General features: G+C 35.1%; 1 non-coding gene across 1 annotated transcript; it reads right to left on the reverse strand.

The window, feature by feature from the left end:
* Positions 1-34,497: 34,497 nt before the first annotated feature.
* LOC139903408 (small nucleolar RNA R71) lies at positions 34,498-34,604 on the reverse strand. The gene has a single exon (XR_011778229.1). It is a non-coding gene; the product is annotated as a small nucleolar RNA R71 (small nucleolar RNA).
* Between the last annotated feature and the right edge of the window lie 37,485 nt (positions 34,605-72,089).

Genomic DNA, 72,089 nt, shown 5'->3' on the forward strand with positions numbered 1-72,089 from the left:
ACTCAAAGTGAAAGTATGTTTTTCAAAATGGTCATCAAGATGTCGTTCTTTCGATGAAAATGACTACCTCTTTAGTAATTGACATGTAACTTAAATTTCCGACAATAAACCTATACTTTTTCTGTTTGGATTCTTAAATTAGAGTTCAATATGAAATCACAGCAATTTGATTCACTCAAAACGGATTTAAAATGAAGAAGTTATGGGTAAAACAAGATTGGATATTTTTGATCTTTTTCGCTACGGGAAATGTTTAACAAATCTATACAAATCATATCCTAGCTAAATTATATTGTATTATACATGTATTCTAATATATTATGTAATCTTGGGATACCATAGACACATATGCAAATGTTTTGACATATCATATTGACCCATGTATATATATTATTTGGAACAATCATAGACACTCTATAGGCAGTAATGTTGGAGTTAGCTATACAGGGTTGAGGTTGATTCCAAAAATATATATACTTTGAGTTGTGATTTAGCCTGAGATGTGTATACACTGGGTCGTGGATTGATTCAAGATAATATATATCGATTTATTTCTGTACATCTAACTGTGGACAACTAGTTGTAGGTTACTAACGAGGACAGCTGACTTAATACACTCAAATCTTTAAAACATAATAAAAATGGTTGTAATTATATTTTGATCATACTTTGATATATATGTACATATTTGTATAGGTTCGTGAATCGATCCGTGGCCAAGTCTTATTTCCAAAGAAGGAATTATCTGCGAAAGTGAGTTATAGTCCCACTTTTAAAATCTAATATTTTGGGATGAGAATACATGCAGGTTTAATAAATGATTTACAAAATATACACAAGTACGTGAAACTACATTCTATGGTTGAATTATCGAAATCGAATATGCCCCTTTTTATTAAGTCTGGTAATCTAAGAATTAGGGAACAGACACCCTAATTGACGCGAATCCTAAAGATAGATCTATTGGGCTTAACAAACCCCATCCAAAGTACCGGATGCTTTAGTACTTCGAAATTTATATCATATCCGAAGGGTGTCCCGGAATGATGGGGATATTCTTATATATGCATCTTGTTAATGTCGGTTACCAGGTGTTCACCATATGAATGATTTTTTTATCTCTATATATGGGATGTGTATTGAAAAATGAAATCTTGTGGTCTATTGTTACGATTTGATATATATAGGTTAAACCTATAACTCACCAACATTTTTGTTGACGTTTAAAGCATGTTTATTCTCAGGTGAATATTAAGAGCTTCCGCTGTTGCATACTAAAATAAGGATAAGATTTGGAGTCCAAGTTTGTATGATATTGAGTAAAAGCTGCATTCAAGAAATATATATCGATGTAATATATTTCTATTATAAACCATTATGTAATGGTCGAGTGTAAACAGTATATTTTAGATTATCATTATTTGATAATCTACGTAATGTTTTTAAAACCTTTATTGATAAAATAAAGGTTATGGTTGTTTTAAAAATGAATGCAGTCTTTGAAAAACGTCTCATATAGAGGTCAAAACCTCGCAACGAAATCAATTAATATGGAACGTTTATAATTAATATGAACGGGACATTTCAGTTGGTATCCGAGCGTTGGTCTTAGAGAACCAGAAAAATTTGCATTAGTGTGTCTTATCGAGTTTGTTAGGATGCATTAGTGAGTCTGGACTTCGACCGTGTTTTCTTTAAAAATGATTGCTTAACATTTTTGTTGGAAACTATATATTATTAACATGTAAATATTATGTGATATATTAATCTCTTAACATGTTTGATATTGTGTGATAGATGTCTACCTCTAGCACAAATCCCATTGACTCACCTAATAATAACGAAGAGTCGAATATATATTGGCAAGATTCACAAGTTCCCGAAGAACCGGAAGAAGAGGAAACAGAACCGGAAGAAGAGGAACCGGAAGAAGAGGAACCAGAAGAAGAAGAGGTTTCGGAGGGGGGAATAGTAGGAAACACAGAAAACCGGTCAAATAAAAGAAAATCCTTAACCAATGGACCAAAGTTAATAATGGTCAATGGTTTTTCCGCTAAGGAAGCAAAATATTGGGAAAATTACCAATTTTCCGATGAATTGGATCCTGATGAGGATTCCGATGATGTTATAGAAATTACCCCGACCAATTTAATGAGGCAAAAGAAAATAATAAGGGAAAAGGCATCAAAATAGAGAAATCTGATTCCGACCCCGATGAACTTTATATGTACCGTCAACACCCGTATTTTCAATATCGTGACAATAACCCGGGAACCTCTAAACCACCAGGTTTTTCTAAAACAATGTGGAAAATGACGGCTCGTATTAGAGGATAATCATATATCCCTAGAAAATTAGGAAAAAGAACCAAGTCCGAAGAAGAAGAAACCAGTGATTCAGATTAGAGGGGTGTGAGCATGTTGTGTAATAAATGTATTGTAGTGTGTTTGTACTTTTATGTTCTATGTAAAAATTACTTGTATTGTTTGTTATTACGAATCTAATCCCTGTCTATTTTACAGTATAAAAACAAAATGGACGGTAAGGGGAGACAACCGAATATTTTAGAAGACCTACCAGAGGATATGATTGAGGAAATCTTGTCTAGAGTCGGTCAGAATTCATCAGCACATTTAGTTATGGCGAAATTAACTTGTCAAACATTTGAAAGACTTTCCAGAAATGCCTTAGTTTATAAAAGGCTTTCTTTTGATAGGTGGGGTATATCACATTGGGGAGACTTTAAGTTACGCCGTGTTTTCTTTAAAGCGTTAAATGCGGAGAACCCAAATGCAATTTTACGCTACGGGTTAAGAACCTATTTTGACTCAACATATCCCAACATAGGATTTCATGAATTAGAAAGAGCTTCTAACATGCAACATAAAGAAGCATGTTATGCTTACGGGTTAGTGATGTTCGCTTCTTACCAAAGTGAGAAAAAGAACATCGGATTGCAGCTTTTAAATAAAACTTTCCCACAAGTGACGGATTCAGTAGTTGGGGTGAGAAACAAGGTTTTTAGATTATTACGGGGCTGTTGGACATTACGAAACCCTCGTCCTTTTGACAACATTACAACATGCTGCCTAGCCAATGGTCATAACGGTTATTTTCCATAAGACCAAGGATGGGAAGTTGTCTTAGTAAAACCAGAATGCATGGCTTGTTTCTGGACTTATGAATTACGTATCTTTATTCCTTTGCTGAACAACTTGTGTATTAACTAGATTTATCTTCAAAACTATCCTGTATCATAGTGTACTATATTTCATGTTATTTGTAATATAATGAAGTTGTAAGTTTGAAGAATATTTGTATGTGATATATTATTATAATCAATTTTTCATATGGAATTGTAGTAGTTGAATTGTATATTACCTGCTAAGTATGAACTTAACGGGTAGGTAGTACCCGAATTTAAACTTATAAAATGCTAATATGAAGAAAAAGCTTTTATAAATGAGTTCATATTATGCTACGAGATACTATTGAGTACTCTTAATATTCTGTATGATTAAATTGTTTCATTTGACTATTTTGAAGGAAATGGCACCGACTACTCGACACACCTTGAATATGAGCGAAGAGGAATTTCGTGCCTTTCTTGCTTCAAACATATCCGCAGTACAGGCCGCGCCACATACCAACAATAACTCTGAATCTAGCAATACAGCTAACGGCGCAAGAAATCGTGTAGGATGCTCCTACAAGGAATTCACTGCCTGCAAACCTTCAGAATTTGATGGGACCAAAGGACCAATCAGATTAAAACGGTGGACCGAGAAAGTTGAATCCATGTTTGCCATAAGTAAGTGTGCTGAAGGAGACAAAGTGAAGTACGCTACGCATACCTTCATAGGTATTGCGTTAACATGGTGGAATACCTATCTAGAGCAAGTGGGACAAGATGCTGCTTACGCGCTACCGTGGTCAGCATTCAAGCACTTGATGAACGAGAAGTACCGTCCCAGAACCGAGGTCAATAAGCTCAAGTCAGAACTTAGAGGGTTACAAACACATGGATTCGATATTACTTCATACGAAAGATGATTCACATAATTGTGCCTATTGTGTTCGAGAGCGTTCGAAAATGAGGAAGAGAAGATCGACGCGTTTGTGAAAGGGTTACCAGAGAGAATCCAAGAAGATATAAGTTCACATGAGCCTGCATCCATACAAAAGGCATGTAGAATGGCTCACAAACTAGTGAACTAGATTGAGGGAAGAATTAAAGAACAGGCGGCCGAAGAGGCCAACGTGAAGTTAGTCAAAAGAAAGTGGGAGGAAAACGGCGATAAGAGTCACCAAAACAACAACAACTATCCCAACAATCGCAACATCAATCGCAACTACAACAAATGGCACAACAACAACAACAACAACTACAACAATCATCCCAACAACAATAATAACCGCAACAACAACAACAACAATCAGAAGCAGCTATGCCAAAGGTGTGAAAAGTATCACTCGGGGTTCTGCACTAAATTTTGCAACAAGTGTAAAAGAAATGGTCATAGCGTGGCGAAGTGTGAGGTCTACGGACCAGGGGTTAACAGAACGAAAGGAACAAATGGTGTCGGAACGAGTAATGGCAGAGCAAGTAGTGTCGGAGCAAGTTATGCCAATGTAGTTTGTTATAAATGTGGAAAACCAGGCCACATTATTAGAAATTCCCCGAACCAGGAGAACACGAATGGACAAGGCCGCAGAAGAGTTTTCAATATTAATGCGGCAGATGCACAGGAAGACCCGGAGCTTGTTACAGGTACGTTTCTTATTGACAATAAATCTGCTTACGTTTTATTTGATTCGGGTGCGGATAGAAGCTATATGAGTAGAGATTTTTGTGCTAAATTAAGTTGTCCATTGATGCCATTAGATAGTAAATTTTTACTCGAATTAGCAAACGGTAAATTAATTTCAGCAGATTATATATGCCGGAATTGAGAAATTAAACTGGGTAGCGAAATATTTAAGATTGATTTGATACCAGTAGAGTTAGGGAGTTTTGATGTAATAGTTGGCATGGACGGCTGAAGGAGATGAAAGCAGAGATCGTATGTTACAAAAATGCAATTCGCATTGTACGAGAAGAAGGAGAACCCTTAATGGTGTACGGAGAAAAGGGCAACACGAAGCTACATCTTATTAGTAATTTGAAGGCACGAAAACTAACAAGAAAAGGTTGCTATGCTGTTCTAGCACACGTCGAGAAAGTACAAACTGAAGAAAAGAGCATCAATGATGTTCCCGTCGTAAAAGAATTTCCCGATGTATTTCTGAAAGAATTACCGGGACTACCTCCACATCGATATGTTGAATTTCAAATAGATCTTGTACCAGGAGCTGCACCAATAGCTCGTGCTCCTTACAGACTCGAATCCAGCGAGATGAAAGAACTGCAAAGCCAACTGCAAGAACTATTAGAACGTGGTTTCATTCGACCAAGCACATCACCATGGGGAGCTCCTGTTTTGTTTGTCAAGAAGAAGGATGGTACATTTAGGTTGTGTATTGACTATAGAGAGTTGAATAAACTTACCATCAAAAACCGTTATCCACTACCGAGAATTGACGACTTATTTGATCAATTACAAGGCTCGTCGGTTTATTCGAAAATCGATTTACGTTCTGGATATCATCAAATGCGAGTAAAGGAGGATGATATTCCAAAAACTGCTTTTAGGACGCGTTATGGTCATTACGAGTTTATGGTTATGCCGTTTGGATTGACTAACGCTCCAGCTGTGTTCATGGACCTTATGAACCGAGTGTGTGGGCCATATATTGACAAGTTTGTCATTGTTTTCATCGATGACATACTTATTTACTCAAAGAATGATCAAGAGCACGAAGAACATTTGAGAAAAGTGCTAGAAGTATTGAGGAAAGGAAAACTGTACGCTAAGTTTTCAAAGTGTGCATTTTAGTTGGAAGAAGTTCAATTCCTCGGTCACATAGTGAACAAAGAAGGTATCCAGGTGGACCCGGCAAAGATCGAAACCGTTGAAAAGTGGGAAACCCCAAAAACTCCGAAGCATATACGTTAATTTTTAGGATTGGCTGGTTACTACAGAAGATTCATTCAAGATTTCTCCAAAATAGCAAAACCCTTGACTGCATTAACGCATAAAGGGAAGAAATTTGAATGGAAGGATGAACAAGAGAAGGCGTTTCAGTTATTGAAGAAAAATCTAACTACGGAACCTATATTGTCATTGCCTGAAGGGAATGATCATTTTGTGATTTATTGTGACGCATCAAAGTCTTCAACATATATTGGCGTTTCAGTTATACAACTCACGATTTGGAATTGGGTGCTGTTGTTTTTGCATTAAAGACTTGGAGGCATTATTTATATGGGGTCAAAAGTATTATATATACCGAACACAAAAGTCTTCAACATATATTTAATCAGAAACAACTGAAAATGAGGATTAAATTGTTGAATGATTACGACTTTGAGATTCGTTACCACCCGGGGAAGGCGAATGTGGTAGCCAACGCTTTGAGTAGAAAGGACAGAGAACCCATTCGAGTAAAAGCTATGAATATAATGATTCACAATAACCTTACTACTCAAATAAAGGAGGTGCAACAAGGAGTTTTAAAAGAGGGAAATTTAAAGGATGAAATACCCAAAGGATCGGAGAAGCATCTTAATATTCGGGAAGATGGAACCCGGTATAGGGCTGAAAGAATTTGGGTACCAAAATTTGGAGATATGAGAGAAATGGTACTTAGAGAAGCTCATAAAACCAGATACTCAATACATCCTGGAACGGGGAAGATGTACAAAGATCTCAAGAAACATTTTTGGTGGCCAGGTATGAAAGCCGATGTTGCTAAATACGTAGGGGAATGTTTGACGTGTTCTAAGGTCAAAGCTGAGCATCATAAACCATCAGGTCTACTTCAACAACCCGAAATCCCGGAATGGAAATGGGAAAACATTACCATGGATTTCATCACTAAATTGCCAAGGACTGCAAGTGGTTTTGATACTATTTGGGTAATAGTTGATCATCTCACCAAATCAGCACACTTCCTGCCAATAAAAGAAGATGACAAGATGGAGAAGTTAGCACGACTGTATTTGAAGGAAATCGTCTCCAGACATGGAATACCAATCTCTATTATCTCTGATAGGGATGGCAGATTTGTTTCAAGGTTTTGGCAGACATTACAACAAGCATTGGGAACTCGTCTAGACATGAGTACTGCCTATCATCCACAAACTGATGGGCAGAGCAAAAGGACGATACAGACTCTTGAAGAGATGCTACGAGTATGTGTTATTGATTTCAAAAACAGTTGGGATCGACACCTACCGTTAGCAGAATTTTCCTACAACAACAGTTATCATTCTAGTATTGAGATGGCGCCGTTTGAGGCACTTTATGGTAGAAAGTGCAGGTCTCCAATTTTTTGGAATGAAGTGGGGGATACACCGATTACGGGTCCGGAGATAATACAAGAAACTACCGAGAAAATCATCCAAATTCAACAACGATTGAAAATCGCCCAGAGTCGACAAAAGAGCTACACGGACAGTAAAAGAAAAGATATAGAGTTTGAAATTAGAGAAATGGTCATGCTTAAGGTTTCACCTTGGAAAGGCGTTGTTCGATTTGGAAAACGGGGGAAACTAAATCCAAGGTACATTGGACCATTCAAGATTATAGATTTTGTCGGACCAGTAGCTTACCAACTGGAGCTACCTCAACAACTCGCAGCTGTACATAACACTTTCTACATCTCAAATTTGAAGAAATGTTTTGCTAAAGAAGATCTCACTATTCCGTTGGACGAAATCCAAATCAATGAAAAACTTCAATTTATTGAAGAACCCGTCGAAATAATGGATCGTGAGGTTAAGAGACTTAAGCAAAACAAGATACTGATTGTTAAGGTTCGATGGAATGCTCGTAGACGACCCAAGTTCACCTGGGAGTGTGAAGATCAGATGAAGAAGAAATACCCGCATCTATTTCCAGAAGATTCGTCAACACCTTCAACAGCTTAAAATTTTGGGACAAAATTTATTTAACGGATAGGTACTGTAGTGACCTTAACTTTTCCATGTTTATATATATTAATTGAGATTGATATTTACATGACTAAATGTTTCCAACGTATTAAGCAATCAAACTTGTTAAGACTTGATTAAATGAAATAAGTTTCATATAGATAATTGATCACCCAAGTTGACCGGCGATTCACGAACGTTACAAAATTGTAAAAACTACATGTTGTGGTATATATAGACATATATATATATATGGTTGACATAAGATTATGATGAATAAGTATCTCACTAAATATATTAACAATGTGTGATATACATAAGAAATGAGATTACTAAGTTAAGAAACTCGAAATGATATATATAACGATTATCGTTATGATAACGTCTACTAAATACATATGTATCATATTAAGATATTGATACACTATATTTAACATGATAAAATGATATTTAAATATATCATTAAGTATGTTAACAATGAACTACATATGTAAAAACAAGACTACTAACTCAAGAATTACGAAACGAGACTTATATGTAACGATTATCGTTGTAACGATATTTTAATGTATATATCATATTAAAAGATATTCATACATCATAATATCATGATAATATAATAATTTAACATCTCATTTGATATAATAAACATTGGGTTAACAACATTAATTGAGATCGTTAACTTAAAGGTTTCAAAACAACACTTACATGTAACGACTAACGAAGACTTAACGACTCCATTAGAATGTATATACATGTTGTGTTTTGATATGTATTCTTACACTTTTGAAAGACTTCAAGATACATATCAAAGTACTTCTACTTAACAAAAATTCTTGCAATTACATCCTCGTTCAATTTCATCAACAATTCTACTCGTATGCACCCGTATTCGTACTCGTACAATACACAGCTTTTAGATGTATGTACTATTGGTATATACACTCCAATGATCAGCTCTTAGCAGCCCATGTGAGTCATCTAACACATGTGGGAACCATCATTTGGCAACTAGCATGAAATATCTCATAAAATTACAAAAATATTAGTAATCATTCATGACTTATTTACATGAAAACAAAATTACATATCCTTTATATCTAATCCATATACCAACGACCAAAAACACCTATAAACACTTTCATTCTTCAATTTTCTTCATCTAATTGATCTCTCTCAAGTTCCATCTTCAAGTTCTAAGTGTTCTTCATAAATTCCATAAGTATAGTTTCATAAAAATCAAGAATACTACCAAGTTTGCAAGTTTACTTCCAAGCTTTCTAATCCATTCCAAGTAATCATCTAAGATCAAGGAACCTTTGTTATTTACAGTAGGTTATCTTTCTAATTCAAGGTAATATTTATATTCAAACTTTGATTCAATTTCTACAACTATAACAATCTTATTTCGAGTGAAAATCTTACTTGAACTATTTTCGTGTCATGATTCTGCTTCAAGAACTTTCAAGCCATCCAAGGATCCTTTGAAGCTAGATCCATTTTTCTCATTTCTAGTAGTTTTATCCAGAAAACTTGAGGTAGTAATGATGTTCATAACATTATTCGATTCATACATATAAAGCTATCTTATTCGAAGTTTTAGACTTGTAATCACTAGAACATAGTTTAGTTAATTTTAAACTTGTTCTCAAACAAAAGTTAATCCTTCTAACTTGACTTTTAAAATCAACTCAACACATGTTCTATATCTATATGATATGCTAACTTAATGATTTAAAACCTGGAAACACGATGAACACCATAAAATCGGATATACGCCGTCGTAGTGAAACCGGGGGCTATTTTGGTTTGGATAATTAAAAACTGTGATAAACTTTGATTTAAAAGTTGTTCTTCTGGAAAAATGATTTTTCATATGAACATGAAACTATATCCAAAAATCTTGGTTAAACTCAAAGTGAAAGTATGTTTTTCAAAATGGTCATCAAGATGTCGTTCTTTCGACGGAAATGACTACCTCTTTAGTAATTGACATGTAACTTATATTTCTGACTATAAACCTATACTTTTTCTGTTTGGATTCTTAAATTAGAGTTCAATATGAAACCATAACAATTTGATTCACTCAAAACGGATTTAAAATGAAGAAGTTATGGTTAAAACAAGATTGGATATTTTTGATCTTTTTAGCTACGGGAAATGTTTAACAAATCTATATAAATCATATCCTAGCTAACTTATATTGTATTATACATGTATTCTAATATATTATGTAATCTTGAGATACCATAGACACGTATACAAATGTTTTGACATATCATATCGACCCATGTATATATATTATTTGGAACAATCATAGACACTCTATATGCAGTAATGTTGGAGTTAGCTATACAGGGTTGAGGTTGATTCCAAACATATATATACTTTGAGTTTTGATTTAGCCTGAGACGTTTATACACTGGGTTGTGGATTGATTCAAGATAATATATATTTATTTATTTTTGTACATCTAACTGTGGACAACTAGTTGTAGGTTACTAACGAGGACAGCTGACTTAATACACTCAAATCTTTAAAACATAATAAAAATGGTTGTAATTATATTTTGATCATACTTTGATATATATGTACATATTTGTATAGGTTCGTGAATCGATCCGTGGCCAAGTCTTATTTCCAAGGAAGGAAATATCTGTGAAAGTGAGTTATAGTCCCACTTTTAAAATCTAATATTTTGGGATGAGAATACATGTAGGTTTAATAAATGATTTACAAAATAGATACAAGTACGTGAAACTACATTCTATGGTTGAATTATCGAAATCGAATATGCCACTTTTTATTAAGTCTGGTAATCTAAGAATTAGGGAACAGACACCCTAATTGACGCGAATCCTAAAGATAGATCTATTGGGCCTAACAAACCCCATCCAAAGTACCGGATGCTTTAATACTTCGAAATTTATATCATATCCGAAGGGTGTCCCGGAATGATGGGGATATTCTTATATATGCATCTTGTTAATGTCGGTTACCAGGTGTTCACCATATGAATGAGTTTTTTTATCTCTATGTATGGGATGTGTATTGAAATATAAAATCTTGTGGTCTATTGTTATGATTTGATATATATAGGTTAAACCTATAACTCACCAACATTTTTGTTGACGTTTAAAGCATGTTTATTCTCAGGTGAATATTAAGAGCTTCCGCTGTTGCATACTAAAATAAGGACAAGATTTGGAGTCCATGTTTGTATGATATTGTGTAAAAACTGCATTCAAGAAACATATGTCGATGTAATATATTTCTATTGTAAACCATTATGTAATGGTCGAGTGTAAACAGTATATTTTAGATTATCATTATTTGATAATCTACGTAATCTTTTTAAAACCTTTATTGATAAAATAAAGGTTATGGTTGTTTTAAAAATGAATGCAGTCTTTGAAAAACGTCTCATATAGAGGTCAAAACCTCGCAACGAAATCAATTAATATGGAACGTTTATAATCAATATGAACGGGACATTTCATCCACTGCTCTCGGTGGCGGTAATCCAGGCAATTCTTTCGAAAAGACATCGGGAAATTCATTCACAATTCGTACATCATTCACACTCTTCACCTCGGCTTCTAACGTTTTCGCATGTCCTAAAACAGCAAGACGTCCTTTCTTCATGATCTTTTGTGCTTTCATGCAACTAATAAGGTTCAGCTTCGAACTACATCTCTCTTCGTAAATAAGCGGTGGCTCACCACCTCTGTGGGGTATACGAAGAGCTTTATCTCCACAGATAATATCGGCCCTTACTTTGGTCAACCAGTCCATACCGACAATCACATCAAAGCTTCCCAATTTGATGGGTATCAAGTCAATCTCAAAATCCACACCAGGTATGTTGATAATAGCTCCTCGGCCAATTTGGTCAGCTTTCTCGAGTTTTCCATTAGCTACCGCAACAAGCATACTCTCTTTTAAAGGAACTAACGACCAATCTATCTTAGAGCAAAAGTGTCTACAAACATAGCTCCTATCGGCACCAGTATCAAATAGGACAGAAGCTAATAGATTGTTGATATTGAATATACCTGTAACTAAGTCGAGGTTCTCACGGGCATCCTTTGCGTTTACATTGAAAGCTCTTCCACGCGCTAGCCCGCCGTCCTTTATTTTGTTGGGACATTCATTCCTGAAGTGGCCCTGTTGTCCGCACTCATAGCACTGCCTTGGTCCAGTAGGGTTTGTCTTCATCATTGGGGTGGGAATCTTGCAGTCCTAACCAATATGCCCAGTCCTTTTGCACTTTTCACAAATCATATTACATTACCCGGTATGGTGCTTGTAGCACCTCTTGCACTGCGGTAGACTACCCTTGTAGTTGGGGTTCGAGCTAGTGTTCGGGTTGGGGTTCCTTCCATCGTTATGCCTCTTAGCTGGGGTTTGATCATAGGCTCTCCCCTTGTTGTTGTCCCACTTACGCTTCTCACCACTAGCTCCCGATTCGGATTTAGCCTTTTCCGGTTCTTTGCTGGTAATTTGGTTCATAAGGGTATGCACCATGCGCATAGCTTCCGGGACGTTGGGTGGCTTAGAAGAGGTGACATTTCCCTGAATGGACTTGGGAAGTCACCACAAGTATCATTCCATTCTCTTAAACTCCGGGGTAACCATCGAAGGACGCATCAGTGCTAATTCCAGATACCTACGGTTGTAACCATCAAGATCGTTTCCCACAACCTTCAACTCCCAGAACTCAGCCTCCATTTTCTGTATCTCTGTTCTGGGGCAGTACTCTTCGATCATGGCTCACTTAAATTCTCCCCAAGGAGTAGCATAAGCCTCGTCAATACCTTTGGCCTGAGAAAGTGTGTTCCACCAGGTTAGGGCGCCGTCCGACAGCGTACAGGAGGCATACTTGGTTTTGTTCGTCTCTGAGCAGTTGCTTACACGGAACACATCTTCTAGTTTCACAAACCACCTAGTCAGTCCAACTAGCCCCTCAGTACCACTAAAGTTGTGGGGCTTGCAGCTTTGAAACTCCTTATATGTACACCCGTTATGAATGGGCTGGTTAACTGGTGGAGCATGTGGGTTGATTTCCGCAATAGTTGCGGCTACTCTTTCAGCAATCATTTCCTCAATTTATGCTGCTGTGGGCGCTGCTCTTCCGTTTCCCATTGCTCTACTAAACAAAATTTTTGACTTAAATCAAAATCCAGCATTTAATAAATAATAATATAGTATATGGCAACCAACATGGAATCAACGCAACACATGTTAACGAAGTAATGCAACTAGATACAGATACCACAGAATCATCATACAGTAACGTAATTAGAACACCGTACAAAAATAAACAACACTAAGTTCCATTCATTAATAAGAAGTTGCATACATCCGCATAGGTTCGTACAATACATGAGTAAAACATGAAACTACAAACGAGATTACATAATGATATCTACTACAATGCCCTATGGTGATGGTGGGTAAAGGATGTCCATTACATGGGACATTTGGTCCTCGAGATCAGTCACCCGAGCACCGAGGATCTCCACTTCCCTCGTCAGTTCCTCGATGGAGGGAGATACTGGTGGGGCAGGCGGTGCAGTCGGTACAGGTGGTGCAGGTGGTGCAGGGCCAGAAGTAGATGGTATGTAACGGTAAGCCTTACGCACGAATGGATCAACAGGATACGGCACAACCCGCTTGCGGGCGGTGACCCTAGTCCTCAGTCCATGTGCGTTAGCGAATGACCTACCTCCGTTAACCCCTGAAATAACGGTACCATTGAAACGATACCGCTTCTTCGGCGGGGTAGAGGGTGGCTGCACGGGCGCCTCCTCAGGGTCTTCGTCGGAATCCTCGTCACTAGAGTCATCAGAGGATGAGTCGTCGGATGCTGAGTCGTCGGAATCATCGAAAGGTGGATGTGCTCAGCCAGTAGTCATAATCCGATATCTGAAAGGCGGAATCGGCACGACACTTCCATCAGGAAGGCATCTAGCCCAATGGTTATGCTCATTGCGGAACAGAACGTCCCCGTATTCCCCGGGAATCATAACACCGCCGGAATGGTGCTGTGGCTCCGAGGGTCCTGGGATGAGTGGAGCTGGAACCTCCGGTGGATCCTCGTGTTCGTCTGAGATGATCACTGGGTCGGGTGCATGGCCACTGGCTCCAGAGGATGAAGCGCCAGAGTCACTGGAGTGTGTCGACGACGGGATCTGTAAATCGGCAACAATAGCAGGCGAGGTGGAGGGTGAGTCTGATTCGCTCTCCAAAATGATAACGGGCGGGACATCCGACATCTGAACAAGGAAAAATAACTTTTTCCATGTCAGTAAGTCATAAAGCAAGCACGTATTAGGCAAATTAACTACGACAGTCTAAAGCAGTAAATAACATGGCAATAATAGCAAATCGTACAGAAGTATCATGCAATCAAAAGCAGATAATATCATGCAGTAGTGAAAACATGTAGCGATAAATGACATATAGCAGTAAAAGTAAGCAGCAACATGCAGTAACTTCCGCAGAAACAAGTAAACTAGCAAGTTGTAGATTAGTCCTATTAGTGAATCCTACTTGGTCCGGTCTAGACTCACTAATGCAACCTAATTCCCTACAACCAATGCTCTGATACCAAATGTGACGCCCCGTACAAAACCATCGTGTACGGATCATCAACAACAGGATCATTACAAGGTCAAACACTATATGCTGTTTGAAAACCAGTTTTGCATTCATAAAAAGAAAGCGTTTACAAAAGATAACGTGACACAAAGGTCGTTACAAAGTCATTATTTGAAAATAACATAAACTACGAATGCAAAAGAAAAGTTCCATGATTGAGACATCTCTAAGTAATGCAGCGAAAATTCTACCACAGCGGGTCCTTAACAGCAAGTTTAAACACCAAGACAGCAAGTCTAAACAGTGGAAGCAACAAACCTCTAAGCACCTGAGAAAACATGCTTAAAAATGTCAACAATAATGTTGGTGAGCTATAGTTTAAGTTGTAACAGTAATGTAAGGTAGGCCACGAGATTTCAGTGTTTCAAAATAGTATGAAAAGTATATGTTTAACCGTGGGCACTTGGTAACTAACTTAACGTTTATAACCCCCTAAAAGTACACTTGGCGAGTGCGTATGTTTACGAAGTATTAAACACCCGTTAAATGCTAGCGTGACTAGCCCGAGTGGAGATGTCAAACCCTATGGATCCATATCTAAGATACGCATTCACCAGTTCAAAAACCAATGACTAAACGTTATCGAGCTAAGGGGAAAGTTTATGCCGTTGTATAACCCACACATATATAAAGTTTAAGTACTCGTACCTAGTATGTAAAACGTAAAAAGCGCATGTATTCTCAGTCCCAAAATAATTAAAGTAAAAAGGGATGCTATAACTCACAGTGATAAGAGCGGTAAAGTCGATAATGAGAGTATGCAAGTAGTAAGTCGGTCCGAAAGGTCGTCAACCTAAGTCAAAGGTTACTAGGTCAGTATGTTGTCCCAAAAGGTTAGAAGTGAATAAATTAAGTTTAAGTGTCATCATCATCATCATTCATCATCATAAAAGCTAAGTAAGTTTGACAAGAATAGAGATTGAAACAATAGGCTGACTTCGGTCAGCTGCTACGACCTCTACGTAAATTGAAAAGACGCGTAATCAGTGGCCTTGGCTCCGTATGGGAGTCCTATAGTTGCTGACCAATTTCTAGAATCAAACTCATCTTTGTTTTACAGTGGTGATGGTTTAAGTGCGAGTAGGTCAGAAATTTCAGCACAACGTTAATAGGGTGTAGTGACTTTCGGAAGGCCATAAATCCTAAACCGTAACTCGGATTAAGACGAGGTCTAAACAGAAAATCATCTACTCGAACCGAACTAACTGAAAATCAAATTTCCAGTTGCGCAGGTGGTCTGATCAGATCCCGAAAATAGTAAGCAAGGTGCTCCAGTGGGGTTCTTAGTGCTTGATGCTCATCACGGTTCTCATCCTTGATGCTTGTAGCTTCAAGTGTACAACTCGTTGATGGATTAGCATTACCTTGACCAAGATTCTATCATCAACACACAATATGTTAAGACCAAGTAAGGACACAACTCATTTAAGAGTCTTAGATGGATGATGAACCAAGGTTACATCATATCCTTAGTCTTAACACAATTACAAGTTACATTTTCAACTAAAGCTACAAACTTTACTTCAATCAAACAAGTATGAAAATAATCTAAGTCCAATGAAGTGATGGAACCCTAAGTTGAGAGCTTGGATCCTTTTCACACAAGTTATAAGGTCACAAAGCTAGAAAGCTTGAACCTTTAGTGTTCTTGAAGACCTTGAAGCATAAAGCTTATATCTTTAAGTTACATGAAGACTATAAACACAAGTTTTGATCTTTATAACAAAATAATGAGATCATAAGCTAGGAAACTTAGATCCAACAAAAGATATGAAGATTCAAGCTAGAAAGCTTGCATCTTGGTTGTTCTTGAAGATCTTGAAGCATAAAGCTTGGATCTTTAAGTTACATGAAGATTACAAACACAAGTTTGAATCTTTATAACAAAATAACAAGATTAAAGTTGAAAGATATAGATCTACAAAGTAGGTGAAGATTCAAAGCTAAAAAGCTTGAATCTTCCATGTTCTTGAAGGATTCAAATCCAAGTTTGAATCTACAAGATGTAATCAAGATCAAAGCTAAAAAGCTTGATCTTTTATTAATGATGACGAACACGAAAATGATAAGAGAAGAAGAAGAAGAAGAAATTCAAAAACTTACAAGTTTTAGAGTGAGAAAGACTGGAGAGGAAATAAAGAGTAAGTGTGTGTGAAATATAAATGAAAGCAAGTGTAAAATGGATGGAATGAGGCTTGTATTTATAGGTGAATGAGTTGAGGGGAGGGAGGTTTAGCCGTGATTTTCATGGGGGGATAAGGGAGACCAACTTTTGCTTTTTGGTTAATGGTTGTCTAAAGTTGGTGCTTATGTTAGGATCCCATGCAACATTAAGGATAATACTTGACATAAATGCTAGTATGTTCCCTCTAATAAATGGGCATTTGTCTTACATATTAATGGGTCACTAGGTATTTATAATTGGGCTAATTAAATAGTCCACTAACTAGTGTAGGGTGGGCTAAGACCCAACAAGGTAGAAAGTCCAACAAGACTAACTAGTAAGCATAAGTAAATTACTACGCGTAATTAAGCATCCAAAAACCCAAGTAATTATTATTATAAAATAATAATTAAGATTTCGTAGTCATAATATTCTGATTACGACAAAAGTTAAACGTGTACGCAGTACGCAGTTTGTTCGTAACGTCAAGTGATACCAACGGTCATAAAGGCTTCCGGTGATCAAGTTAAGTATCCTACGTACTTAAAGGCACGTTTTAACACATAAATGAAAGTAAGCCATGTGTATAAAGATTCTAGAGTATAAAGTAGCACAGTACGCACAAATATGCAGTTTCGCAAAAACATAAGGCACATAAGCAAGTTGAAAAAGTCGGGTCGTTACACATAGCGTGATTGTGACCGAATCACGTGCCAGATCAAAAACTTTTGGTTACTTGGTATAACAGACTTCCGAAACTATACCATCTTATTATTACATCATCTAATGTTGTGATACTGTGGGAAGAGGAGCCTTGAGCTTCACCAGTGTTGTCCTTTTTAGGAACAATAGCTATGTGCTTATGTTTGCTTAGACAACACAACCCATAGCCAAAAGCTATGGCACCCAAAGGTTTTTGGAATTAATCGGAAGGGTAGTATCTACTTCCTACCTTTCTTAAAACAAGTGGAAAAGCTTGTCATGTGGGAAGTAGGCAACTTGGAATTAATTCCAACCACGTTCATTACCATTGAATGTGAAATCCTACGAATTCTTTAAGAATTCAATCGTAGGTCACTTGCACCAAGGCGGGTGTCAACCGTATGGACGGTGATTGTATCGTGTGGCCAAAACCGGGCAATGCGCTAGATCAAAAACTTTAATAGGGCGATCCTCATTGTTTCTCTTAACAAGGACAATGTTGCACCCGACCACTTTATATAACCGAGGAGTAAATTCTCCAAATCAACACACTTGCTGATTTATTTTAGAAGTCGTAGTCCAGACCAGTTGTAGGGTGATAAAAAGTCTTGAAAAGTCATTGCTAAAATTGACTGGAAATCTACCAGGCCTCAACATCAAATAGGGAAACTGGTAGTCAGACTTATCTCGATGAGGGAGATCTGTCTCGTCAAATGTGAAGCGCACCATGATACACAATTCTGTGATTGATCAGATTCCCAGTGGATAACCTCCGGAAAGGTAAGATATCAGCTTTTAAGCCTGATGAACTTCAATCTTTATGATTGACTTAACGGATTAGATAATTACCTCATGATTATCGATGACATCTGGACGTAATGTGTATCCTCCTAAGCACATTATTTTCTTACTAACATCTCACGATGTTAGGTACTGTGGGAGGCATTGGCTTGACCAATTACGGGGTAGCCCGCATGGTTCATATGGTTCTTTGGTTCGAGGGTTTTACCTTCTCGGCTCATGACTTCCACTCGTATCTACGTTTCATATATTTGAAGACATTATCAGGTTCGAGATTCTCTACATTTATTTGGATTACATATTTGGTGCACTTGGTTCAAATTTTTATTTTGTGCCGATTCTTTATTTGGGAATGTTGGAGGAATTGGGATTACAAGTGGAAGTCACATGGTTAATTTGTTCTATTAAAACCGTACCCATGCTAGTTGCTCATTTGATTCATGTTCGTTGGTTCTATTTACACTATGAAGACGTTATCATTTGGTAGAAGATTATTTTCGAGTTCGATTGCTTGCGGACAAGCAAGACTCTAGTGTGGGGTTACGATATTGCTCAAAACGAACATATTTTTAGTTGCAATATCGCTCCGAAATAATAAGTTTGTATTTATTTTTGTATCAATTTTTAATTGTATCTGTATAAATTTCTAAAAGTTAAAGACGAAGCGCCAAAAGTGAAGGATATGTTAAGAAAATGTTAAAACACGAAGAGGTACAAGTCTACAAGCAAAATGTACAAGTTCATAAAGCCAAGATATAAGTAATATTAAAAAGGTTGGTCAAATTTTGAGGAATATAATTGAGAAGATACACTAGTGTGTCAGAGACTCATGGAAAAGTTGGTCTAACACCAACTTTTATAATACACAGACGATGGAGTATAAAATAAATATTATAAACTCATCTAGTTGGTATTAAACAACTCAAAAGAAGAATGGGCCTAGTTACAATTATATATGGAGCATAAATATAGCCAACACAGTGCATAAGGACTAAAAATATGTATATTTGGCATGGGCGGCTGGTTTTGTTCTTAATTATATCAAAAAGAAGTCATGGTCTGCATACTTTTGGTTACTTTACCTTAAGCAAATGAAAAAGTAGAAAAACCAATAATGAATTTATGGAATGATTTGTTGGTGCATGATACTTTACGGAGTATATTAAATGAGTCTTGGGGAATGAGAATGGGACGAAGAGAAAAATATTACTCTATACTATTTTCATTCTTACTCCGTTCGTATGTTTCGAAGTTTAAATTTTAAGTATTAGTTTGGGTGTTATTATTTGGTATTGTACGGGTGTTGAATTTGAAGTTTTCTACCGCATTGAATTAATGGAAGCTAAGAACTTTTGTGTAAGTTTTATTTATTTTTCTACCATGTTTAGTAGCTAATTTGTTATTATGCTTATTTAACCCAAGTAGTTATTATGTTTGACTAAAAATAGGAAATGGGTTGATTTAATTTGCACAACGATTAATATTTAGATAAAGAACGACCTTAAGGGAGATTGAGGTTTTAACTATTAATGGGTATGGTAAAATAATTAAGTGACAACTTGTTAAATTACCACTATTTATAATTCACTATATGTATAAATAATCACATACGTTTACTGGACACGGAAGACGGGTTATTTATATATATGGTAAATTATTCATTGAAACGGACACGTGAATGGATTAATGGTTAAAAGACTAGTTAAAAATAAGGTGAGTTACATTCAGTGACAACTGGTGTAATTATTGACATACGTGACAACCGCGTCATACCATTTAAATAGTAATTAGTTAGAATATTTAACTGTGGTTACAAGATAGAATGACGAGGACACTCGAATTTGATGCTTGTAATTATAGGACTGTGCTGGACAACTCCAGGTGGACATATTAAATATTCTACGGGTGCAAGGAAAATTAACCCAGGGTAAAAAAAAGTAAAAGTTAAACATCATAACTACGGAAGTTAAATAAGCATAATATGTAGTGACCCGAACTTTTCCATGTTTATATATATTAAATGAAATTGTTATTTATATGATCAAGTGTTTCCAACATGTTAAGTAATCAAACTTGTTAAGACTTGATTAATTGAAATAGGTTTCATATAGACAATTGACCACCCAAGTTGACCGGTGATTCACGAACGTTAAAACTTGTAAAAACTATATGATGACATATATATGATTATATATATAGTTAACATGATATTATGATAAGTAAGTATCTCATTAAGTATTTTAACAATGAGTTATATACATAAAATTGAGTTTATTGAATTAAGAAACTCGAAACGATATATATAACGATTATCGTTATAACGTCTTACTAATACATATGAATCATATTAAGATATTGATACACTATTTTTAATCATGATAAATGATAACTAAACATGTCATTAAGTGTATTAACAATGAACTACATATGTAAAAACAAGACTACTAACTTAATAATTTCGAAACGAGACATATATGTAACGATTATCGTTGTAACAACATTTAACTGTATATATATCATACTAAGATATATTAATATATCATAATATCATAATAATGTAATAATTTAACATCTCTTTAGATATAATAAACAATGGGTTAACAACATTTAACAAGATCGTTAACCTAAAGGTTTCAAAACAACATTTACATCTAACGACTAACGATGACTTAACGACTCAGTTAAAATGTATATACATGTAGTGTTTTATTATGTATTCATACACTTTTGAAAGACTTCAAGAAACTTATCAAAATACTTATACTTAACAAAAATGCTTACAATTACATCCTCGTTCAGTTTCATCAACAATTCTACTCGTATGCAAACGTATTCGTACTCGTACAATACACAGCTTTTAGACGTATGTACTATTGGTATATACACTCCAATGATCAGCTCTTAGCAGCCCATGTGAGTCACCTAACACATGTGGGAACCATCATTTGGCAACTAGCATGAAATATCTCATAAAATTACAAAAATATGAGTAATCATTCATGACTTATTTACATGAAAACAAAATTACACATCCTTTATATCTAATCCATATACCAACGACCAAAAAAACCTACAAACACTTTCATTCTTCAATTTTCTTCATCTAAGTTATCTCTCTCAAGTTCTATCTTCAAGTTCTAAGTGTTCTTCATAAATTCTATAAGTTCTAGTTTCATAAAATCAAGAATACTTCCAAGTTTGCTAGCTTACTTCCAATCTTGTAAAGTGATCATCCAACCTCAAGAAATATTTCTTATTTACAGTAAGATATCTTTCAAATACAAGGTAATACTCATATTCAAACTTTGATTCAATTTCTATAACTATAACAATCTTATTTCGAGTGATGATCTTACTTGAATTTGTTTTCGTGTCATGATTCTGCTTCAAGAACTTTCAAGCCATCCAAGGATCCTTTGAAGCTAGATCCATTTGTCTATTTTCCAGTAGGTTTATCCACAAAACTTGAGGTAGTAATGATGTTCTTAACATCATTCGATTCATACATATAAAGTTATCTTATTCGAAGGTTTAAACTTGAAATCACTAGAACATAGTTTAGTTAATTCTAAACTTGTTCGCAAACAAAAGTTAATCCTTCTAACTTGACTTTTAAAATAAACTAAACACATGTTCTATATCTATATGATATGCTAACTTAATGATTTAAAACCGGAAAACACGAAAAACACTGTAAAACCGGATATACGCCGTTGTAGTAATACCGCGGGCTGTTTTGGGTTAGTTAATTAAAAACTATGATAAACTTTGATTTAAAAGTTGTTCTTTTGGGAAAATTATTTTTCTTATGAACATGAAACTATATCTAAAAATCATGGTTAAACTCAAAGTGAAAGTATGTTTTCCAAAATGATCATCTAGACGTCGTTCTTTCGACTGAAATGACTACCTTTACAAAAACGACTTGTAACATGTAATTCCGACTATAAACCTATACTTTTTCTGTTTAGATTCATAAAATAGAGTTCAATATGAAACCATAGCAATTTGATTCACTCAAAACGGATTTAAAACGAAGAAGTTATGGGTAAAACAAGATTGGATATTTTTTGATTGTTGTAGCTACATGAAATATTGTAACAATTGTATACAAATCATATCCTAGCTAACTTATATTGTATTATACATGTATTCTAATATATTATGTAATCTTGGGATACCATAGACACGTATGTAAATGTTTTGACATATCATATCAACCCATCTATATATATTATTTGGAACAACCATAGACACTCTATATGCAGTAATGTTGGAGTTAGCTATACAGGGTTGAGGTTGATTCCAAAAAAATATATAGTTTGAGTTGTGATCTATCATGAGACGTGTATACACTGGGTCGTGGATTGATTCAAGATAATATATATCGATTTATTTCTGTACATCTAATTATGGACAACTAGTTATAGGTTACTAACAAGGACAGCTGACTTAATAAACTTAAAACAGTAAAACGTATTAAAAATGTTGTAAATATATTTTGAACATACTTTGATATATATGTACATATTTGTTATAGGTTCGTGAATCGACCAGTGGCCAAGTCTTACTTCCCGACGAAGTAAAAATCTGTGAAAGTGAGTTATAGTCCCACTTTTAAAAATCTAATATTTTGGGATGAGAATACATGCAGTTTTATAAATGTTTTACGAAATAGACACAAGTAAATGAAACTACATTATATGGGTGAATGATCGAAGCCGAATATGCCCCTTTTGCTTAGTAGCCTAAGAATTAGTAAACCGATCTACTAATTGACGTGAATCCTAAAGATAGATCTATTAGGCCTAACGAACCCCATCCAAAGTACCGGATGCTTTAGTACTTCGAATTCGTTTTTATCATGTCCGAAGAATTTTCCGGAATGATAGGGGATATTCTTATATGCATCTTGTTAATGTCGGTTACCAGGTGTTCACCATATGAATGATTTTTATCTCTATGTATGGGATGTATATTGAAATATGAAATCTTCTATTATTATGATTTGATAATATATAGGTTAAACCTATAACTCACCAATATTTTTATTGACGTTTTAAGCATGTTTATTCTCAGGTGATGTAAGACCCAAATATTTATATTACGTACTTATGTACTTATAACATTCGGGTTTTGGTTGCGTTGGCTATTTGTATTAGTTAAAAGGCAAAAGAAGCTGGAACTGGCCTGTTGCGCGCCGCGCGGTTCTGGTGCGCGCCGCGCAAAATGGCGCTGACAGAACTCCCTTGTTTTTATTTGATTAAATGAGGGGTAAAAGGGTAAAATCACATGGGGCCGGATTTGTGTGCCATATTAGCTACTTTGGATCAGTTTTGGATCATTTTTCATGTCCATTCATCCCTTCCAAATATCTAGAGAGAGAGAGAGATATTTAGAGAGAGATTGGAGGTTTTGGTGAAGAAGAAGCTCGAATCGTTCAAAGTCTCGGGTTTTAAAGTTGTTCCTTTCGTTCTCGGCTACACGGTGATAGTATTGGTAAGCTCAAACTCCGAATTTCAATTATTTAATTTGATATTCAAGTTAGGGTTTTGAGTTAATTAGTTGTAAAACCCTTTTATGTGATGAAATGGGTTTAGTGAAGCTAGTAATCGGGTTTGTTGTTAATTGTTGGTGGATTTTGAGTTGGCGAACTAATTGGCCATGTTTAGAACTTTAATTTGAGTTTAATCACTTAAGTAGGTGATTATGGAAGTGTTGAAACCCATTTAGGGTAATTTGGTTGACTAGTTGTGACTTTGGGTCAAATTAGGGTTTGGTGGTGATTATGACCCATTTGGCGATTTAATGAGGTTTGTAAACTTAAAATGGATTAAGTTGAAGTATTAAACCAAGTTAAATGTGTTTTGGTGTCAAAACTTGTAAAGGATGAGATTTTGACCTTTATGGGTCAAAATTAGGGTTTAAGTGTCAAAATGGGTATGACACGTGTTTGGCACTTGTGTTCGGGTTTAATGGATGTATTAGGACCATTCTCACTCGTGTTAGTGATTATTGATTAGTTTTGGGCGCGGTTTGTACTTGGAAGTGCATTTGGGTCGAATTTGCACTAAGGGTCGAATTGGGTGGTTTATAAATCCATCCTAATTGTATTGTTGTAATTGTGATAATGGAATAGGTATCTTCCATTGGCAAGTTGCGGATTCACTTGGAAGCTTCTTCAAGACTTCAAGGTGAGTGATAATATCCTATGTGCATATGTATGTGTAGGATGGGTGCGGGTCGGGTGAAGTGATTCTCGGTTATAGAGCTCACTTCACATATAGGTGGTTTTGATGGACTTGTGTATAAGTCCAATCGGCACGTTGTGCGTTTTGGTTGACCATCTTTGGCGAGATGCACATTTTGTGTGCACATTATCACACTTGGTTGTGATTTGGTTGTTGTAACCCTAATGGCGAAGGGTTGATATGGTTGTGTTGTGGATGACCCCGATTTGGTGGATTTTATAATCCCGTGACCATGGGTTTTGGTATTGAGAAATGAATCTCGGGTAGTGCGGATTCATGGTGACTCGGGTTGTTCGGTCACCTTATTTGAGGTAGTGAATCTCGGGTAGTGCGGATTCACGATGACTCGGGTTGTTCGGTCATCTTATGGTTGAGAAGTGAATTTCGGGTTGTACGAATTCACAAGGCTCGGGTAGTTCGGCCAATGTTCGTGTGATTGAGGTTAAGGGGTTAACCTTGTGCATTATTATTATTGTTTATATATTAATGTGTTGTTGTGTTGTAGCTAACCCTCCAGGTGTAGCTATTTGGCGATGTTCACTTTGTCGTTGGTGGACTCTTATTTGTGTTGTATCTTTAGCTCGTTGCTTAGATCGTACGGTATGCTTAGTGTAGATGCTTTATACTTGGATGCCCCGGTATGCGGTATTTGTTTGTGTGGCGTATTCATTTTATACATATATATGTATGTAGTATGTTATCATTCACTAAGCATTAGCTTACCCTCTCGTTGTTGACTCTTTTTATAGATCGCATGCGGATATGGTGGCTCGGGTAAGCGCGAGGACTAGAAGACGTGCATAGTTGCTTTAGTGACTTGCTTTTGGATCATTTAGGATTGGGTAGCGTATCCCCAATCGCCATGCTCGGCTTTGTATTGTATTAAAGTCTTTTGGTCAAATATTGTATTTCGGTACTTAAGGTGGTAAAATGGGTCGATGTGGGACCCGCCTCGTAAACTTAATTTTATTAGTTAAACGTGCTAGTTTTATATATATAAAACCATGGTTAAAAGCGTTTGGGCCAAAAAGGTCGGAAACTAGTCAAACATTTTCGCATTAAAGCGTTTTGGGGACAGCAGTCTGCCAGGTGCAATCTGCGCGCCGCGCGCCTATTGGCGCGCCGCGCAACCCTCTATTTCAGCAAAAAAAAAAAAATTTAGTCATGAAATTTAACGGGGTTTTAACGCGGCAAGGTTTGGGCTGTTACAAGTGGTATCAGAGCATGGTCTAAGGGATTTAGGTGACTTGAGATAGGTGCCTAGACTTAGACTTTTGTGTGTGCTTAATTTTGTGCGGGACTTGTAGGATTACGGGTCGGAATGGGTTTAGTTAGTGCCTTGTTTATAGGTTGAATAACGTGTATATTAGTAATGCGGATATTATGAATATATTATTTGTGTTGTGGTAATAATTCTCGCGTGTGTTTGTACCGCGTAGAATTTTGGTTGTGTTTGTGCATGGTTATTATCATCGAGCGAGGCGGTCGTTGTACTAACGAGTCGATGCGGCGTGCGTGCGTAATAAGAACTTGCAGACCTTATTACGGGTGCAAATCGTGTCTAACGAGTGATGTACGACGAGTGTTTAGCAAGATGGGGTGGTGTTGTGCGTGTCGTTTCATACGTGCGTGGACTAATCGTTTTGCATTCTTTAGAATGACGACGCGAAACGAGACCGAGATGAACGACACGGAATTTAACGCTAGAGTTGCGGCCGCCGTTGCGGAGCAAATGAGAGCGTTTCGAGAAGAAATGGATGGGAAGTATTCCGAATTCCAAAATAGGGGTGAAATGGAGCGTTGTCTTAAGAGCTTCATGAGGACTAGACCCCCGATGTATGATGGGAAACCGGATCCTTTGGTGAGTACGACTTGGGTTTCGGATGTCGAAGGGTGTTTTCGTGCTATGGAATGCCCTCCCGAGAAAAAGACGAGACTCGCTACTAGTTTGTTGCGGGGTAGGGCGAAGGATTGGTTGGATGGCAAGATTGATCTTGTCGGTGGTGAAACGTTTATGACGTTATCGTGGGACGAATTTAAGGAGGAATTCTTCGAGGAGTTCCGAACTTCAGCCGATTTATCGGAATTGCGTTGTGAGTTGCGAAATTTGCAACAGGGTTCTATGGACTTGAATACTTTAAAGACGACTTTTATGTCGAAGGCTCGTTTTTGCCCGGAATATTTGGGGAACGATCGTTTGTTGATGGAGGATTTCTATCGAACTTTAAGCGATGACTTGAAAAGCAAAATTAGCCGGGGTTACGCGAAGTCGTTTGCGGAGTTATTTGCGGTGGCTAGAGGTTTCGAGTCTTATACGCGATCGAAAAAGGGCGAACCTTCAAGTGAGGGAAGGGTTGTTTCTTATGGTGCTCCGAGTAAGAGGACTAAGGGTCCGAGTGCGAGTACGAGTAAAGTGGTAAAGGGCGCGGTGGAATCTCGTGCGCCTAGATGTTTCAATTGTGGCGTTAGGGGTCACAAGTTGTGGGAATGCACGATGCCGAGAAGTGAAGGCGGAATGTGCTACTATTGTCATAAAGAGGGACATCGCAAGCCGGATTGTCCCGAGTTGGCGGCGGCGAATGCCGCAAGGAGACGTTGAGGTACGTTTCGTTTTGATAAATATGTCTTTGAATATTTATTTATGTGGCGTTTATGTTTGGACTTGTTAATTGCATAGTGATTTGCATGTTATGGTTAAGGGTGACGTTCCTAACGGAAGTACCCTATGGTGATGTTTGGTTGTTGGACGAAGGGCGTAAGACTTGGTGTAACCAAGCATTCCTTAGTATTTGGGGAATGTTACTACCAAGCCACGGAAATAGTTTTGGTGTTCGATTGTTTAGCGCGTGTTCGCTTTTGGTGTTGAAGTGATGAACCATGAGGTTCGTCGGGTGATTGGAACCTTTGAGGCCGAGTGTTTAAAATCTCGATGTGTGTTGGTAATGGAGTCTTTATGACGCGACATTAGGTGCCTCTTTTATACCTACTAGCGTGGTGTCGACTCCGATTGTGTTGTGGTTACATTGTACTTAGGGTACCGGGAGAAACCCGTAGGTACATGAGTGACTAGGTGAAACTTGACAAACTAAAGCAATTGGATAATTGCGAGGGTATGGTTTGTGTAATCGTGGTACACTTTTCGTTCGAAGTGTTTAAGGATTGATTGAAATCCTTCGTGTGCTCAAGGTTAGAGCAAGGTGTGGTGATGGGTCGTGTGTACCCAATTGTTGGTAAAGTCTACCTTTGGTAGCATCGTACGGGTGTACGAGTTGTGATATAGGAACGTGTTTCCAAGTGGGGGAGTCGCACTCCTGCGCGAGGAAAGTGTTAGTGTGATATTTCGGATGATGATTTTGGTAGATCTGGAATTTTTACCGAGACCTAGTTTTGGGTCGATTCGTGGTAGAGTGCGATTTCGGATAAATTGTACTTATGGTTTGGATTGGAATCCCACCGAGGCGGTAATGTGGTAAATCTCGTTGAGAGATAATGGACGTGTTTGGTGAGCAAGGTGAAATCCTTCGGTTAAGGAAGGTGTGTGTCGGGTTCTCTTTCGGAGAATTCTTGTTCGGTACCTATGTTTGATATAGGTGGTTCTTGCTCGATTATGGTATGTAGTTGATGAAGCATGACCTTCGGGGTCCGCTGACTTCATCGTGGTATTGATGATTAATGAAGCATGACTTTCGGGGTCCGCTGACTTCATTATAGTATGGTTGCGTGATGGAGCATGATCTTTAGGGTCCGCTGACTTCATCATGGGAGTACGTGATTGATGGAGCATGATCTTTAGGGTCCGCTGACTTCGTCATGAGCGTGGTGTTGAGATCGGTGAAGCATGATCTTCGGGTCCGCTGACTTCATCCGGTATTGAGATCGGTGAAGCATGATCTTCGGGTCCGCTGACTTCATCCGATATTGAGATTGGTGGAGCATGACCTTCGGGGTCCGCTGACTTCATCAAGAGGGTTGTGTTGTGGGACGTGAATATCGGGTTGTTCGTATTCACAATATTTCGGGTAGTACGAATGTCCCTGTTAGTTGGGCTCATAGTTTGAGGTAGTGAATGTCGGGTAGTTCGGATTCACTAAGGTTCGGGTTGTACGGCCATCCTCGGTTATACTATGTGGCGGTAGTAGTGAATATCGGTTTGCGCGTATTCACGATGACTCGGGTTTTGCGGTCATGTCGTTGTGAGATATATGGATTGGGTTGGTGGATTTCGGGTTGTGCGAATTCACTAAGGTTCGGGTTGTTTCGACCATCCTCCATATGTGTTTTGGCTCGGGTTGTTTCGGCCATGTTGAGTTGTAATCTATTGGTTGTTTGATACACCAATGGTGGGGTCGTGAGGACCATGTTGTGGGAACTATCGGTCGTTTTATGCGTCGATGGTGGGGTCGTGAGGACCATGTGGTATGATTAGTGGTGCGATAGCCGTATTTCGCTCACATGTTTGTTACGGGTGTGACGATAGATGATTTCGTACCCCTTGGGATTTGCGTTCCCATAGCCATTTTGGACGCTATCGGTTTCTAACCGTTGGATTGTATTGTTACGGTAGTTGCGTATTGGTCGTATTGCGCACTACAAGGGATGTTTAATGATTAGGTGATATCCGTAAGGATTCGTTTGGTTCGGTTTCATCGTTTCGGGTTGTTGACCTTAGGTTGAGACTTGGTTGCTTTTAGCGTTGTACTCGGTAATAGTACGCTAAGGGAGTTATATCTCGGTACGAGTTGGTTGAGTTTTCCCGATGTTAGGGAAGGAGCATGGTTGTAGTGCTCGGATTGTGGTTTTGATAAATCGCGGGTGACGATTTAGTTGTGGAAGGCGATTCGTTGGAAAGAATTTCCTAGGAAAGTCGGATTTGAAACTTATGTTTAGGACCGTGTGTGGGGTCCGTTTGGTTAAGTGATGAGGATCACGAGGACGTGATCGAGCTTAAGTGGGGGAGAGTTGTAAGACCCAAATATTTATATTACGTACTTATGTACTTATAACATTCGGGTTTTGGTTGCGTTGGCTATTTGTATTAGTTAAAAAGCAAAAGAAGCTGGAACTGGCCTGTTGCGCGCCGCGCGGTTCTGGTGCGCGCCGCGCAAAATGGCGCTGACAGAACTCCCTTGTCTTTATTTGATTAAATGAGGGGTAAAAGGGTAAAATCACATGGGGCCGGATTTGTGTGCCATATTAGCTACTTTGGATCAGTTTTGGATCATTTTTCATGTCCATTCATCCCTTCCAAATATCTAGAGAGAGAGAGAGATATTTAGAGAGAGATTGGAGGTTTTGGTGAAGAAGAAGCTCGAATCGTTCAAAGTCTCGGGTTTTAAAGTTGTTCCTTTCGTTCTCGGCTACACGGTGATAGTATTGGTAAGCTCAAACTCCGAATTTCAATTATTTAATTTGATATTCAAGTTAGGGTTTTGAGTTAATTAGTTGTAAAACCCTTTTATGTGATGAAATGGGTTTAGTGAAGCTAGTAATCGGGTTTGTTGTTAATTGTTGGTGGATTTTGAGTTGGCGAACTAATTGGCCATGTTTAGAACTTTAATTTGAGTTTAATCACTTAAGTAGGTGATTATGGAAGTGTTGAAACCCATTTAGGGTAATTTGGTTGACTAGTTGTGACTTTGGGTCAAATTAGGGTTTGGTGGTGATTATGACCCATTTGGCGATTTAATGAGGTTTGTAAACTTAAAATGGATTAAGTTGAAGTATTAAACCAAGTTAAATGTGTTTTGGTGTCAAAACTTGTAAAGGATGAGATTTTGACCTTTATGGGTCAAAATTAGGGTTTAAGTGTCAAAATGGGTATGACACGTGTTTGGCACTTGTGTTCGGGTTTAATGGATGTATTAGGACCATTCTCACTCGTGTTAGTGATTATTGATTAGTTTTGGGCGCGGTTTGTACTTGGAAGTGCATTTGGGTCGAATTTGCACTAAGGGTCGAATTGGGTGGTTTATAAATCCATCCTAATTGTATTGTTGTAATTGTGATAATGGAATAGGTATCTTCCATTGGCAAGTTGCGGATTCACTTGGAAGCTTCTTCAAGACTTCAAGGTGAGTGATAATATCCTATGTGCATATGTATGTGTAGGATGGGTGCGGGTCGGGTGAAGTGATTCTCGGTTATAGAGCTCACTTCACATATAGGTGGTTTTGATGGACTTGTGTATAAGTCCAATCGGCACGTTGTGCGTTTTGGTTGACCATCTTTGGCGAGATGCACATTTTGTGTGCACATTATCACACTTGGTTGTGATTTGGTTGTTGTAACCCTAAAGGCGAAGGGTTGATATGGTTGTGTTGTGGATGACCCCGATTTGGTGGATTTTATAATCCCGTGACCATGGGTTTTGGTATTGAGAAATGAATCTCGGGTAGTGCGGATTCATGGTGACTCGGGTTGTTCGGTCACCTTATTTGAGGTAGTGAATCTCGGGTAGTGCGGATTCACGATGACTCGGGTTGTTTGGTCATCTTATGGTTGAGAAGTGAATTTCGGGTTGTGCGAATTCACAAGGCTCGGGTAGTTCGGCCAATGTTCGTGTGATTGAGGTTAAGGGGTTAACCTTGTGCATTATTATTATTGTTTATATATTAATGTGTTGTTGTGTTGTAGCTAACCCTCCGGGTGTAGCTATTTGGCGATGTTCACTTTGTAGTTGGTGGACTCTTATTTGTGTTGTATCTTTAGCTCGTTGCTTAGATCGTACGGTATGCTTAGTGTAGATGCTTTATACTTGGATGCCCCGGTATGCGGTATTTGTTTGTGTGGCGTATTCATTTTATACATATATATGTATGTAGTATGTTATCATTCACTAAGCATTAGCTTACCCTCTCGTTGTTGACTCTTTTTATAGATCGCATGCGGATATGGTGGCTCGGGTAAGCGCGAGGACTAGAAGACGTGCATAGTTGCTTTAGTGACTTGCTTTTGGATCATTTAGGATTGGGTAGCGTATCCCCAATCGCCATGCTCGGCTTTGTATTGTATTAAAGTCTTTTGGTCAAATATTGTATTTCGGTACTTAAGGTGGTAAAATGGGTCGATGTGGGACCCGCCTCGTAAACTTAATTTTATTAGTTAAACGTGCTAGTTTTATATATATAAAACCATGGTTAAAAGCGTTTGGGCCAAAAAGGTCGGAAACTAGTCAAACATTTTCGCATTAAAGCGTTTTGGGGACAGCAGTCTGCCAGGTGCAATCTGCGCGCCGCGCGGCCTATTGGCGCGCCGCGCAACCCTCTGTTTCAGCAAAAAAAAAAAAATTTAGTCATGAAATTTAACGGGGTTTTAACGCGGCAAGGTTTGGGCTGTTACAGGTGATTATTAAGAGCTTCCGCTGTTGCATACTAAAATAAGGACAAGATTTGGAGTCCATGCTTGTATGATATTATGTAAAAACTGCATTCAAGAAACTTATTTTTGATGTAATATATTCTTATTGTAAACCATTATGTAATAGTCGTGTGTAAACGGTATATTTTAGATTATCATTAGTTGATAATCTACGTAATGCTTTTTAAACCTTTATAGATAAAATAAAGGTTATGGTTGTTTTAAAAATGAATGCAGTCTTTGAAAAACGTCTCATATAGAGGTCAAATCCTCACGACGAAATCAATTAATATGGAACGTTTATAATCAATATGAACGGGACATTTCATAATACTCTTTTTATTGTATTTTCATCTCGTTTAGTTAAAGTAATTTTTATTTACCGCAGTAATTTTTATTTACTTTATTGCTATAATCTAGTTTAAATATACTATCTTGTTGTCTAAATTAAAAAGAAAAGCTAAAAAGACAAACCTGTCGTTAAACGGTAAATCCCCCCAAAGTTACTAAAATTAATATATATTACTAACTCTAACTTAAATACTTAATTTACTAATTTACCCTAGTAGAGCACTCAATAAAAGTGTCCATGGATCGACCTCCCGGATATTACCCTAGCTATATTACTATACGATAGGTATACTTGCCTATTGTGTTTTAGTTTAATTTAGGTATATTCCATCCGTAAATAAATAGATAACTTATAGTATTTTTGTAGTTAAAAATATATACCACTACGAACACATCAAGTTTTTGGCGCCGCTGCCGGGGACATTTTTTTTATCTTTACGGGTTATTTTAGGTACATAAGTAGTTTAGTTAGATTTTGTAAAATAAATAAATAAATAAATAAATAAAAATTAAGTTTTAGTTAAGTTTTAATTTATGGAGTAGGTTTACTTTTTAGAGTTTTGGTGAGAACTTGGTCCCATCAGTTAGTTATCCCCTCTGAATCTCAAGTGTTATTGTATATACTTATATTGTTATCATATAAGAAAAGTTAAATGTAGATAAATTAGTTTAAATGTATGTAACGAGGTCTTCTGGCTTGGGTTAAAGTCCCACTATCATCGGTTTTAACTATTTTACATCATTTGTAACTATAATTTTTTTTTTCTTAACTTCTATTTGCACTGATAATACTAATTGACTATATATCAATATAAGTAAAACATTAAACATTATATTATATGGATACTAATACAGTTATATTATAGTTTATATCATACAAGTAAACGAATAGATGTGTTTTTTTATATATTTGTAGAACACTAGAATGTAGGTAAAAAAAAAAGAACTCCGTAACTCTAGCAAAAGTGATGTCAAAAAGTATCCCATCATTCTCTCCATTATTCATTGTCTGCCACTTAGCCAACATCCCTAAGTCATTATTGGCTCTTATGTTTGGTTTAGTAGATTAAGATAATATACAAGTTTTCAATAGAAACTCAATTTTTTTTAATATTCGTATCTTAAAAATAATCAACTTAGATTTTTTTTAAGTGTAGTATTTTTTTCATCTTTATTAATTTTTATAGATTTTAGTGCCGATTTAAGTAATTGCCGAATTCCTTTTAGAATTGCATTTTAAGTTTCATTACCTTTAGATTTAAGACTTTAGTCGCAACTTTTAGTTATTAGTTTTTAGACTTTTAAGATCCTACGATTTTCTTTCTTATTTTTGACTTCTTGTTTACCGACGCTACGTTATTTCTTTACGACGCACTTTCTATTTTTCATTTCTACACGCTAGTTTTTAGGACATAGAATAAAAAAATTGTTTTTGATAAATTGGTAGAATTAAATAAACAGTTTTGAATAGGTAATGAATGTACAAATTGAAAAAATCACCAATACGTTTGCCACCTGTAACACGATATAGGAATCTAGCTAATCTCACTACGATAAATTTTTCGTTGGGATCGTCATCTAATCGTGCGTCCTCGCCGATTCAACTTTTCGAAAACCCGACTTTTGAACCAGGAGCAATCATTGAGCACCCGGAGGATATTCAAGGACAATTCAGAGATCCTGAACAACTAATTATTCCTTCTGAACCACCAATCATTCAACCAGAGGTTGTCAAGGAAGAAACTATTGAATCAGAATCCTCTAGTGATTCAGATTCAACAAATTCAATCATGGAAAATCAGGAACCTCTAAGTATGGAAGATTGAATGAGAGCTACACGCACGAGCCAAGGACATGCCATTACTCAACCAGATATTAATGCGCCAGATTATGAAATCAAAGGACAAATCCTACATATGGTAACTAATTAGTGCCAATTTAGTGGTACGCCAAAAGAAGATCCAAACGAACATCTTTGAACCTTTAATAGGATTTGTACTCTATTTAAAATCAGAGAAATTGAGGATGAACAGATCTATCTCATGTTGTTTCCCTGGACTTTAAAGGGAGAAGCCAAAGACTGGTTAGAATCGTTACCTGAAGGAGCGATTGACATATGGGATGTTTTAGTTGAGAAATTTCTTAAACAATTCTTTTCGGCATCTAAAGCCGTGAGACTTCAAGGAGAAATTGTTAAGTTCGCGCAAAAGCCAAATGAAACATTATATGAGGCATGGACAAGATTTGGAAAGTTGTTGAGAGGATGTCCTCAGCACGGTTTAGACACTTATCAAATAGTGCAAATATTCTACCAAGGATGCGATGTTGCTACAAGAAAAGACATCGACACAGTAGCTGGTGGTTCCATTATGAAGAAAACCGCAACTGAAGCTCACAAAATTATTGATAATACAGTATCCCACTCACATGAGTGGCACCAGGAAAAAGATATCTTTCGTTTATCTAAAGCGGCTAGAGCCAATTCAAGCCATGACTTTGATTCCATTTACGCAAAGTTAGATGTTGTCGATAGACGAATGGAAAAAATGACTAAAGATATTCACGCGATATGAATCAGTTGTGAGCAGTGTGGGGGGCCACATTTGACGAAAGATTGTTTCGGTGTTGAGCAAACGATGGAACAACGTGAGAATATTTCCTACATGAACCAAAGGTCAGGAAATAATTATCAAAATAATTATCAACCGCCAAGGAATAATTTCAACCGACTTTACAACACCCCATACAATCTAAATGGGCCCAACAATAACTCGTATAACCAACAAGGTCCTAGCAATTAGCAAAGACCTGGTTTTCTTAATAAGCCACCATAAACTGACGAGAAAAAGCCAAACCTGGAGGAAATGACGACAAAGCTCATGGAATCCTAAGCACAGTTTGTTGCATCTTAAAAACAAACTAATGAACAAAACTCGCAATCATTCAGACACCAACAAGCTTCTATCCAAAACTTGGAACAAGAAGTAAGTAACATAGCAAGGTTAATTGGTGAAAGAAAGCCAGGGAGTTTACCAAGCGACACGAATACCAACCCTCAAAATGAAACAGCCAAAGCGATTACCACCCGAAGTGGTTTGACGCTTATGCCACCTGTTATACCAGTCATTTCCGATTATCCTGTTCCATCACCACAACCAGAACCAGAGAAGGCGACTGAACCAATATTTGAGAAAGCTAATGAACAACAAGCTGAAATCCCAGAAGGTTCAGTACGACCTAAACCATACGTTAAACCATATCAACCACCGCTTTCTTACCCAAGCAAACAAAGAAAAGAAAGACTCGAAGCCGAACAGTCAAAGTTTCTTGACATGTTCAAACAAATAAACGTCAATCTTCCTTTCATCGATGTAATTTCAGGAATGCCAAGATATGCCAAGTTTCTGAAAGACCTGATCAAAAACAGAAAGAAAATGGAAGAACTTTCAGCTGTCACAATGAATGATGCATGTTTGGCAGTATTATTGAACAAGATACCTGAAAAACTCTCCGACCCTGGAAGTTTCACAATTCCATGTTTAATGGGTAGTCTTGATTCAATAAGAGCATTAGCAGACTTAGGTGCTAGTATTAACTTAATGCCTTATTCATTATACGTTAAACTAGGCCTTGAAGAGTTAAAACCAACACGAATGAGCATACAACTAGCTGATCGATCAATCAAATATCCTAGAGGGATAATGGAGAATATGCTAGTTAAAGTTGGTACTTTAGTATTCCCAGCTGATTTTGTGATTCTGGATATGGAAGAAGATTCTCGAGTTCCTCTTATCTTAGGAAGACCATTCTTAAACATGGCTAGAGCAATAATAGAAGTGTTTGGTAAGAAATTGACCCTAAGTATAGATGACGAGAGTGTGACCTTTTTAGTTGATAAGGCCATGCAACAACCTCAATCTGCAGATGACGCGTGCTATTATATGTAAACTATAGATGAACATCAAGAATTGTTACAATAATTTCCAGAATTACAAGGAACGGGCGAATGTTCTTTAGGAGAAGGAATAGAACCAATTAATGAAGCTTACTTATTAGCTACACTCATGGCTAATGAATACGAACTAACATCAGAAGAACTTCAAGTTCTGAAAGAGGAAGACAGATACAGGTACAAATCATCGATTGAAGAACCACCAACATTGGAATTAAAGCCACTTCCAAACCATTTGGAATACGCATATTTGCATGGTGAATTTCAGTTACCTGTAATCATCTCATCCTCACTTTCTGAAAACTAAAAATCTCAATTGATTTCCGTAAAGCCCACAAATCAGCTATTGCATGGAAGATCCATGATATCAAGGGTATAAGTCCTTCATATTGTACACACAAAATTCTCATGGAAGATGATTTTAAACCTTGTGTGCAACGTCAACGAAGACTAAACCCTAACATGCAAAATGTGGTGAAGAAAGAGATAATTAAACTACTTGATGCAGGTTTAATTTATCCCATCTCTGATAGTCCATGGGTAAGCCCGGTGCATTGCGTACCTAAGAAAGGTGGCATTACCGTGATCACAAATGAAAAAGATGAGCTTATTCCTACTCGGACTGTAACTGGATGGCGTGTTTGCATTGATTATAGAAAATTAAATGACGCCACCAGAAAAGATCATTTTCCCTTACCTTTCATCGATCAAATGTTGGAAAGGTTAGCAGAAAACAGTTACTATTGTTTCCTTGATGGTTTTTCAGGGTATTTTCAAATCCCAATCGCACCCGAAGACCAAGAGAAAACCACCTTCACATTCCCATATGGCACTTTTGCATACAAACGCATGCCATTCGGACTTTGCAATGCCCCTGCAACCTTTCAAAGGTGCATGATGGCGATTTTCCATGATATGATAGAAGAATGCATGGAAGTTTTCATGGATGACTTTTCAGTCTTCGGTGACTCTTTTGAGTCGTGTCTTTCAAATCTTGAACGAATGCTTATTAGATGCGAGAAATCAAATCTAGTGCTTAACTGGGAGAAATGCCATTTCATGGTTAAAGAAGGCATCATTCTAGGTCATAAAATCTCAAGTGAAGGAATTGAAATGGATAAAGCAAAAGTAGATGTAATTGCTAAACTTCCACATCCTACTAATGTCAAAGGAGTTAGGAGTTTTCTAGGGCATGCCGGTTTTTACCAACGATTCATTAAAGATTTTTCTAAAATTGCCACTCCAATGAACAAACTCCCCGAAAAAGATAATCCATTTGTCTTCGCAGACGAATGTATTAAATCTTTCAACATTCTCAAAGAAAAGCTCACCAATGCGCCAATCATGATAGCTCCAAACTGGGCCCTTCCATTTGAGCTCATGTGTGATGCAAGTGATTTTGCAATAGGAGCCGTTTTAGGTCAAAGGATAGAAAAACGATTTAAACCCATTTACTATGCTAGTAAGACTTTACAAGGAGCACAAACGAACTACACAACCACTGAAAAGGAACTCCTTGCTATAGTCTTTTCTTTTGATAAATTTTGATCATATCTTGTTCTAGCAAAAACGGTTGTCTATACCGATCATTCTGCTCTTAAGTACTTGTTTTCAAAACAAGATGCTAAACCACGCTTAATTCATTGGATCTTACTCCTTCAAGAGTTTGACAACGAAATCCGAGATAAAAAGGGAGCAGAAAATCTTGCCGCCGATCATCTTTCACGCTCTGAGAACCCTGAGCTAGAAACTCTTGATGAATCCGCGATACATGATGACTTTTCTGACGAACATCTCATGAAGATCGAGAGTGATGAAAAACCATGGTTCGCACCAATTGCGAACTATTTGGTATGTTGATTTCTTGAAAAGGGACTGTCGTATCAAAAACGAAAGAAATTCTTTAGCGACATTAAATACTACTTTTGGGAGGATCCACATCTGTTTAAAAATTGACTCGATGGAGTAATACGCAGGTGCTTATTCGGGAATGAAGCTAGACAAATCTTACTCCATTGTCACACAGGACCTACAGGAGGGTATTACGGACCTCAACTCACAGGAAGAAAGGTCTACAAGGCTGGATTCTATTGGCCTTCTATTTTTAAGGATGCCCATCTTCTCTGTAAATCCTGTGATGCATGTCAAAGGGTCGGGAGAATCAGTCAACGCGATGAGATGCCACAAAATGTCATTCAAGTCTGCGAAGTTTTCGACATTTGGGGTATTGACTTCATAGGCCCTTTTCCAAAATCTCATAATAATCTCTACATACTCGTTGCTATTGATTATGTGTCTAAATGGGCAGAAGCGCAAGCTCTCCCAACAAATGATGCACGAGTTGTAGTCAACTTTTTGAAACATCTTTTTGCACGGTTCGGAACACCGAAAGCTTTGATAAGTGATGGGGGTACATATTTTTGCAACGCTCAACTTGAGAAAGTTCTTAAAAGATATGGGGTAACTCGTAAGATATCGACAGCTTATCATCGACAAACAAGTGGATAAGTTGAGAACACTAACCGAGCATTAAAACGTATTCTGGAGAAAACAGTAGGTGCAAATCCGAAGGAGTGGTCCATGAAATTGGAGGATGCTCTTTGGGCCTTTCGAACGGCCTATAAAACTCCAATTGGAACCATACCTTTTTGACTCGTTTACAGAAAATCATGTCATCTCCCTGTTGAGATTGAGCATAAAGCATTTTGGGCTCTTAAGACATGCAATCTTGATTTGCATGAAACAGGACAATTACGTTTAAGCCAGCTGAACGAATTAGATGAGTTAAGGCATGATGCATATGAAAACTCACTCATCTACAAAGAAATGGCACGATAAACATTTAAACAAAAAAGTGTTTCATGAAGGAGACCGTGTCCTTCTATTCAATTCTAGATTTAAACTATTTCCTGGAAAGTTAAAATCTAGATGGTGTAGTGACCCGAACTTTTCCATGTTTTTATATATTAAATGAAATTGATATTTACATGATTAAATGTTTCCAACATGTTAAGCAATCAAACTTGTTAAGACTTGATTAATTGAAATAGGTTTCATATAGACAATTGACCACCCAAGTTGACCGGCGATTCACGAACGTTAAAACTTGTACAAACTATATGATGACATATATATGAATATATATATATATATATATATATATATATATATATATATATATATATATATATATATATATATATATATATAGTTAACATGATATTATGATAAGTAAACATATCATTAAGTATATTAACAATGAACTACATATGTAAAAACAAGACTACTAACTTAATGATTTTGAAACGAGACATATATGTAACGATTATCGTTGTAACGACATTTAATGTATATATATCATATTAAGATATATTAATACATCATGATATCATGATAATGTAATAATTTAACATCTCATTCGATTTAATAAACAATGGGTTAACAACATTTAACAAGATCGTTAACCTAAAGGTTTCAAAACAACACTTACATGTAACGACTAACGATGACTTAACGACTCAGTTAAAATGTATATACATGTAGTGTTTTAATATGTATTCATACACTTTTGAAAGACTTCAAGACACTTATCAAAATACTTCTACTTAACAAAAATGCTTACAATTACATCCTCGTTCAGTTTCATCAACAATTCTACTCGTATGCACCCGTATTCGTACTCGTACAATACACAGCTTTTAGATGTATGTACTATTGGTATATACACTCCAATGATTAGCTCTTAGCATCCCATGTGAGTCACCTAACACATTTGGGAACCATCATTTGGCAACTAGCATGAAATATCTCATAAAATTACAAAAATATGAGTAATCATTCATGACTTATTTACATGTAAACAAAATTACACATCCTTTATATCTAATCCATATACCAACGGCCAAAAACACCTACAAACACTTTCATTCTTCAATTTTCTTCATCTAATTAATCTCTCTCAAGTTCTATCTTCAAGTTCTAAGTGTTCTTCATAAATTCTACAAGTTCTAGTTTCATAAAATCAAGAATACTTCCAAGTTTGCTAGCTTACTTCCAATCTTGTAGAGTGATCATCTAACCTCAAGAAATCTTTATTATTTACAGTAAGATATCTTTCTAATACAAGGTAATACTCATATTTAAACTTTGATTCAATTTCTATAACTATAACAATCTTAATTCGAGTGAAAATCTTACTTGAACTTGTTTTCGTGTCATGATTCTGCTTCAAGAACTTTCAAGCCATCCAAGGATCCTTTGAAGCTAGATCCATTTTTCTCATTTCCAGTAGCTTTATCCAGAAAACTTGAGGTAGTAATGATGTTCATAACATCATTCGATTCATACATATAAAGCTATCTTATTCGAAGGTTTAAACTTGTAATCACTAGAACATAGTTTAGTTAATTCTAAACTTGTTCGCAAAAAAAAGTTAATCCTTCTAACTTGACTTTTAAAATCAACTAAACACATGTTCTATATCTATATTATATGCTAACTTAATGATTTAAAACCTGGAAACACGAAGAACACTGTAAAACCGGACATACGCCGTCGTAGTAACACCGCGGGCTGTTTTGGGTTAGTTAACTAAAAACTATGATAAACTTTGATTTAAAAGTTGTTCTTCTGGGAAAATGATTTTTTTTATGAACATGAAACTATATCCAAAAATCATGGTTAAACTCAAAGTGGAATTATGTTTTCTAAAATGGTCATCTAGACGTCGTTCTTTCGACTGAAATGACTACCTTTACAAAAATGACTTGTAACTTATATTTCCGACCATAAACCTATACTTTTTCTGCTTAGATTCATAAAATAGAGTTCAATATGAAACCATAGCAATTTTATTCACTCAAAACGGATTTAAAATGAAGAAGTTATGGGTAAAACAAGATTGGATAATTTTTCTTGCTGTAGCAACGTGAAAATTGGTAACAAATCTATATTAATCATATCCTAGCTAACTTATATTGTATTATACATGTATTCTAATATATTATGTAATCTTGGGATACCATAGACACGTATGCAAATGTTTTGACATATCATATAACCCATGTGTATATATTATTTGGAACAACCATAGACACTCTATATGCAGTAATGTGGGAGTTAGTTATACAGGGTTGAGGTTGATTCCAAAAATATATATACTTTGAGTTGTGATCAAGCCTGAGACGTATATACACTGGGTCGTGGATTGATTCAAGATAATATATATCAATTTTTTTCTGTACATCTAATGTTGGACAACTAGTTGTAGGTTACTAACGAGGACAGCTGACTTAATAAACTTAAAATATCAAAATGTATTAAAAGTGTTGTAAATATATTTTGAATATACTTTGATATATATGTACATATTTGTTATAGGTTCGTGAATCGACCAGTGGCCAAGTCTTACTTCCCGACGAAGTAAAAATCTGTGAAAGTGAGTTATAGTTCCACTTTTAAAATCTAATATTTTTGGGATGAGAATACATGCAGGTTTTATAAATGATTTACAAAATAGACACAAGTACGTGAAACTACATTCTATGGTTGAATTATCGAAATCGAATATGCCCCTTTTTATTAAGTCTGGTAATCTAAGAATTAGGGAACAGACACCCTAATTGACGCGAATCCTAAAGATAGATCTATTGGGCCTAACAAACCCCATCCAAAGTACCGGATATTTTAGTACTTCGAAATTTATATCATATCCGAAGGGTGTCCCGGAATGATGGGGATATTCTTATATATGCATCTTGTTAATGTCGGTTACCAGGTGTTCACCATATGAATGATTTTTATCTCTATGTATGGGATGTATATTGAAATATGAAATCTTGTGGTCTATTGTTACGATTTGATATATATAGGTTAAACCTATAACTCACCAATATTTTTGTTGACGTTTAAAGCATGTTTATTCTCAGGTGAATATTAAGAGCTTCCGCTGTTGCATACTAAAATAAGGACAAGATTTGGAGTCCATGTTTGTATGATATTATGTAAAAACTGCATTCAAGAAACATATGTCGATGTAATATATTTCTATTGTAAACCATTATGTAATGGTCGTGTGTAAACAGTATATTTTAGATTATCATTATTTGATAATCTACGTAATGCTTTTGAAACCTTTATTGATAAAATAAAGGTTATAGTTGTTTTAAAAATGAATGCAGTCTTTGAAAAACGTCTCATATAGAGGTCAAAACCTCGCAACGAAATCAATTAATATGGAACGTTTATAATCAATATGAATGGGACATTTCAGTTGGTATCCGAGCGTTGGTCTTAGAGAACCAAAAAATTTGCATTAGTGTATCTTATCGAGTTTGTTAGGATGCATTAGTGAGTCTGGACTTCGACCGTGTTTTTTTTAAAAATGATTGCTTAACATTTTTGTTGGAAACTATATATTTTTAACATGTGAATATTATGTGATATATTAATCTCTTAACGTGTTTGATATTATGTGATAGATGTCTACCTCTAGAACAAGTCCCATTGACTCACCTAATAATAATGAAGAGTCAAATGTAAATTGAAATGATTCGTGGACTGATTCACAAGTTCCCGAAGAGGAACCGGAAGAAGAGTCGGAACCGGAAGAAGAATCAGAACCGGAAGAAGAATCAGAACCGAAAGAAGAAATAGAACCAGTGGGGGAAATAATAAAACGGTTAAGTAGAAGAAAATCCTCAACCAACCGACCAAAGTTAATTATGGTCAATGGTGTTTCCGCCAAGGAAGCAAAGTATTGAGAGGATTACCAATTCTCCGATGAATCGGATCCCGACAAGGATTCCGATGATGTTATAGAAATTACCCCAACACAATGTATTAAGGCAATAGAGAACAATAAGGGAAAGGGCATAAAAATAGAGAAATTTGATTCCAAACACGATGAACTTTATATGTATCGTCAACACCCGTATTTCTTAAGTTGTGATAATAACCCGGGAACCTCTAAACCACCAGGTTTTTCTAAACCAATGTAGAAAACGACGGCTCGTATTAGGGGAACATCATATATCCCTAGAAACTTGGCAAAACGAACCAAAACCGAAGAAGAAGAAACGAGCGATTCGGAATAAGATAGTTGTATTCGTGTGGTGTAATATATGTAATATAGTGTGCTTATGCTTTATGATATATGTAAAAATTGCTTGTATTAATAAGTATTTTTTTATGAATCTAACTCTTGTCTATTTTACAGTATAAAAACACAAAATGGATAGACAACCCAATATTTTAAGAGACCTACCCGGAGACATGATTGATGAAATCTTGTCTAGAGTCGGTCAGAATTCCTCGGCACAACTATTTAAGGCGAGATCAGTTTGTAAGACATTCGAAGAACGTTTCAAGAATGTCTTGATTTATAAAAGGCTTTCATTCGAAAGATGAGGGATATCACATTGGGAAATCCATAAGTTACGATGTGTTTACTTTGACGCATATAATGCGGGGTGTTGGTGATTTTAGTGTTATCAACAATCATTTTAGTTAATTGGGATTTACTAGAAAGCAAAGGCTTATCGTATTAAGCTCAATAACGAGTTTGGAGAGTGCGGAGTGCACGCTCGTTCGAGTTAATTCAATAAGGTCTTGGAAATTACATCTTTTGATGAAAGGTAACCATGAATGGTTACATCATTTCATGAAGAGGGATGTTATTTTCTAAAAGGTTTAAACGAAGAGTTGCATCTTTTCGTTGAAAGGTTGCATATTTACATTGAAGGGTTACATCCTTTCGTCGCACCTTTTCACCTCTTATATATAGAGGAATTTGCTTTCATTCTAACATATAGAAAACACACACATACTCTCTAACAATTTGATCAGTGATTTCGTTGCCAAAAACACTGATTGCGTTCTTGTCTTATCCCTGTAAAGATTTCGTGCAACCAAGGCAATCGTAGGGTCGAAATACTTTATAGAGAAAGTGAATACACGATTCAAGAACGAATCCGGCAGTCAATTTACAACCCTATTTTCTAACAAATCTATAAAGTATATTGTTGATGAACATGGATTTGAATGTGTGGAAACTGTTATGAGATTTGATATGAATTCTCATGGTGATAAGGATAAAGACTCGTGTTTCTGGACATGCATAACGTACGGTTGCCTATGGATGGTTTGGAAGATGTTACACCCCATTGATTAATTATGACGGTGGACAAGCATATGTAAAGAAATTAAAGTTGAATGTCAATTACTGGAAATTGATGATATTGTCGGTTGATTAAGAGAGCAATTTTCTTTGTGGAAGATTTCTAAGACTTGGTATTTTGGAATAATTCATTGGACACGCATTTTTACGTCATGTGTTCTTTTCATCGACTGGATCAACGAATCCGTCCAGACTCAAGTCTGTAAGTTTTCATTTACATTTACATTTACATTTACATTATTATCTAAAACTCAAGTCGGTGGGAGAATCTATTAATCATATTTTAGTGTAGGATGTTTTTGTCATCCACGTGCACCCTTTCTATTTACTCAAGGAAGTGGATGGATTTAATTGAGTGGATAATGACCATATAGATATACAACTGATGAATTAAATAATTTTAATTGACATCGGTGGAGATATCGTTTGATCCACTCATGTATTTTATTTCCATCAAGTAAATTGGTTCATTAACTTGGATATTCTATTGAACATGCATGATATATTCCAAAAGGTTTTAAGTTAACGAGGATTCTGAAAAGTTTTAATATGGTAACCGAAGTTGTTTACACGTCGGTTATGTTACGTAACTGTCAGTGATATTATGGTTTTGTCAGAATACTCATAAAACTCATTCGGGTGCACGTCATTCATAATTAGTGGAGTACTAATTATGTGGTTTTAACCAACTTATATATATACATTTAACGATGGTTTTAAAAACCATGGAAAATGACGGGAAATCATTGATTGGTAACGATCACGACCGTAAATTGGTAGTTCCGGTGCCAGAGAAACAGTTGTTTCGTCGGTAACTTATGGGAATATTGAAGATAAAATATAATGATGATTAAATTAATAATTTATTATATAAAACCATAGTTACTCATAATTCATATGGTGGTTGTATACCGTTAATGATGATTAATAAAGTTATTAATAGAAATAGAAATATCGATAATTATATTATTAATATTTTCTATTTGAAATAGTAAGATCTCTGATTATATCATTGTTAATCATCATAGATATCTTTATTTGCAATAAGATGGTTGAACATTATCGATTAATAATTTTTGGGTAATGGTGTCTGCAAATAGAGATAGTTGTATACTGTCTGTGTTAATTACAACGATGCAATTGGTGAAACATGTAATGTGTAACTGACACTTACATGATCAAATAATATTGCATCAACACCATTTAAATTGTATTATAGTATTACTTGTGAAAAAGGTTAACAATCACGATTTTCCTCGGATGGCACCGTAGTGTTATCAAAACATTGATCTACAACAAATATTTATATGTTGGCAATCAGAATGGTTTGATTGGTAACAATTGTAAAACCATTTAACGAATGATGATAATTGGTTAAAAGTCACAAAACAATCTTATATGATTGTGAGGTGATTGTTTTGTTGCCAAATGAATTACTATGAAATTTTATTCATTGGTGAGATATGTCCACAAAGGATTTGATAATCTATTAAAATGATACAACTTAGTGAAACGAATATATTTTGATATGGGATGAGGATTAGATATTGCTTAATTATTTCTAAGTACCGATTTGCTTTGAAAATTGGTGGTATGATGTATGTGATTACATCAAGTAACCAATATAGCATGATGTTAGATAGATTAAGCATAGTCTAGAGGAATACATTGTGATGGGGCTTAAGTACTTTAGTACTTGTACAAGTCATCCATATATTATAATTTAACTCACAATGTGAATTCTTGAAGCATATTAAATTATATTGTGTTTACTATTGATCAAGAGGATTATACATCTACAAGTTATTGGGTTTTAACACTTGGTATAGATGAGGTATCTTGGATCAAAAGGTTGTTATTTAGATTATTGACATTATAAACTTGTTGTCATTACTTCTTGATTCTATAAGTAAATTTGACTAAGGTGTGTTTATATTGTAATCTTACTATCAAATGTAATAGGTAATAATTGTGTGCATAATGATAATGTGGATACATTATCAAGGGTGTACAAATTATAAGTTTACATTGGTGACTTGTGAAAAGTGGACATGTAAATGACTGATCAATCATTTAACATTGAGTACACGCGTGTTTCTTATGGTAAATAAGAATTTGATAAATCCTTGGATAAAAGGATTGTAAAGGGAAATTGATTGAAGTCCTAATGAATGAGATTAAAGTTCATGGTGATCCCTAGTGATGGAATATCTTGTGACTAAGGCATGTATTTGAACAAGTGAAAGTCTAGACACTTATGCCTTAGACAACTAGTGTTTCATGAGTTGATCACGAATGGTGTGATATATGTGGATTTTGTTGGGTCACAACAAAATTTCAAATCACATGATAAAAGAATTAGCCTAAGACTTAAGTGCGCACAAGTTGGCTAATGATGTGGGATTGAAGTCCAACCAGATCTTCCAAAGTGAGACGCCCAATTCCCTTCTAGTACAACGCTAGGAGCTGAATTCAATGAGGTAAGCTTACTTTCTGAAGATTGAAACACATAAATATTCTGATCCCAAAGTATGTGTTTAGACCCGTAAGTGGAGTTAGGTTGAAGGTTTAACTTCTTAATAGCTCTTTTGAAAAATTGCATATGCGGGTGCAAGACTAAAAGAGCTACCTATGTGAACATGAAGTTTTGCCGCTTCAATGGAGCTTTGGACTTAGCTGCCAATATGTTCACTGAAGGATTGGGACACATGGCTTATAATAGTGTCAAGATTGTCTTAGAGATATGTAAGAAACTGATGTGTATAGTATTTTATAGTTTTCATATGAATTGAAGGGTTCAATTCTTCGTGAACACCCTGATTTTCGAATTCTCGTAAATATTATACTAAGTGGAAATTCAATTCTTCATGAACATTTCCATTTATGCATTAGTTTGTTCTGTTTGTTTAATTATTTTAGTAAATCAAGGATTACACTAAAATGGGGGGGATTTGTTGGTGATTTTAGTGTTATCAACAATCATTTTAGTTAATTGGGATTTACTAGAAAGCAAAGGCTTATCGTATTAAGCTCAATAACGAGTTTGGAGAGTGCGGAGTGCACGCTCGTTCGAGTTAATTCAATAAGGTCTTGGAAATTACATCTTTTGATGAAAGGTAACCATGAATGGTTACATCATTTCATGAAGAGGGATGTTATTTTCTAAAAGGTTTAAACGAAGAGTTGCATCTTTTCGTTGAAAGGTTGCATATTTACATTGAAGGGTTACATCCTTTCGTCGCACCTTTTCACCTCTTATATATAGAGGAATTTGCTTTCATTCTAACATATAGAAAACACACACATACTCTCTAACAATTTGATCAGTGATTTCGTTGCCAAAAACACTGATTGCGTTCTTGTCTTATCCCTGTAAAGATTTCGTGCAACCAAGGCAATCGTAGGGTCGAAATACTTTATAGAGAAAGTGAATACACGATTCAAGAACGAATCCGGCAGTCAATTTACAACCCTATTTTCTAACACGGGGAACCCAAATGCTATTTTACGCAACGGGTTAAGAAATTATTTTGACTCAATATATCCGAATATAGGACTTCGTGATTTAGAAAAAGCGGCTAACATGCAACAAAAAGAAGCATGTTATGCTTACGGGTTAGTAATGTTCGCTTCTCACCAAAGTGAGAACAAGAACATCGGGCTACAACTATTAAACAAAACTTTCCCACAAGTGACGGAATCGGTAATTGGGGTAAGAAATGAGGTTTTTAGGTTATTACGAGACTGTTGGTCATTACGTAACCTTCATCCTTTTGACAATGTTACAACACATTGTCTTACTATCGGTCACAACGGTTATGTTCCACAAAACCAAGGATAGGAAGTGGTATTAGTAAAACCAGAATGCATGACTTGTTTCTGGACGTATGAATTACGTGTCTTTATTGCCTTTGTTGAACGCCTTATTTATTAACTGGAATTATCTTCGCAACTACTTTGTATCAAAGTTTTATGTGCTATATTTCATGCTATATGTAAAAAAAAAGCGGTATTGTAAGTTTGCAAGTTATTGTATAAAGGTTTGAATATGATATTTTTTTTTTTTTTTTTTTGTGATTAGTTTTTCATATAGAATTGTAGTAGTTGAAATGGTATGTTAGCTACTAAGTATGAACTTAACGGGTAGGTACTACTAGAATTAAAGAGTATAAAATGCTAATATGAAGAAATAGCTTTTATAAATAAGTTTATATTACGCTACGAAATACTATTGACTACTCTTGATATTCTATATGATTAACACGTTTCATTTGACTATTTTGAAGGAAATGGCACCGACTACTCGACACACCTTGAATATGAGCGAAGAGGAATTTTGTGCCTTTCTTGCTTCAAACATAGCCGCAGTACAGGCTGCGCTACATACCAACAATAACTCCGAATCTAGCAATGCAGCTAACGGCGCAAGAAATCATGTAGGATGCACCTACAAAGAATTCACTGCTTGCAAACCTTTGGAATTTGATGGAACCGAAGGACCGATCGGATTGAAACGGTGGACCGAGAAGGTCGAATCGGTGTTTGCCATAAGTAAGTGTACTGAAGAGGACAGAGTAAAGTACGCTACGCATACCTTCACAGGTACTGCATTAACATGGTGGAATACCTATCTAGAGCAAGTGGGACAAGATGATGCTTACGCACTACCGTGGTCAGCATTCAAGCACTTGATGAACGAGAAGTACCGTCCCAGAACCGAGGTCAATAAGCTCAAAACAGAACTTAGAGGGTTACGAACCCAAGGATTTGATATTACCACGTACGAAAGATGATTCACAGAATTGTGCCTATTGTGTCCGAGAGCGTTCAAAGATGAGGAAGAGAAGATCGACGCGTTTGTGAAAGGATTAACGGAAAGAATCCAAGAAGATATAAGTTCACACGAGCCCGCCTCCATACAACAGGCATGTAGAATGGCTCACAAACTAGTAAACCAGATTGAGGAAAGAATTAAAGAACAGGCGGCTGAAGAGGCCAATGTGAAGCAAGTCAAAAGAAAGTGGGAGGAAAACGGTGATAAGAATCACCAATACAATAACAACAGCAATTACAACAATAATCGCAACAACTATCCCAACAATCGCAACATCAATCGCAACTACAACAAACGGCCCAACAACAACAACAACAACAACAACAACAACAACAACTACAACAACTACAACAATCATCCCAACAACAATAACAACCGCAACAACAACAACAATCAGAAGCAGCTATGCCAAAGGTGTGAAAAGTATCACTCGGGGTTCTGCACCAAATTTTGCAACAAGTGTAAAAGAAATGGTCATAGCGCGGCAAATTGTAAGGTCTACGGACCAGGGGTTAACAGAACGAAAGGAACAAATGGTGTCGGAACGAGTAATGGCAGAGCAAGTAGTGTCGGAGCAAGTTATGCCAATGTAGTTTGTTATAAATGTGGAAAACCGGGCCACATTATTAGAAATTGCCCGAACCAGGATAACACGAATGGACAAGGCCGTGGAAGAGTTTTCAATATTAATTCGGCAGAGGCACAGGAAGACCCAGAGCTTGTTACGGGTACGTTTCTTATTGACAATAAATCTGCTTACGTTTTATTTGATTCGGGTGCGGATAGAAGCTATATGAGTAGAGATTTTTGTGCTAAATTAAGTTATCCATTGACGCCGTTAGATAGTAAATTTTTACTCGAATTAGCAAACGATAAATTAATTTCAGCAGATTATATATGCCATAATCGAGAAATTAAACTGGGTAGCGAAATATTTAAGATTGATTTGATACCCGTAGAGTTAGGGAGTTTTGATGTAATAGTTGGCATGGACTGGCTGAAGAAGGTGAAAGCAGAGATCGTATGTTATAATAATGCAATTCGCATTATACGAGAAGAAGGAGAACCCTAAATGGTGTACGGAGAAAAGGGCAACACGAAGCTACATCTTATTAGTAATTTGAAGGCACAAAAACTAATAAGAAAATGTTGCTATACTGTTCTAGCACACGTCGAGAAAGTACAAACTGGAGAAAAGAGCATCACTGATGTTCCCGTCGCAAAAGAATTTCCCGATGTATTTTCGAAAGAATTACCGGGACTACCACCACATCGATCTGTTGAATTTCAAATTGATCTTGTACCAGGAGCTGCACCAATAGCTCGTGCTCCTTATAGACTCGCACCCAGCGAGATGAAAGAACTGCAAAGCCAACTGCAAGAACTATTAGAACGTGATTTCATTCGACCAAGCACATCACCATGGGGAGCTTCTATTTTGTTTGTCAAGAAGAAGGATGGTACATTTAGGTTGTGTATTGACTACAGAGAGTTGAACAAACTTACCATCAAAAACCGTTATCCACTGCCGAGAATTGATGACTTATTTGATCAACTACAAGGCTCGTCGGTTTATTCGAAGATCGATTTATGTTCTGGATATCATCAAATGCGAGTAAAGGAGGATGATATTCCAAAAACTGCTTTTAGGACACGTTATGGTCATTACGAGTTTATGGTTATGTCGTTTGGATTGACTAACGCACCAGCTGTGTTCATGGACCTTATGAACCAAGTGTGTGGGCCATATCTTGACAAGTTTGTCATTGTTTTCATCGATGACATACTTATTTACTCAAAGAATGATCAAGAGCACGAAGAACATTTGAGAAAAATGCTAGAAGTATTGAGGAAAGAAAAATTGTACGCTAAGTTTTCAAAGTGTGCATGTTGGTTGGAAGAAGTTCAATTCCTCGGTCACATAGTGAACAAAGAAGGTATCCAGGTGGACCCAGCAAAGATTGAAACCGTTGAAAAGTGGGAAACCCCAAAAACTCCGAAGCATATACGTCAATTTTTTGGATTGGCTGGTTACTACAGAAGATTCATCCAAGATTTCTCCAAAATAGCAAAACCCTTGACTGCATTAACGCATAAAGGGAAGAAATTTGAATGGAAGGATGAACAAAAGAAGGCGTTTCAATTATTGAAGAAAAAGCTAACTACGGTACCTATATTGTTATTGCCTGAAGGGAATGATGATTTTGTGATTTATTGTGATGCATCAAAGCAAGGTCTCGGTTGTGTATTAATGCAACGGACGAAGGTGATTGCATATGCGTCTAGACAATTGAAGATTCACGAGCAAAATTATACGACGCATGATTTGGAATTAGGCGCGATTGTTTTTGCATTAAAGACTTGGAGGCACTACTTATATGGGGTCAAAATAATTATATATACCGACCACAAAAGTCTTCAACACAAATTTAATCAGAAACAACTGAATATGAGGCAGCGTAGGTGGATTGAATTATTGAATGATTATGACTTTGAGATTTGTTACCACCCGGGGAAGGTAAATGTGGTAGCCGACGCCTTGAGCAGAAAGGACAGAGAACCCATTCGAGTAAAATCTATGAATATAATGATTCACACTAACCTTACTACTCAAATAAAGGAGGCGCAACAAGGAGTTTTAAAAGAGGGAAATTTAAAGGATGAAATACCCAAAGGATCGGAGAAGCATCTTAATATTTGGGAAGACGGAACCCGGTATAGGGCTGAAAGAATTTGGGTACCAAAATTTGGAGATATGAGAGAAATGGTACTTAGAGAAGCTCATAAAACCATATACTCAATACATCCTGGAACGGGGAAGATGTACAAGGATCTTAAGAAACATTTTTGGTGGCCAGGTATGAAAGCCGATATTGCTAAATATGTAGGAGAATGTTTGACGTGTTCTAAGGTCAAAGCTGAACATCAGAAACCATCAGGTCTACTACAACAACCTGAAATCCCGGAATGAAAATGGGAAAACATTACCATGGATTTCATTACTAAATTGCCAAGGACTGCAAGTGGTTATGATACTATTTGGGTAATAGTTGATCATCTCACCAAGTCAGTACACTTTCTGCCAATAAGAGAAGATGACAAGATGGAGAAGTTAGCACGACTGTATTTGAAGGAAGTCGTCTCCAGACATGGAATACCAATCTCTATTATCTCTGATAGGGATGGCAGATTTATTTCAAGATTCTGGCAGACATTACAGCAAGCATTAGGAACTCGTCTAGACATGAGTACTGCCTATCATCTACAAACTGATGGGTAGAGCGAAAGGACGATACAAATGCTTGAAGACATGCTACGAGCATGTGTTATTGATTTCGGAAACAGTTGGGATCGACATCTACCGTTAGCAGAATTTTTCTACAACAACAGCTATCATTCAAGCATTGAGGTGGCGCCGTTTGAAGCACTTTATGGTAGAAAGCGCAGGTCTTCGATTTGTTGGAGTGAAGTGGGGGATAGACAGATTACGGGACAGGATATAATACAAAAAACTACCGAGAAGATCATCCAAATTCAACAACGGCTGAAAACTGCCCAAAGTCGATAAAAGAGCTACGCCGACATTAAAAGAAAAGACATAGAATTTGAAATTGGAGAAATGGTCATGCTTAAGGTTGCACCTTGGAAAGGTGTTGTTCGATTTGGTAAACGGGGGAAATTAAATCCAAGGTATATTGAACCATTCAAGATTATTGATCGTGTCGGACCAGTAGCTTACCGACTTAAGTTACCTCAACAACTTGCGAATGTACATAACACTTTCCACGTCTCGAATTTGAAGAAATGTTTTGCTAAAGAAGATCTCGCTATTCCGTTGGACGAAATCCAAATCAATGAAAAACTTCAATTCATTGAAGAACCCGTCGAAATAATGGATCGTGAGGTTAAGAGACTTAAACAAAACAAGTTACCGATTGTTAAGGTTCAATGGAATGCTCGTAGAGGACCTGATTTTACCTTAGAGTGTGAAGATTAGATGAAGAAGAAATACCCGCATCTATTTCCAGAAGATTCGTCAACACTTTCAACAGCTTAAAATTTCGGGACGAAATTTATTTAACGGGTAGGTACTGTAGTGACCCGAACTTTTCCATGTTTTTATATATTAAATGAAATTGATATTTACATGATTAAATGTTTCCAACATGAAATTGAAATTGATATGATGACATATATATGGATATATATATATATATATAGTTAACATGATATTATGATAAGTAAACATATCATTAAGTATATTAACAATGAACTACATATGTAAAAACAAGACTCCTAACTTAATGATTTTGAAACGAGACATATATGTAATGATTATCGTTGTAACGACATTTAATGTATATATATCATATTAAGATATATTAATACATCATGATATCATGATAATGTAATAATTTAACATCTCATTTGATTTAATAAACAATGGGTTAACAACATTTAACAAGATCGTTAACCTAAAGGTTTCAAAACAACACTTACATGTAACGACTAACGATGATTTAACGACTCAGTTAAAATGTATATACATGTAGTGTTTTAATATGTATTCATACACTTTTGAAAGACTTCAAGACACTTATCAAAATACTTCTACTTAACAAAAATGCTTACAATTACATCCTCGTTCAGTTTCATCAATAATTCTACTCGTATGCACCCGTATTCGTACTCGTACAATACACAGCTTTTAGATGTATGTACTATTGGTATATACACTCCAATGATCAGCTCTTAGAAGCCCATGTGAGTCACCTAACACATGTGGGAACCATCATTTGGCAACTAGCATGAAATATCTCATAAAATTACAAAAATATGAGTAATCATTCATGACTTATTTATATGTAAACAAAATTACACATCCTTTATATCTAATCCATATACCAACAACCAAAAACACCTACAAACACTTTCATTCTTCAATTTTCTTCATCTAATTAATCTCTCTCAAGTTCTATCTTCAAGTTCTAAGTGTTCTTCATAAATTCTACAAGTTCTAGTTTCATAAAATCAAGAATACTTCCAAGTTTGCTAGCTTACTTCCAATCTTGTAGAGTGATCATCCAACCTCAAGAAATCTTTATTATTTATAGTAAGATATCTTTCTAATACAAGGTAATACTCATATTCAAACTTTGATTCAATTTCTATAACTATAACAATCTTATTTCGAGTGGAAATCTTACTTGAACTTGTTTTCATGTCATGATTCTGCTTCAAGAACTTTCAAGCCATCCAAGGATCCTTTGAAGCTAGATCCATTTTTTTCATTTCCAGTAGCTTTATCCAGAAAACTTGAGGTAGTAATGATGTTCATAACATCATTCGATTCATACATATAAAGCTATCTTATTCGAAGGTTTAAACTTGTAATCACTAGAACATAGTTTAGTTAATTCTAAACTTGTTCGCAAACAAAAGTTAATCCTTCTAACTTGACTTTTAAAATCAACTAAACACATGTTCTATATCAATATGATATGCTAACTTAATGATTTAAAACCTGAAAACACGAAGAACACTGTAAAACGGACATACGCCGTCGTAGTAACACCGCGGGCTGTTTTAGGTTAGTTAATTAAAAACTATGATAAACTTTGATTTAAAAGTTGTTCTTCTATGAAAATTATTTTTCTTATGAACATGAAACTATATCCAAAAATCATGGTTAAACTCAAAGTGGAAGTATGTTTTTTAAAATGGTCATCTAGACGTCGTTCTTTCGACTGAAATGACTACCTTTACAAAAATGACTTGTAACTTATATTTCCAACCATAAACCTATACTTTTTCTGCTTAGATTCATAAAATAGAGTTCAATATGAAACCATAGCAATTTGATTCACTCAAAACGGATTTAAAATGAAGAAGTTATGGGTAAAACAAGATTGGATAATTTTTCTTGTTGTAGCAACGTGAAAATTGGTAACAAATCTATATTAATCATATCCTAGCTAACTTATATTGTATTATACATGTATTCTAATATATTATGTAATCTTGGGATACCATAGACACGTATGCAAATGTTTTAACATATCATATCGACCCATGTGTATATATTATTTGGAACAACCATAGACACTCTATATGCAGTAATGTGGGAGTTAGCTATACAGGGTTGAGGTTGATTCCAAAAATATATATACTTTGAGTTGTGATCTAGCCTGAGACGTGTATACACTGGGTCGTGGATTGATTCAAGATAATATATATCAATTTTTTTCTGTACATCTAACGTTGGACAACTAGTTGTAGGTTACTAACGAGGACAGCTGACTTAATAAACTTAAAACATCAAAATGTATTAAAAGTGTTGTAAATATATTTTGAATATACTTTGATATATATGTACATATTTGTTATAGGTTCGTGAATCGACCAGTGGCCAAGTCTTACTTCCCGACGAAGTAAAAATCTGTGAAAGTGAGTTATAGTCCCACTTTTAAAATCTAATATTTTTGGGATGAGAATACATGCAGGTTTTATAAATGATTTACAAAATAGACACAAGTACGTGAAACTACATTCTATGGTTGAATTATCGAAATCGAATATGCCCCTTTTTATTAAGTCTGGCAATCTAAGAATTAGGGAACATACACCCTAATTGACGCGAATCCTAAAGATAGATCTATTGGGCCTAACAAACCCCATCCAAAGTACCGGATGCTTTAGTACTTCGAAATTTATATCATATCAGAAGGGTGTCCCAGAATGATGGGGATATTCTTATATATGCATCTTGTTAATGTCGGTTACCAGGTGTTCACCATATGAATGATTTTTATCTCTATGTATGGGATGTATATTGAAATATGAAATCTTGTAGTCTATTGTTACGATTTGATATATATAGGTTAAACCCATAACTCACCAACATTTTTGTTGACGTTTAAAGCATGTTTATTCTCAGGTGAATATTAAGAGCTTCCGCTGTTGCATACTAAAATAAGCACAAGATTTGGAGTCCATGTTTGTATGATATTATGTAAAAACTGCATTCAAGAAACATATGTCGATGTAATATATTTCTATTGTAAACCATTATGTAATGGTCGTGTGTAAACAGTATATTTTAGATTATCATTATTTGATAATCTACGTAATGCTTTTGAAACCTTTATTGATAAAATAAAGGTTATAGTTGTTTTAAAAATGAATGCAGTCTTTGAAAAACGTCTCATATAGAGGTCAAAATCTCGCAACGAAATCAATTAATATGGAACGTTTATAATCAATATGAACGGGACATTTCAGATGGTCAGGACCGTTCATAGTTACAAGAGTTTTACCTTATGGAACAGTCGAATTAGTGGACTCAAATGATAAACCATTCAAAGTAAATGGACACAGGCTGAAACACTATTTTGATGGACCACGAGAGATTAAAAATGATCTTAATCATAATTTCGACACCACAGCTAGCTAAGTGTGGGGAGAGTCGAATGTTTCAAGAAAGAGAAAGATCTCGTGTTTGAAATTCTATTCTTGTGTACTTTTTCAAGAATGAAATCCGATTGGTCTTTCCCTAGCAGACCCTAAAGAACTAGTCTTCTTCCCCCATTCTAAATTTTGGTTTTTCTTTTGTGTGTTTTATTTTTTTTCTATTTGTTTTCAGATGCATAAGTCGCGCACTTCGTTCGATCAAAACCATTCTCTTCTCATATACGCACTGATCTACACCTTACCAATTGATATGGTGTTGGAGATTAGAGATAAAATGACTGCTATTAGAAAAGAGAAAAGGGCAGAACATAACAAAGTTAATTTCGCACAAGGTACATCTAAATCTGCTACAAAACGAAGGGCAAAAAAACTCGAGAAATGTTACAAGTGCGGAAAGTGGTCCCACGAAGGAGAATGCCCGAAGAATCAAATGCATTCTAATTACGTGTTTGTAACTTTATGTCGAGAAGGGCCAGTCAAGTGTTTCCAAGAAAAATTACTAAACCCGAGAGAGTACGCATATGAAGCTATGGAAAATCAACTTGGTTGACTCGCTTTCGAAGCAATTCTCTCAGGTCGTTTTCAAGATGATAATTCTGTGAGATTCTGAAATTCTCACAAGTGTCCGAGTGTGCAAGTGTGCAAGTGTGGAATTTTGATGTGTGATTTATTTTAGTATGCTATTGTGTGATAAACAAGTATGTCTGTTTGAAAAGACAAATGTATTTGTAATTTAAGTTTGTTTGTTTAAATGCATTTAATCTTCGGCTTTCAAGCGATAAATCTTCTAATTTAAGTGTTTAAATTGGTAATCGGTAAAATTAGGTACCTAAAACTGAAATTACTGTTATCAAACAAAAGTTTAAATTTTGAATTAGGGAATATCGTTTATTGAGAAGATATAAATATCTTAAGTCAAATACTTAATATAACGATTTCAAAATATTCATGAGTGAAATTAAGTTCCTGCTGAAATCACGCTAGAACGGAAAATTTTGTTATTATTATTAAAGATAATTTGACATAGGTGGGATAAAAATTTACTTTTAATTAATAACTTTAAAATGGCGATTGCTATAAATTGGTCGCGCGTTAAGATTAAGTGTTTACACTGAAATTACTTTACCCAAGGGTGGGGCGAGAATTTTGTTATCGTTATTTTATCCTTATTAATTTAAAGTATACCAAAAATAAATTTAATTCTTTTGTGTGATTTTATTTTCTATGTATCGACTTGAAATGATAATTATAACAATTTGTCGCGGGTAAGAATAGGTGATAAAACCAAAATTACCCTACCCAAGGACGGGGCGCAAATTTAATTATTATTGCAAGTTATTAATTTTAAGTATTGTAAAATAATAAAATAATAAAAAAATGTGTGTCTTTGTATGCATGTTTGTTTGTTTTGTTTGTTGTGTGAAAATAGGTAAAACAAGGCATGTTCATAGACTGACAGTAAGTTCAGCAAAAGTAACTAATTTTTGACGAAACATGTGAACAAGAGAAGATATTGGTAATAAAGAACAATTCAACTCCAAACAGCGCAAGTTAGGGCTTTCTAGCTCTAAGAGGTTTTAACTCCCTTTGAATTCTAATTTTTGTCTGATTTCATTGCAAATGAGGGCATTGCATGATCTCAAGTGTGGGGAGGGGTTATAATTCTCTCGATTTATACACTTGGCTTATTCTTTAAATTGTGTGAAAAATTTAAAAATTTCTAGCTAAATAAATTCAAATCATGTTTATATATATTTATGAACGGTAACATTAAGTAAGTAAAATTTACTGAAACTATCGTCACCTAAAATGGACATAAATTGAGAAACAACACAAATGTTGAATTTATTTAATAGAATAGAGAAGAATAAAAAGGCAAAGAAAAAGCTAAGTGTGGGGAGATTAACCATTATATTTGTTTAAAACTGCATATCACATGTTTGTGCGAAGTTTTGCAGGTACTTTTGTTGTAATCCATAAAGAACAGTGATTGAAACCGAGACATGGGCCAACTAGAGAACTAAAAGGGCGATCTACACTATAAGGGATAGTGTTGCACCCAACTGACCCTTTGTACAAAATGTTTTTAAAAGATCAAAATGTGTTCATAAAATCTTATTTTCCTTAAGAAAAACATTAATTTTTTAATACACGAGGTCTTCAGGATGAATCAATTCCATCCTAAAGGAAGTAAAGTCTTCTGAAAAAGAAACGCGCTTCTTAATTTAGGTCAAGAAGTTGTCGTCCAGACCGGCTGTAGAGTCTACGAAAAACCTTGTAAAGTTTTCTCGAAAATCAGCTGGAAATCCACGGACCTCAGCATCAAACAGGGTCACCAAGTGGTCAGACTTATCCTATCCATGAGAGGATCTGTCTTGTAAAATGGAGAGGATGCCTTGCAAATCAGCTGGATAAGACTGATGAATCAGATCCCCAGAAAGGATAATCTCCTTAAAGATTAAAAATCAGCATTTAAGCATGATATTACTCAATCCTTGAGATTGACCTTAAAGATTGAGAATTACAAACTCATGAAATTCGATGGTATCTGTGATGACCCGGAAATTTCCGACCAAATTTAAACTTGATATTTATATGATTTCGATACGATAAGCAAATTCTGTAATGTTGAGTCTCAAAATTCTGAACTGTTGTATATATTCATTTGACATTCGACCATTCTCGACGATTCGCGAACAATTACTTGTAAATAAATAAGTATATATCTAAGTAGATATATATAAATGATAACTTGAGATTATAATTTAAAATTTACTAATTTTTTTATTATTTTTATTAAACAACTTATTATCACTATCATTAAAATTATTATTATTAATAACATTATTAACATTATTATTAATAAATATCATTATATTTAATATTAAAATTTCTATTATTATTATTATTATTATGTTATTAATATTTTATATTCATGAATTCATATCCTAACTTTTCTATCAATTACGTAGTACCAATTAGTCACAGTGAATTTGATGTTAATGTGTTTGATTTTTGTTTGATTGAATTATATGATTAAACCTATTCTATTATCTATTATATCTATATCTATATATATACATGCTTAGATCAATCACTAGCACAAACACAACCTTCTATCACAATACTTGTAGTTTTATTATTACTACCATCCGATGAAGACTACCATCACCACCTTATCATCGCCACCACCCTTGTTTAAACCACCACCACACCGAACACCCTTCTTCAATAGACACCAAACATTTTCTTTCTTTCTTTCTTTGATATACTTCTATTTCAACCTCAACTCTTCATCAAACTACTATATTGAATACCCACTTGTTTTCTTATGGCTATTATCGACAAACAAGCCCAAAAACTAAAGAGTTGTTGTGGTGCTGACCTGCTATTGCAGCTATACAACTAGACCCAAACTAATCGATACACTACTACATCTCGTTCCCTTCTGTTTTTGATCAACCACACAACCTCCATCAACTTTGATCATCACCATCTATTATCATCTTATCACCATCTTACGAAACCACCTTTGAACCTTCACCACTCTCGCCACTATTTTTACTACCGCTAACAAGTTTTCTGTTTTGGATCGATCAAACACAAACCCACTTATTAATCATGTTTCTTGGTTCGTTTCATCACCAACACAACCACACCCATCACTATTTGAATATCGCACCACAAACCATAACCAAGTTGCAATACTTATACTTCTGTTTCTAATCGATTACAATCTCAAACATCTTCATCAAACAACCACCATCCCTGGAACACGAACCACTTCCCATATCCCCACGTTCATCCTAATCGACAATCACCATGAGCCACTTTATAAATCGCTAATACATTAATGTGTACTGCTGAACCTGCTGCTTTATACATCTACTCTTGTCAAACACCAAACGAAAAATCAAACATGTTACTGCACACTGTTGCTACTATTAATTCCTGTTTCAGCTTGATCTCTATCATCTGCATATGCTATTTCATTTTATGTACCTATTTCAGCTGCAAACAAGAACCATTAAGGTAAATACAATGGTTAATATTCCTGTCTCCTACCTAACTGTTTCTGTCACCTTAAAAACCTTCATCACCTTTATCGTACTCACCACTATTCTTATATTTTTTTCCTCTGCCAAACCGTAACCACAACCATGCTTCCTTTATTGTTTCATTCTAATCTGTTTCAAGCTAGATCAAACTGCCACTATCACCATTCAAATTATGAATGATTACCCAATACTACTACTGTTCTAACTTTAAGGAAAAAGGGAAAGTTTCAATAAAGGTTGCAACTTGATTGATTGATTAGTAATTGCTTTTACTAATAAAAGAAGAGGGAAGGAGTTATGATAATGACTTGTTCTTGGATTCTAAATCCCATTCACAACATAAAAATTATTACGCTACTTATGATCAATTTCTCTAAACCGAAATTCTTTATTAATAATATTTGGGCTTTCCTTAAATTGTATTCTAAGTGGGCCGAAGTTGTCTTGTTGTTGGGCAGAAGGATTTCTTATTGTTGGGACGAGATATATGTCATTGATTTAGGCCGTAAAGGTTTGGTTTTCATGATAGCCATTCTTGTTTCTTGTACGAGGAAAATAATGACACTTTAAGGTATTGATTAAGGATAGAGATAATTAGATGATAATTATGAACGAGATGATAATGGTGATGCTAGATATTATGTTAGATGATTTCATAAGATAATGATAGCGATGAATGGAACATATGATTATGATGGTGATGTTATAAGATAATGATAAAGATGATGATATTATGATGATCGTGAAGTATGATTCGATGATGATTTTAGTTTAAAACGAGTAGAATGATAATGGACGGGTGTTAAGGATCATGATTGATGACGTACACGATAAGAAGATGATGTAAATGATATCGTATAAATGTTAATCCTTAATGATGATGATAATTCACGGTGATGACGATGTACATGATCGAGATATTAGTGTTTATGATATGATTATGATCATGGTAGATGATTATGGATATGGTTATGAGAATGATGAAAATTTGAGGAAGATGATAAACAATTCGAATATATTAAATAATTAAAAACTCAGGATGTTACAAGAAATTAACAAATGGTTCAGTGGTTTGGGAGGAAAAGAGGTAAGCGAGAGGTCGCGGGTTCGAGTCCCGGCATAGGCGTTTATTTTGGAACTAATTATTGTGAGGTAGCCTTTTATTGTTTATTATTTATTATTTATTATTATTATTATTATTATTATTATTATTATTATTATTATTATTATTATTATTATTATTATTATTATTATTTTAGTTGTTATTATTATTATTATTATTATTATTATTATTATTATTATTATTATTATTATTATTTTTATTATTATTATCATTATTATTATTATTATTATTAGTATTGTTATTATTAGTGTTATGAACATCATTTCTTACTAGCATTATCAATATCAATATTGTTAAGTATTATAAATGTTATTATTACAAATATAAGAACTAGAATAAAATTTATTATTATTTTCAATAATATTAGTATTAGTATCATTTTTATTAGTATTATTAACATATTTAAAATTTGTAATATCCTTGTTTTCATTATTATCATTAATATTATCATAACTATCATTTTTAATCGATAAATAATGTACATAGAATATACTTATATCCTAGCTTTATAATCATATATCAAACATAATAACATTTTTATATAAATACTTATATATAACAAATTATTAAACTGTAAATCTAATACTAAACATATAGATAGATATAGATATGGTAATATAACTAAATGTATAGATAATAATTATTTTTATATATCAAACCTATTAATATTATTTATATAAATATTTGCATATCACAAACTATTGATTTTTATAAATAACATTAAACAATTATATATATAAATATAGATATATTAATATAACTATATAAATATTAATCATTTTGAATGTATACACAAATTATATATTTATAATATATAAATTAAGATATAATAAATAAATTTGTTCGATTACAATTATATATATTAATAAGTACATAAATGATATAGGTTCGTGTATCCGAGGCCAACCCTGCATTGTTCAATATTGTCATATGTATTTTTACTACAAAATACATTAGGTGAGTTTCATTTGCTCCCTTTTTAAATGCTTTTGCAATATATATTTTTGGGACTGAGAATACATGCCTGCTTTTATAAATGTTTTACGAAATAGACACAAGTAATCGAAACTACATTATATGGTTGAATGATCGAAATCGAATATGCTCCTTTTAGTCTGGTAATCTAAGAATTAGGGAACAGACACCCTAATTGACGCGAATCCTAAAGATAGATCTATTGGGCCCAACAAGCCCCATCCAAGGTACCGGATGCTTTAGTACTTCGAATTTATCATGTCTGAAGGGAGTCCCAGAATGATGGGGATATTCTATATGCATCTTGTTAAGGTCGGTTACCAGGTGTTCAATCCATATGAATGATTTTTGTCTCTATGCATGGGACGCATATTTATGAGAAATGAAAATGAAAATCTTGTGGTCTATTAAAATGATGAAAATGATTGATTATGATAAACTAATGAACTCACCAACCTTTTAGTTGACACTTGAAAGTATGTTTATTCTCAGGTATGAAAGAAATCTTCCGCTGTGCATTTGATCATATTAGAGATATTACTTGGAGTCATTCATGACATATTTTAAAAGACGTTAAATTCGAGTCGTTGAGTTCATCAAGATTATTACTAAGTCAATTATAGTTAGATATATTATGAAATGGTGTGCATGCCGTCAACTTTCGATGTAAGGAAAGATTGTCTTTTCAAAAAATGAATGCAATGTTTGTAAAATGTATCATATAGAGGTCAAGTACCTCGTGATGTAACTAAATGTAATGTATTCGTCAAGATGGATTAGGACGGGTCACGACAATATCTATACTCGAACTTGACCGAGAAAATGTTTTAAAAAAAAATATAAAACCGATTTGTTTTCAAAGAACTTATTTTCAGTACGTTCATTACTGTTGAACGTAAAATCCTAGGAATTCACCGGAATTCATTAGGTTACCTGAACCAAATCGGGTGTCAACCGTGAGAACGGTGGTTGCATAGCATGGTCGGAGACAGGACCTTGTGCCAGACCAAAAACTTCTAGGGTGATCTTTACTATTTCTGCTACAAAGGATAGTAATTGCATCCGACACGATATTGACCATGATTTTATGCAATGTCTTAAAAGACATCGCCTTAACAGTTTCTTGTTCATCGCTCTCCTTTGCAACTGGACGGTAGTTTGCCGTAAGGTAATATACGGAACAAGTAAACTGGATGTGTGCTTTCCAAACACAGGGTTAGCAGTGGGTACACAAAACCGAAGGTTTTTAGCTTAAAATCAAAAGAAAATACGAAACCCACAACCCACAAAAATGTTTATGAAAACTAACACCGGTGATGGGTTAATCCGGAAAACGTGTCTAGTGTAAAAACTAGCATGCATTTTCAAAATACAAAATGTTTTCATCAGGTTCTTATTTCCCTAAGGATCCAAATTTTTCTAAGTCACGTAAGACTTTAACTACGACCCTTAAGTTTCATTAACTTGGAACTTGCTCGTTGTTATGAATTGAATTGATGGAATTTGTATCGTGACATGAAAAAGAAATCATCGTCATTGTATATAGTGTAAAATAGAGTGAAAAATAAAAGAATAAATCGTGTGAAGTGTGATTTCCTATTATTTTGGAGTATTTTTAGTTCGGTATTGCTTGAGGACAAGCAATGTTCAAGTGTGGGGATTTTGATATTGCTCAAAACGAACATATTTTTAGTCGCAATATCGCTCCGAAATAATAAGTTTATATTTATTTTTGTATCAATTTTTAATTGTATCTGTATAAATTTCTAAAAGATAAGACGAAGCACCAAAAGTGAAGGATATGTTAAGAAAACGTTAAAACACGAAGAGGTACAAGTCAACAAGCAAAATGTACAAGTTCATAAAGCCAAGATATAAGTAATATTAAAAAGGTTGGTCAAAGTTTGAGGAATATAATTGAGAAGATACACTAGTGTGTCAGAGACTCATGGAAAAGTTGGTCTAACACCAACTTTTATAATACACAGACGATGGAGTATAAAATAAATATTATAAACTCATCTAGTTGGTATTAAACAACTTAAAAGAAGAAATTGAGTGGATGATGATGATGATGATGGGCCTAGTTAAAATTATATACGGAGCATAAATATAGCCAACACGGTGCATAAGGACTAAAAATGTATATATTTGGCATGGGCGGCTGGTTTTGTTCTTAATTATATCAAAAAGAAGTCATGGTCTGCATACTTTTGGTTGCTTTACCTTAAACAAATGAAAAAGTAGAAAAACCAATAATGAATTTACGGAATGATTTGTTGGTGCATGATACTTTACGGAGTATATTAAATGAGTCTTGGGGAATGAGAATGGGGACGAAGAGAAAAATATTACTCCATACTATTTTCATTCTTACTCCGTTCGTATGTTTCGAAGTTTAAATTTTAAGTATTAGTTTGGGTGTTATTATTTGGTATTGCACGGGTGTTGAATTTGAAGTTTTCTACCGCATTGAATTAATGGAAGCTAAGAACTTTTGTGTAAGTTTTATTTATTTTTCTACCATGTTTAGTAGCTAATTTGTTATTATGCTTATTTAACCCAAGTAGTTATTATGTTTGACTAAAAATAGGAAATGGGTTGATTTAATTTGCACAACGATTAATATTTAGATAAAGAACGACCTTAAGGGAGATTGGGGTTTTAACTATTAATTGGTATGGTAAAATATTTAAGTGACAACTTGTTAAATTACCACTATTTATAATTCACTATATGTATAAATAATCACATACGTTGACCGGACACGGAAGACGGGTTATTTATATATATATATGGTAAATTATTCATTGAAACGGACACGTGAATGGATTAATGGTTAAAAGACTAGTTAAAATTAAGGTGGGTTACATTCAGTGACAACTGGTGTAATTATTGACATACGTGACAACCGCGTCATACCATTTAAATAGTAATTAGTTAGAATATTTAACTGTGGTTACAAGATAGAATGACGAGGACACTCGCATTTGATGCTTGTAATTATAGGACTGCGCTGGACAACTCCAGTGGACATATTAAATATTCTACGGGTGCAAGGAAAATTAACCCAGGGTAAAAAAAAGTAAAAAAGTAAAAGTCAAACATCATAACTACGGAAGTTAAATAAGCATAATACTCTTTTTATTTTATTTTCATCTCGTTTAGTTAAAGTAATTTTTATTTATTGCAGTAATTTTTATTTACTTTATTGCTATAAGCTAGTTTAAATATACTATCTTGTTGTCTAAATTAAAAAGAAAAGCTAAAAAGACAAACCGATCATTAAACGGTAAATCCCCCCAAAGTTACTAAAATTAATATATATTACTAACTCTAACTTAAATACTTAATTTACTAATTTACCCTAGTAGAGCACCCAATAAAAGTGTCCATGGATCGACCTCCCGGACTTTACCCTAGCTATATTACTATACGATAGGTATACTTTCCTATTGTGTTTTAGTTTAAATTAGGTATATTTCATCCGTAAATAAATAGATAACTTCTAGTATTTTTGTAGTTAAAAATATATATCACTACGAACACATCAGGTGATTTGATATTGCACATTTTTTATATATTTATCATGGCAATATCCGTCGTTTTTAGTCCATTCGGATACGGTTTTAGTTATTATTTGCGATTATTTGGAAGATTATGATTTGAGAGTCGAGAAGTGATTAATTCAGTGTTTTATGGTGTTATGGCGTGTTTACATCAGTTTCTGTGTTATTGGTTGATTTGGGACGAGACCAAGACTTGTGATATATAAAAACGGTGAAGAATTGTTGAATACAAGGGTGCGCGCCGCGCATCAGGCTGCGCACCGCGCAATTGTACTTCGAATCAGATCAGGGTTCTATTAATTTTGTGCAGCTTATTTTATGTGGAAGTGCGCGCCACGCAAATACTTGCGCGCCGGGCGGAATAGATCAGCCAGATTTTATTTGCTATGAATAAGGTGCAGTTTTTTATTCAAAGGGTAATCTTTTTCACAGCCGATTTTGGGAGCTCTTAGGGCCATTTTTAGGCACTTTTGGGAAATTCCAAGGTTATTCTAACGCTCTAATCATTCCGATTATCAAGGATCAATTCAAGCACTAATCAAGATTCATCGTGTTAGGTTGATTCTACTTATCAAACAATGTTTTTTTTATTAATTGTTACTTTGATTTGTATTGTTGCCATGGTTATTGGCTAAGTTATTTAATGTTTGTCTAGACTTATAAACCTTTGTATTGGATGCTACTTATCAGTTATTCTTTTAATTAATGATGATTTGATGTTTGAATTAAAGAACGATTCTTATTAAAGCTAGACTTTTCGATTCAATTAGTTATGTATTTGTTTGATAGGACGAGAGTTCATTAATTTAATACATAAATTTACAATTGGTTTGTCTTAATTGATTGTTTGCTTACTCGGAGACGAGAGTAAATTGGATTTAAAAGGCTAGACGAAATAGGGGTGAATTATACACAACGAGAGTTGGTGTGATTGTGATTCGAGTCTTCATCTCAGTTGAGATATTTAGTCACATTTAGGAGGTCTTAGGCTACGGGGAATTCCGTGTCGTGTAATCTTAATTGAAGTGTTTGCGCTGGAGAATTCCAGGTGAACCGACTAGATAATTCACATAAGTTAGATAATAACTGGGGTTTAATCTAAATGCATCCAATACTAGGTGTAAAAGGTCTAGACAAACATTCGTTCTCCTATTTGATTACAACTATCTTATTTTTACTTGTCTGTTTGCTTTAAAGCTTAAACTTAAAAATACCAAAAATATTGTCTTTTACTTTTAATCTATCATTGATTTGGCTAATCGTTAAATAGCCACGAAACAAATTATCTCGTACTTTCAATTTTCATAGATTAACTTAGTTTATTTTTATTAGTTGCAATCTTAATTCTCACGTTAAACTGTCCTTGGAACGATTTCGGAATTACCAACTTTATACTATTGCACGATCGGGTACACTGCCCGTTAGTGTGTAGTAATCTTTAAACCAGCATTTTCCAGAGATAAATTATATACTAGATTTCACACATCAGTCACATACTTATGTTAACGCTTCTATTCATAGGAAGCACGTTATCTTTTGTAAAACGCTATCTTTTTATGAATGCAAAACTGGTTTTCAAACAGCATATAGTGTTTGACCTTGTAATTATCCTATTGTTGATGAACCGTACACGATGGTTTTGTATGGGGCGTCACAGATTCCCTACCTTATCTCGATCTCAAACGACACCTCTCATCTTCTTCCTGTTTCTTTCCGATTCCAGCAACGCCAGTGATGGCAGAAACAACCACGATTCGTGGAACAGAGTAAGGGATGAAAGAAGCAACAATGGAGATCTAGACAAAGATGAAATTGGTTGATAGGTTAGGGTTTTTTGAAAGTATTTACAGTGTTAGGGTTTTGATGGATTGAAGATAGGGATGGCAATGGATGTTCCATCCATGGACATCCATCCGATCCGATCCATTTATAATGGATATGGATGATGTAAATGGACGATTAACGGATATGGATATGGATATGAATGATCTAAATATTTTATGGATCGGATATGGATGACAATATATCATCCACGGATATATCCATTATCACCCGAAATACATCTATATATACATATATACATACTAAAATATATGCATATACATCTACATATCGATATACATAAACATATAACTTACAAATTTTTAAATTATTAACGAAAATAAGGGTTGTGATAGTTAAAATTATTAAATTGTTACTAACAATATTCAAACTTACATATTTAGATTACATTAAACGTATATTTACTTATATTATAACGTATTTTGCACAATCGGCGACAAATTACAATCAAAACATGTGTAACAAATCAAAAACATAAAGATTTAATATTTACATTTATTATAATCTATATTAAATTGATAAAATTGTCGTTAGATTAACATTTCATTTGATATCCAACGAATATCCATTAACCCGCATAATCCATCGGATATGGATATAGATGGATGAAATGATATTAAATGGATATGGATATGGATATGGATGAGCAAAATATAAATGGATATGGATGTGGATATGACATCATCCGATTCATATCCGATCCATTGCCATCCCTAATTGAAGATGTAGCAGATAGATGAATGAGACATGGGGGTTAGAAGGTGTGTTTTTTGAACTGAATTTTGTGCCGTGTTTTTTATTTTATTTTTTTTACGGAACAGAGTTTTTTTTTTTTTTTATCTTTTAAAAGTAGGTTGGTGGAAAGAAGCAATAATTTTGAGTCTCTCAAAAAATTTGATCTGTATAAAAGCACGCGTGAATCTTTTTAGGATACTCCTTATTATGTTTATCTACTTTTTCTTTTCCTTTTTTAATTTTATCTCTTTTTTTTTTTTTTTGTGTTTCTATTGCTAAGTAACAAAACATATTACTATTACTATTACTATTACTAATATAACTAATAGACAAAATTTGTCTTATTATTATGAATAGTACTATTTAATGTTTCATTTTTCACACACCCAACCCCCTAATTTTTATTAAAATACAAATCGAACCCCTCATTTTATAGTACTATTTAATATTTCATTTTTCACACACCCAACCCCCTAACTTTCATTAAAATACAAATCGAACCCCCCCATTTTATACCTATATTCTAAAATATTATTTATCCCATCACTAACACTAACAATATTGAATAATAACACTCACCACGCTACTACTGTGCTACTTTTTTTTGTCTCAAACGATAAAAAACAACTTTCATAAAAGGAACAACCTTCAATGATACCAAAAGATGTCGAAAAATATTCTTTTTTACAAAATAGATCAACTAACTTTTTTTTTTAAAAAAAAACCGAACGCTAAAAGAAGCAACTTTCACAAAGGAACAACCCTTCAATGTTAGATGTCGAATTTTTTTTTTTACAAAATAGAGCAACACTTTTTTTTTAACTCGCATTCAAAACGGAGTCTCCGACGCGAAGCGAGGGCTCCACAACTAGTTATTATATTTAATTGTAAAAGAAATTAATTTATGACATCACCCTCATAGTCTCTTCTTTTTTCTTTTTCTTTTTTTGATTTTTTTTGTAAAGGTAAATAACTTTTCATTTATTCTCAGTTGAATCGGTGCGTTTAATCAGTTGTTAGTTGTGATTTCGAAGATAACAGGTAGTGCATGCCACATACGCGTTTTTCTAATTCTCCGATTCTTCAACCGTTTGACGAACCCGAAAGAGAGTTATTCAGAGCGTTAAGTTAAGAGCAACAGTCTACAGTGGATTCATCTTCTTCTTCGAGTGCTAATATAATCAATTTGGGTAGTAGTTCTGAGACTGTGGTGCCCGATACACCACCTGAAATCAGAGAGGAAGAAGAATCTTACGTTTCCTTAGATATTTTCGAGACTGAAGAGATGGCTGAATAACCAAATCGTCCTCAGACTATGGTAAAAAAGTTGAAGGCCACCCGAGCTGGCTAGGGCAATTCGATTACTCAACCAAACATCACTCAGTCTTTCCAAATCACAGGACCAATTCTGAGTTTAATTTCTACGGATTGCCAATTTCATGGCAAGGATAGTGAGGATGCTAACGAGCATCTTCGTGTTTTCAATGATGTTTGCAACTTGTTCAAGCTGAATCAGGTTGCCGATACTTCGATCAAGACAAGGCTTTTTTCCTGGACTCTTAAGGGAGAAGCTAAGCGATGGTTAGATAAGCAACCAGAGGGAACGATTACCTCTTGGGAAGTTTTGGTGGATAAGTTTTTATCAAAGTTTTTCCCTGCGTCTCGAGCTGCTAGACTTCAAGCAGAAATTTCATAATTCAGGCAAAAGAGCAGTGAGACATTATTTGATGCTTGGGACCGTTATGCTAATATGTTACGCTCGTGTCCTCAACACGGGTTGAATGATTTACAAAAGGTCCAGATTTTCTATAAGGGGTGTGACATACCAACTCGTCAGAGCATTGATCAAGCAGCAGGTGGTACTTTAATGGATAAGACCGAAGAAGAGGCGTTAGAGATTATTGAAAAGCAAGCTGCTTACACTCATGAATGGCATCAAGATCATGAGTCAACTCGTTCAGCGTCATTTAAGAGAACCGAAACCATTGGTGCGTATGATGATTATGGGTCTATTAATGCTAAGTGATGTTAAAGCATAGAGGTACGAAATAGTTATAATTTTATTACGAAATACTATTAAATACGATACAATTTTACACAAATTATTTATTTATTTATTGAATGGAATATACCTAAACCTTGCTACAACACTTATAGGCAGTGTACCTAATCGTAGAGTAGTGTAGTTTTTAGTAAGTCCGGTTCGTTCCACAGGGAGACGGCTTATTGCGTACACTATATTTTTAAACAATTATATTTGTATATGTATATATATTTGTATATATATATATATATATATATATATATATATATATATATATATATATATATATATATATATATATATTAGTAATATAGTAGTATTATTATTATAAAAAGGGGGTTTTACCGTTTAATGACCGGTTTGTCGATTTTAAATAAAGCGTAAAGATAAATGACGATAATATAAATGACATGATTTAAATTGCGATAAAGTAAATTGCAGTAATTAAAATGACAGTAAATAAAGGTACGATGAAATATCAAATAAAAGTATTATGCTTATTTAAACTTCCGTAATCATGATGTTTGACGTTTTGATTTTAATTTATTTATCTGGGTTAATTATCCTTTGTCCTGGATTTATTTGATACCTATCTGGTTTTTGTCCATAATAGTCCATCGGTCATAATTATAAAATGCTCATCAAATTAACCTTATTCCCGAAGTCAAATATTCCAACTAATTAGGGATTCGAACTGTAACAAGGTTTTAATACTTTGTTTAATGATTATACCAGGTTATCGACTGCGTATAATCCAAGGTTTTAATACTTTGTTAACAATTACACCAACTACCCTTGTATGTAATCCACCTCTATTTTAATAAGATATGAACATTAATTTATTCACTTTGGCCATAATGAATAATCAATTACCCAATTCAATTAATTAATTAAATGATTGTAAACGATGTCGTATAAACGTCACTAAATAGGACATTCGTAATCATTTTAATAATTATTAGATTAACTAATTTGAAGATAGGTTCGA

Source organism: Rutidosis leptorrhynchoides, chromosome 3 (genome assembly GCF_046630445.1).
Source record: "Rutidosis leptorrhynchoides isolate AG116_Rl617_1_P2 chromosome 3, CSIRO_AGI_Rlap_v1, whole genome shotgun sequence".
In the NCBI taxonomy this organism is placed as follows: domain Eukaryota; kingdom Viridiplantae; phylum Streptophyta; class Magnoliopsida; order Asterales; family Asteraceae; genus Rutidosis; species Rutidosis leptorrhynchoides.